This window comes from Salmo salar, chromosome 04 (assembly GCF_965601325.2).
Source record: "Salmo salar chromosome 04, fSalSal1, whole genome shotgun sequence".
Classification (NCBI taxonomy): domain Eukaryota; kingdom Metazoa; phylum Chordata; class Actinopteri; order Salmoniformes; family Salmonidae; genus Salmo; species Salmo salar.
Window position 1 is genome coordinate 57,202,717 of NC_138294.1, and position 65,646 is coordinate 57,268,362.

Here is a 65,646-nt window from a genome sequence, read left to right on the forward strand (position 1 = left end):
TATATACTCCTCCTTGTCTCCTTAATTGTCCATAGCTCCATATCACGCTGCTTGGTCCCTTGGAGGTGGGTAGTTCTGTCACAATCGTCAAAAGGAGTAGACCAAGGCGCAGCATGCGTAGAGTTCCACATGTTTTAATAAATGAAACTCTCCAAAACAAATACAGAGGCAAACGAAACGTGAAGTAATAGTGTGCTCACAGGCACAACACAAAAACAAGATCCCACAACTAAAGGTGGAAAAAAGGGCTGCCTAAGTATGATTCCTAATCAGAGACAACGATGAACAGCTGCCTCTGATTAGGAACCATACTCGGCTCAAAACATAGAAATACAAACATAGAATGCCCACACTCTATCACACCCTGACCTAACTAAACAGAGAAAAAACAGCTCTCTAGGTCAGAGCGTGACACCTACATCGACATAACCTGAAAGGCCGCTCAGCAAGGAAGAAGACACTGCTCCAAAACTGCCATAAAAAAGCCAGACTACGGGTTGCAACTGCACATGGGGACAAAGATCGTACTTTTTGCTATACCACTACCGGGTTCTTCCTTTCGGGCTCCACAGGGCCCCAGCAACCTTCCAGCGACTCATGGACAGTGTCCTGTGCCCACACCGTGAGTACGGTGCTGCTAATTTGTATGATATAATCGTGCACAGTGACAGTTGGGAGTCCCATCTCTGTAGGCTACAGGCGGTGGTGGTTGTGCTAAGGGATGCGGGGCTGACCGCAAACCCCCATAAGTGCAAGCTGGGCTACGCCAAGGTGGAGTACGTGGGCTATCTGGAAATGTGAAGCCCCAAGAAAAAAAAATGACACCATTGGTGAATGGCCGGTCCCCCGAACTAATAGGCAGGTGAAGTTGTTCCTGGGGTTAGCAGGCTATTACAGTTGATTTGTACCTAACTTTGCCGCAATAGCTTCTCCCCGCACAGACCTAGTGAAGGCACGCCTACCCCAGACGGTGCGATGGACGGAGGACACCGAGGCGGCATTCCAGGCCCTGAAGGACGCGCTTTGTTTTCACCCGGTATTCGCCACCCCGGACTTCTCAATAAATCTCCTGGTCCACACCGACGCGTCTGACACGGGTGGAGGCCGTCTTGTCCCAAGAGCAGGAAGGCGACGAGCACTCCATGTATGTCCTCCAGAGGGAGAAGTACTCGATTGCCGAGAAGGGGAAGTGGGTGCTGGACACCCTCAAGTATTACCTCCTTGGGAGGAATTTCACCTTGATCACCATGCCCGACTCGTGTGGATGGCAAGAGGTAAGAACACGAATGACCGCTTCACCCGCTGGTTCCTGTCCTTATAGCGATTCTCTTTCTCTGTTATCCACAGGTCGGGGGCAAGGCAATGTGGACGCTCTCTCCAGGAGGGACGCAAACCTAGTCCTAAGCACGCGCAAACCTAGTCCTGAGCACGCCTCCCATCCGGTCGGGGGTGGGTTGGTATCCCGGGAGGTCTACCCCGGGGGTGGGTGATAGAGGGGAGGAACGTGCTGTGAGTACCAAGCTGGACACCCCGACGCTGATGCCACCAATTAGGGGTAATCATGGCTATGACACCAACCTTACTGAAGCACATTGATAGTTATTCCTATCACTGTCTATTGGCCTCGGCCTACTCACAGGGGTCCTCTTTGGATCCCTCACCCTGGACTCATCTTCCTCTACTACTCCCTTCACTGACTCAGCATATGACTCCTGTACTACCCTGATCCTGCCAACCTCAACCTGCCTTTCTCTCAATGGACACTTCTGATCTCCAGCACCATGGGTACCCCTACAGTTAACACACACAATGTTTTGCACCAATACTACACATTCCTTTGACTCATGCCCACCTGCACACTTACCACATCTAGGAATCTCCCTCCTACACACTGCTGCAACATGACCATAAGCTTGGCACCTAAAACACTATAATGGGTTTGAAACAAAATCTCTCACAGGATAACTGACACATCCTACTTTGACTTTGTCGGGTTAAGACTGCATCAAAACTCAGCAGGACAGACAGTGTCGTCTCTGTTTCACCATGCTCTCTACCAGGTCTGTCACTCACTTGTGTGTCAAATTTCTTGGCAAAACACATGAGCATACAATCTGACTGGATAGGAATGTTAGGGGCTCGTTCTCCGCTCTGGTTCAGTGGTGGGCGGGGATGGACAGTACAGTGTAGGCTACTGTCTATGGTAGTACATTGCAGGAAGAAATATAGATAGAAGCATTGTATTGGAGGCCCAGCATTTGTTTCACCTGTCCAGATCAGTGTTGATGAAGACAAGGAGATAGACAACCCCTCTCAATGTGAAGCCCTTGGCCTAGTAGTGCATTGATCTGCATAGGCCAAACATTTGTCAGAAGCTGTCTAATAACTATATTGGCAAGAAAAAAAAACGGCTTTGCACCTTCATATATACAGTCATTGGTTTGCACATATATCCTTCATCCATGCATCCTAGTGGAAACTCCTATGTGAAAGTCTGTTTTTTTCCCTTGTGATTTTTCCACCCCTCCTTACCTTGAGGAAAATGGGAGACAACAACTAGTTGTACAATGCACCCTGTGGATTTCCATAGCTGTGATTTGCCCCCCCCGCCCCTACAAGTTACATTAATAAACATTCTGTTGTGTTCCTTTCAGTGGTAGACAACTAGACGTTCTTACTCCTCTCACTCGATTACTGAGCATTCTGACCTTGGGTTTGCCTGTTACCATAAACAATAGATAAACAACAGAATATTTGACATTTGGTTAGATTTTTTGGTTGTTGCAGTCAACATTCACACACCTTCCTATTTAGCTGTTATTCAGTTCAAATGTATGCAGCAGTGGATGAAGTATATATGAACATAGCTATTGTGCAATGTATAATCCATGCTAACCATATGTTACAAGGCCTAGCAATGCACCAGGATAGTCTGAACTATTCCTCATGAAGAAAAAAGGATTGAATGCTGCCATCTGCTGAGGTGCCTGACTACTAACACAGGCATAGCTTATGCCAAAAAATATAGAAACAATTGTCTGGCCTACTTATTTACACAGCTATTTAAAACTAAACAATTTTCACTAAAACTTCATGATAACTAGGCAACAAGTTCGACCGGTTTATCCAAGGCTTCTATAATCTAGAGTAAATGTATTGTAGTCTCTCTAAACAAGTGCCTATTCATCAAAGCAATGTCTGAAAGTATATATATACTGTATCAGTCAAAAGTTTGGACACACCTACTCATTAAAGGGTTTTTCTTTATTTTTTAAAACATTTCTACAATGTAGAATAATAGTGAAGACGTCAAAACTATGAAATAACACATATGGAATCATGTAGTAAGCAAAAAAGTGTTAAACAAATCAAAATGTATTTTATATTTGAGATTCTTCAAAGTAGCCACCCTTTACCTTGATGACAGCTTTTCACACTCTTGGCATTCTCTCAACCAGCTTCATGAGGTAGTCACCTTGAATGCATTTTAATTAAGTTTAGGTGTGCCTTGTTTTTTTGTGGAATTTCTTTCCTTCTTAATGCGTTTGAGCCAAGCAGTTGTGTTGTGACAAGGTAGGGTTGGTATACAGAAGATAGCCCTATTTGGTAAAAGACCATGTTCATATTATGGCAAGAACAGCTCAAATAAGCAAAGAGAAATGACAGTCCATCATTACTTTAAGACATGAAGGTCAGTCGATCCGGAAAATTTCAAGCACTTTGAAAGTTTCTTCAAGTGCAGTCGTAAAAACCATCAAGCGCTATGATGAAATTGGCTCTCATGAAGACCGCCACAGGAAAGGAAGACCCAGAGTTACCTCTGCTGCAGAGGATAAGTTCATTAAACTTACCAGCCTCAGAACTTGCAGCCCAAATAAATGCTTCACAGAGTTCAAGTAACAGACACATCTCAACATCAACTATTCAAAGGAGACTGCGTGAATCAGGCCTTCATGGTCAAATTGCTGCAAAGAAACCATTACTAAAGGACACTAATAAGAAGAAGAGACTTGCTTGGGACAAGAAACACAAACAATGGACATTAGACCGGTGGAAATCTGTCCTTTGGTCTGATGAGTCCAAATTTGAGATTTTTGGTGCCAACTGCCGTGTCTTTGTGAGACGCAGAGTAGGTGAACGGATGATCTCTGCATGTATGGTTCCCACCGTGAAGCATGGAGAAGGTGTAACGGTGTGGGGGTGCTTTGCTGGTGACACTGTCTGTGATTTATTTAGAATTCAAGGCACACTTAACCAGCATAGCTACCACAGCATTCTGCAACGATACACCATCCCATCTGGTTGCGCTTAGTGAGACTATCATTTGTTTTTTAACTGGACGCCTCCAGGCTGTGTAAGGGCTATTTGACCAAGAAGGAGAGTGATGGAGTGCTGCATCAGATGACCTGGTCTCCACAATCACCCGACCTCAACCCAATTGAGATGGTTTGGGATGAGTTGGACCGCAGAGTGAAGGAAAAACAGTTAAAAAGTGCTCAGCATATGTGGGAACTCCTTCAAGACTGTTGGAAAAGCATTCCAGGTGAAGCTGGTTGAGAGAATGAGTGTGCAAAGCTGTCATCAAGGCAAAGGGTGGCTACTTTGAATAATCAAAAATCTTAAATCGATTTGGATTTGCTTAACACATTTTGGGTTACTACATTATTTCATATCTGTTATTTCATAGTTTTGATGTCTTCACTATTATTCTACAATGTAGAAAATAGTAAAAATAAAGAAAAATCCTTGAATGAGTAGCTGTGTCCAAACCTCTGACTGTTACTGTATATGAAGTAACATGTTTAGCATTTTGTGGAGTCAATCTATTTGCAGACAAACTACAAGTAAAATGTAATGTCAACACTTTTTGAAGTCTTTAAGATCCATGCAACATAAGGACTGTATACATTTTCAGAAAGATGTCAATACAGTCCCTGGAGAGAAGAAAATGGAGACCTCATCTGAAAGCAGGAATCAAAACCTCATTTTTATTTTATATTTATTCCATAAACATTATTACAAAACTCAGCAAGTTACCAATATTACATTGTCACCATACAGGCTTGTTCACAAATATTTAAACCTTTGCAACAGTTACAACAAAACAAAATGATACTAGATTGATTTATAAAACAGCAATAAAATCACAAATATGTCTTTATTTCAGTTTTTCTTTTTCTTTTATCATACTTTTTACACTATAGCACTACACTCCCACAACAAGATTGGTCTGATTACAAAACTTCTGACAAAATGTTACAGCTTTTTTCCCAGTGTTTTCCCTCTCTCCTTTTATATTTTTTTTTGTCATGTTTGTTATTTTGGTTTTTAAAACCAAAGGCATGTCATTATACATCCCTTTCACTGCCTATAAAGGCGAAAAAAGGGTATCCACATTTACAAATACTTCACAGCACTTTCTAAGAAAAATATACACTTAGAAAATATTTTACAAATTGGCACACTGAAAAATATACAAGATTCATGGAGGATGTCAAGAGTTATTTTGGAATCCCTCTGGCAACAACTCTGACAATATTTATAAAGCTCAATATTATTTTCAACAAAAATGGCAAAACACAAATCTAATTAATGTCAAAATCATGGCAGAATTACATCAAACATAACAGTATCTTATACATTCATAAATAGGGCACAGAGGATTTCTTCCTCCTTTTTTCAGTTACCTGTAAGTTCATTTGCTTTCAAGCACCTTTCACAGGCAGCTCAACAGTGGTACATCATATAAAACTCGTGTTGGAGAGGAAGTCAAATACATTCAATTAACAATGGGCAGGGATGATATAAGGCAGTCTACTCCACACCACCTGGTGGTGACACCTGTCCTGATCCCCAGTCTCAATGGCTAGCCTGGCAACTTGGAGAAGATGGAGGGGAAGGGGTGTTTCGAGAGACAAAGGTCTTCACAATAAATATTCGATCTCTGATGGATAGTATCAATTCATGTAAATTGAAATAAATTGTAGAAATCTAATACAGAGCTCCATGTTTGTGCAGTGGTAGGTGAATCCATGAGATTGCATGAGATTACATGAAGCAGTATACTAACCTTGAGTATAGTACAAATTCAAACCTCAAGATTGAACTAACCTGTTAGAGCATAAAGATTTCTTATTAACACAGTGCTACTTTTTAGTTGCTGAAACAGCTTATGGCAGCTTTCCACAGGACCTATTTAATCCCCTTCTCTGTATCGCCATGCTGGCTGTTGATTTTGAGTTCAGATGGCAATCATTTCAAAGGAATGTATGAATGAAAAGACAGTCATTTGCATTTTGGTAAAAGGTGTATCACTGTCAGCTGCAGGTGCTTGGCAAACGGAATGAAGTGTAAGTTCTCTAGAATGTCGACCGGCCACCGAAGTCCAGAAACCCCACCCCCCAACCCTAACAAAAAGAACATGAAACAGCAAATATACATATAGATAGAAAATGTTTATACAGATACTTGTTCAACGTTTGGCACATAATTCCATTTTCAACAATTATAATTATCGTCATATTCTGCAAATAGTGCATATGTCTCTGTACAATAGCATTAACAAATTGCAATTCTGGGTACTTACTCCACTTACCCTCCCACCTCCTCTCCCCAAACCATGGCAAAAAGCCAATGACAAATAATGCCATTTCCAGATATTAAGAAAATTAGGACAGTATGAGAAAGTCGTCTTATCGTTAATACAAAAATGTCCCTTTTTTATTCTGAAAAGTCTGGTTCCCAGCAGAACAGCGATACAGTTCTCCTACACCAGTAAAACATCCACAAATGGAATGGCTGGGTGGTATCAGTAATGATAGGACACTTCTATTGTTCCCTCATGACTAACTCTACTCCACTCTCGCTTTGTACACTGAAGGCAACCATTGACTAAATGTAAGGACGGACAACTTTTGAACTGTTATTTTAAACATTTGTGGAGAGCCACAAACTGAATTTTGACATTGTTAAGGAGGGGCAAGCTGTTCCGCTGAAATGGAGAATTGAAAAAACAAAGCAAACCATTAAGTATCACAAAAATGATTTTCAAAACAGTTCCAAGGCAATTTTTCTTATTATACAAAAGTCAAACCTAAAGTAACAAAAAACAAAACAAACTAAAGACCAAGAAATGTGAATCAAGCAGCAGTGTCAGAAACAAAAAGCAGCCACGGTAGTTCGAAATCACAGTCAAGCTAGAGACAATCAATCACACAATAGGTAGTTTCGCCGGAACAAATAAAAGCTCACATGCAAGTTGTTTCAGGGTAAAAGAAGGAGGTGGGGTAGTCAGGGTTAATGTCTTTGCCATGCAACACTTGGATTTAAGTCAAAAAGTGAGAGCAGTAAGGGAACCCAGGGAACTGAGCAAGAGGCGGGAGGAAATAGAGTGAGGGGGACGTATTTTGCAGCCACTGTTACAAAATATTACCTCAGTTTCTCATAAGAGGCCATCAGAGCTACGTTCTTGCTCGAGTCCCGCTTCCCTGTATTGTTTTCGTCTCCAGCAAATTTTGCACTGGTTTTGTGACGGTACATTTTTTTGTGTGCGGGCCCACAGATGCCAGGTATACCGAGGCTGGACTTGTTGAACATGTTGCAGTCTAGAGTGAGAGGGGGGAAGAAGGGGTTTGAAGGAATGAACTTGGATTGGTTTTTGGCTCCCCTGCCAGTTGCCTTCCTGCCCCTTCCTGCCCCAGGGGAGGTGGCATAACCACCCTTTTTCCTGATGTCAGCTGTTGTTCCCGCCAGGATTTTGAGTGTCTTAGTTTTAAGGCTGTTGGCCTCTGGAGGCTGACAGAGTCCAGACATGGGGTCCCACAGTGGCTCGATGGACACCTTCATAAACCTCTCGACCTCTGCCATCCCAGAGACTATGTTGGACAGGATGTTGGAGGGTTCCTCAAACTCTCGCTGGTCGTCATCCACAGCACTGTTGTTGTTGCCGCCGTCTGCCCAGCCCCCACCGTGCTCCACCAGTAAAGGCCAGTCTTCTGACAGTCCAGCAAGACCTTCACTTTCTTCACCTTTCGCCTTTGCCTTTGCATCAAGCAGGGCTTTTAGCTTTTTGGATGAACGAGAATTCTGTCTAGGGGCTTTGTTCTTCTCTGTCTTGGGGGCCCTTGGAGTCTTGGTTTTCGGTTTACTGGTTGCTTTCCTTTTTGACTTGGGACCTTTAGTTCGGCCCCCAATAGATTCAGCCTGCTCATCAAAGACGTCCGTGCCGTCAATCTTATCACCTAACCCTGTGCCATCATTGTCATTGAAAGTATGGAACTGGAACTGATGATTGTTTATCGCTCTGCCATCATGATTTTGTTGTGGCAGGACATTACAGTCCCACTTAGTCCCATCAGGTGTAGTTGAGAGAGTCATGTCTCCTGTCTCTCCTTGAAACTCCCTGGCCTTTCCTAGGCTTTCCCTCATTTCTGGACCCATCACCTGTGGGGAGAGATTTGGTGTGTCGGGTGGCGACATCTCTGACAACGACGAGTGCCTGAACTTATCGGGGGTGAAGTTGGAGATGTCCAGTAGGTCTGTGGACTCCCTAAGGGGAGTGATTTCATCAGTACTTTGCTGGATCACCAGTTTGGGACTACAGTGGGCCAAGAAGTTCTCGTTCACATCCTCTTCACTCTCCTTCTCACAGGACTTGTGACTCATAGTGCTGTAGTTGCTAGAGGAGGCAGACAGTGAACCCATAGAGTCATAGCTGGCCAGCCTGCTGTTATCTGTGTTTAGAGTGACTCTATGGAACTGCACCTGCTCCTCTTCAGCTGACCGGCTGGCCTGTAGGGTTGAGTCTGGTCCTGGTGGCTCTTCAGGTAAATGTGCCTTATCATTCAGCAGTCTGTTGCCATCTACATTGACTTGACTATATCCTGACAACGGCAAGTTGTTTGTCAATGGCAAAGGCATGGTGTTGGAAAAGCCAGCAGATTCAGGTGGAATGTCAGATGTAAATGGTAGCTGTTCACCTCCAGACTGCCATGATATGTGAGTGAAGTTTGGCTCCATCTGATTGGAGTTAGAGGGGGATTGTTGGAGCTCGGACTCTGAGGGAGGAGATAGAACACAGCTCTGGGCCAGCTGTAGGTTAGTGAATGGATTCTCCTCCTGGTAGAGCCCATGGGGAAACTGTTGTCGGGGATTCTGCTGCTGCTGCTGCTGGGAGTAATATGACAGTCCAGTGTTACTGGATGAGTCAGAGGCATCTAGTAATGTTTGTAGGTAGCCTCCGGGGATGACAGGTAGACCACTATTCACATTTACAGGATGGGTCATTGTGCTGGAAGAGGAGCAAGGGGCTGGTGTAAAAGTAGACTTTTCAGTGGGGTCGACACTGACAGTGGAGTCATCACAAAGCTGGGGGCTGCCTGCTTTAGAGTAAACTATGTCAGGGTGCTGACTTGGGGATAGTGGGCCAACCTCTTGTAGGTGTACCACAGTTTTACCATCCTCATGCTGAGCCTCTGTCATTTTTTTCGACTTCAGTCTGGCCTCGCTTTTAAATTTCCTTATTTTCAAAATCTTATTTCCAAGTCTTTTCCCCTCCCTCTCTAGCGATCTGCTTTTTCCTGTCACACTTCCTTGGTCTAATCTAGCAGCACAGTCGGAGGTTGTTGTTGTTATTGATGCCATATCTGTACAGGCAGCCTGATCCTCAGCTGCTCGCACCTCTTGCTTGTGATCGGCGTGGTTTGGCGAGAGCTCTACAGTGTGAATTCTTTGAATCCGGACTCTATTTGCAATCCTGTATTTTCGTTTTGTCAGGCTAGAATTAAGGGAACGCCTGCAGCCATTCGGAAATCTGTTTTTATCACCAGCAGCCAGCCTGCGCTGCTCCTGCATTTCCTGGCGCCTCTTTTGCCAGTAGTCTTTCAGAGGGGCCATTCTCTGGTACTTATGAACTAAGTCCTTACTTAAGCTTACTGTTGTCTCTGATGTGTCAATTTTTCCAAGCTTTACTAACATGTGCTTCTCCCCTTTAAATCGGTTTATGATGATGTATTTGATTATCACCGGAGGCTCTTTTCGTGAGGATTTTCTCCTCTTCTTTGGACACCAGTCGTCATCCTCCTCTTTCTTTGGACCCATCGGCTGCTTCTCTTTTTTCTCCATGTTCCTCTCACTCTCGATAGAATCCACGTCATACAGATAGTCGTCGCTGTATCTGACTTTCCTCTTGGACCTCAGCCCATAGCTCAGCTGACTAGAAGAGCTGGAGTTCTCCCTGGAGAGGAAGCAGTATTTCCGTTTGGTCTGGCAGGTGTCAAGGGAGGATCCAGTACAGGAGCTGTCATCGCTGTACTCTCCAGAGTCCTCTGTAGAGTTGTTGAAATCAAACAGGTAGCTGCTCTCTGGACTGACATTCGGCATCACTTCAGCAGAGCTGCTGCTGTTGTTTTTGTCAACCTTTTCTCCAGCCACCCAGACTTCGACCTTCTCTCCATTCACCTGCGGCACTTCAGCTTCCTTCTTCACTGCTCCCTCTCCCTCCTTTTTGGCGACGACACTCGGGAAGAAGTTGAACTGGGTTTCCTCCTGAATGGTGTTGGTCTTCTCTCGGACGTTGTCCTGGAAGGACTCGTAGCGTATCTTCAGCGAGCACACGTCGCTGCCCAGGGTGGAGTCCTCATCATCAAACATGTAGTTGTCTACGTCCTCTTCTGAGAAGAGGTTGACAGAGAGCTCGTTCTTAGAGCAGAGGTCCAGCAGCTCGATCTTACTCTCGCTGATAAAGGACTCAAAGCAGCCCCAGTCCTGGCTGGAGTTAGCCAGCAGAGCCTCCTCACCGTTGCACTTGTCCAGGAGCAGGCCTTCGTAGATACTCTTTGACGTGGCATCCTCCAAGTCACTGTCCTCCGCTGACTTCTCCTCATCTGTCTTCTCCACCGCCCTGACCTTGTGCTCTGGGTAGCTGAGGAGTTGGTCTGAGAGCAGCTGATCCCCGTAGCGGATACCAGAACTCATGCACTGCATGGCCATGTCAGGACAGGAGACAGGACAAGGGTCGTAGTCCCGGCCCAGGCCCAGCCCTGGCTCAGGCTCTGTAGCGTCCTTGCTCTCGATGAAGCAGCCCAGGCAGGTGCGGCTCTGTGGCATAAGGCAGTCCCCCCCAGACAGGGCCGAGACACTCCCTGTCTCCATCATGGTGAAGGCAGCCTTGTCACTACAGTCCTCTGGAAGAGCCCAGTGACTCACCAACTTGGTGGAGCAGGAGGAGGTGAGGGAGATGGTGTGGGTGGAGGAGTCATCAGCAGTAGTGGTGCTGGGCTCAGGGGTCTCTGTTGGGCTGAGAGGTGAGGATGGGCTCAGTGAGGTCCTCTCACTCTCAGGGCCTCCTTTTGGTGGATTGGCTTTAGGAGGGGTGCCGGGACTGTCTGGCTTCAAAGAACTGTCCTGGTTGTGTGATTCTGTAGAGCGGAACAAAGAGATAGTATCAGATATCAACTAATTCCCTTGTGAACTCACTGATGGACAATGTGAGAGTACTTTAACATACTGTATTTCCTATATAAGATGACATTTTAATATACTATACTATTTCCTTTCTTTAATTATTTTTCCTTTTCAGCTCAATGTACACAGTGTACAAAACATTAGGAACACCTTCCTAACATTGAGTTGCACCCCCTTTTGCCATCAGAACAACCTCAATTCATCGAGGCATGGGTTCTACAAGGTGTCGAAAGTGTTCCACAGGGTCGCTGGCCCATGTTGACTCCAATGCTTCCAACAGTTGTGTCAAGTTGGCTGGATGTCCTACGGGTGGTGGACCATTCTTGATACACACAGGAAACTGTTGAGCGTGAAAAACCCAGCAGTGTTACAGTTCTTGACTCAAACCGGCACACCTGGCATCTACAACCATACCCCTTTCAAAGGCACTTAAATATTTTGTCTTGCCTATTCACACTCAATGGCACACATACACAATCCATGTCTCACTTGTCTCAAGGCTTAAAACTCCTTCTTTCACCTGTCTCCTCCCCTTCATCTACAATGATTGAAGTGGATTTAACAAGTGACATCAATAAGAGATCAGAGTTTTCCCCTGGATTCATCTGGTCAGTCATGGAAAGAGCAGGTGTTCATAATGTTTTGTACACTCAGTGTATGTTCCTAGCCTCTCTTACAGTTGGTAAAATGCACAGGTCATGTTTTTTTCAAACAGGCTGCACAAAGTAATAATTTTGTACAAAGACGAGGCATATTAGAGCTAATTCAAGCTGAAAAGGGGAATTCAGCTTTTTCTTGAGAAAAATGAAATGCTCATCATTAATCACCATCATTGTGTTTCTTGTGCTCTATAATTTGTGATAAGAATGCAATGAGAATAAAAGCCATAATAGAAAGTAATCATGGGACAAATTTTGTGGAAATATAGAAATCATTAGCCTATTTTTTCAATCTTAAATAATATTTTCTATTACTCTGATTGAACATCTTTATGTTGATGTATTTACAGGATGAATGGAAGGAATGACAGAAGTAATAACCTTTCCCCTCCTCTGTGTGAGTGGTCTTTACCCTTTTACATTCAGGGTCGTTAAGGATTGGAGTGTTGTGGGAAAGGATGATAAGTACTTTCAGAATTAAAAAAACGGACGAAAACATTCCACTCATTCATTAGACCGTCTCTGAGCATTAAAACAGGTAGCAAAGGTTAAGGTCACTAAATATCAAGGCTGAGGCTTCTCTCCTTTCAGCTTTGTGAAGGTCACAGCCAAGCTAAATAGTGGAGGAGGTGAAAACAATGCGTACTGTAGCATCTTGTTCCATATAAGAACTCCGTGCCTTGATTGTGACATAATGTACCGTGATAATGTAGCAGCATTCCCTCTGTTCCTTCATAAAAACACATTGTAAAATGCTATAACATACAGTACAATATGATACAATATAGCTACACCTGTGGAGAAGAATTAGATCTTGGTGTGTCCATTCGTTGTTGTTTTTTATTCAAGTAGGCCTAATGTGTTTCTAGCAAAGCAACATACACATGTCTTTACCATTCTCATCCGCTTTGTTGATCTGTTCCAGGTTTGAAGCCAGCACAGCAAAGTTGGGTTCTTGAAAAACATCCATCAATTTAGCGTGGTTCTTGTCTCTTACATTATTACCACTATCCAACCTGCAGAGGAAAAACACAAGACACATGAAAACACTGGTGCTGACCAAAGGAAAAGGTGTATTATGTCATCATATGCCATGCAAATCTTTGTTGACTCTCGTCTTTCTGCATGAGCAGCAGCTACTCTTCCTGGGGCTTCAAAAGAGGCTAGGGAATATTCGGGATGCTATATTTCTACCTTTAGCCCAAGATTCTACTCTTTGTTCCTGTCAAATATATGTCCCCATCTATGGGCTACCAAGGGATATTGTTTTGGGCACCATTATAGGAGACTGCCTTATACTGTATCTAGTAGGCTTTTAAACACCTGAGCCTCAGTCTGCATGCAAATTGCAGGCACATCCTCCTGGCCTTTTGTTGATCGCTTTAAGTGTTTCTCAAGTCTCAAAACTCCTCAATAACATGCTTGCTGAATGAGATTTGTTCTAAGCAAATGTCAGAAGTAACAATTGTATAAAATCATGCCCCCAAAAAATCTTATTTCTCTTCCATATTATATTTTCCTAGCTCTCTAACTCTCTTGTTCACGCTCTCAAACACCCCGTCCTCCTCCCACTATCCCTTTCTTGCAGCCAAGGAGAAAAAACAAATGGCCAGATTAATGGAGATGGAGAAGAAGCAATAAGAGGTTGCATAAAATTAGCCCTATGTCCAACGATCATGTCCAATTTAACACATTATTAAGCCATGTTGTTTCTCCTGGAGGCAATTTGCGACAAAGGTTTGTGAGCCGCATGAAACAAGACTCTCTGCCAGCGCAGTGCTGACTCACTGCCAGCTAGAACGATACTGTTAACCTGGCCTGGTTCTCTGTGTAATTAACCTGGGCCTCTGTCTGTGTTAACCTGGCCTTGGTTCGCTCTCTGTTTTAACCTGGCCATGGGTCTATGTGATAACCTGGCCATGGGTCTATGTGATAACCTGACCATGGGTCTATGTGATAACCTGGCCATGGGTCTATGTGATAACCTGGCCATGGGTCTATGTGATAACCTGACCATGGGTCTATGTGATAACCTGACCTGGTCTATGTGATAACCTGGCCATGGGTCTATGTGATAACCTGGCCATGGGTCTGTGTGATAACCTGACCATGGGTCTATGTGATAACCTGGCCATGGGTCTATGTGATAACCTGGCCATGGGTCTATGTGATAACCTGGCCATGGGTCTGTGTGATAACCTGGCCATGGGTCTATGTGATAACCTGGCCATGGGTCTATGTGATAACCTGACCATGGGTCTGTGTGATAACCTGGCCATGGGTCTGTGTGATAACCTGGCCATGGGTCTATGTGAGAACCTGGCCATGGGTCTATGTGATAACCTGACCATGGGTCTATGTGATAACCTGGCCATGGGTCTATGTGATAACCTGGCCATGGGTCTATGTGATAACCTGACCATGGGTCTATGTGATAACCTGGCCATGGGTCTGTGTGATAACCTGGCCATGGTTCTGTGTGATAACCTGGCCATGGGTCTGTGTGATAACCTGGCCATGGGTCTGTGTGATAACCTGGCCATGGGTCTGTGTCTACCACTGTGCACTAATCTTACTGGGAAGACTCTAGTCAGTATGAGTCATTGGTAAGCAGTTTGAAAATCTTAACATTAGAATTGTCTAATCTCAGCACTGCATAGAGAGGGACCATTGGAAACATAGTAGTATAGGGAGAGAGTTTGCAGAGACATGAAAAATTATTCAGTGGGAGATGCTCAGCATCTTTTTACAACTAAAAACAACACCTGGCGGGCCCAAGATGACAAATGCGTGAAAGTATAACTGCCAGACTTGAATCCATTACTGGCATGGGGTAGCATCTGTGGTTATCAGACCCTTGTGAGGCACATTCAATTTATTTTTTTCCATTTTTGTATGCAGAGAAAAGGAAAACACATCCCATCATATGAAATGAAATGATGTTATTTCTAAGAGGCCCAGGTTATCAGAGCTCTCTCTCTGCTCAGAGTGCGGGCCACTGGCCCAGAGGCTCTGAGGTGATTAAACAGACGGGATCACTGCTAATGCAGGAGATTCACTTTCAGTCCACATCACCTGATCCATCTGCTGCAATCAGGGCTCTAAATGGGAGTATATGTGACACTGAGTCTTTCTTCTCAGGAGGAACAACTGAATTCCCAGAGAAACCCTGAAATCACAATTTTATATGAACCAGAAATCAGCCAAATGGTGGTGCTGGGCTACAGCATAGCAAACATAACGTATGATTGACCAGTTTCACTTAAAATAATGAAACACTACAGTATGGGTTTGTAGTAGGGCATAGCAGTACACCATTGCAGAGGTATGATGATGTTATAGAAAATGATAAGTCTTCAATAATTCAACTTTCAAAATCCTACAGAGCACTACGTCAACCACTGCATAGTTACTGTATATTTGACTATATTACATCATACTGCACTCTGCATGCACTCATTCCTTTGTTTGAAGCCATATTGAGCAAAATTTGGAAAAACAGTGTGTTCTTAGCTGCTGAGCAAGGGAATAAAAACACATCTGAAATGTTGCTTATTGGTTTAATTTACTTGAGGCCACATACAGTAGAGTAAGTGTGTGAGGGGCTGTAGGCACCTAACTAATAATGGATGCATACTAGGGCTGGGAAATGCCAGGGACCTCACCATACGATATTATCGCGATACTTAGTTGCCGATACGATATGTATTGCGATTCTCATGATTCTACAGTATGTATTGTGATTCGATACTGTGATTTTATTATGATTCGATGTTTCAAACATATTGCTCACCATATGTCTGCTGCAAACGAGTTTTGATCAGTCTGTCACGTCGGTATGAATGATTCGGGAGACAGGCGCAGGAATGCGTAATAGGGTTTTTTATTACACCCAAATTACGGCGTGCCGTGCAAGGGCACGGGGACGAAGACCAAACAAACATGTATACAAACATGTATACAACACACAGGGTTGAAAAGAGCGAGGAGTACCTCGAATAAATAACACAAGCGCACAATGATTAACACACAGGATGAGACCCGTAATCATCTGTACAATCCACAATGGCACGAAAGCAAAAACACACAGCACAGGTACTCACACGAACCAACGGACATTGTAACAATAATCGACAGCCCAATGGAAACCAAAAGGCACAGTTATACAAGTACTAATCAGTGGGAACAGGGGACAGGTGTGCATAATGAAAGTTCCGGAGGGATCCGTGACAATACCCCCTTCCTGACGCACCTCACCAGCAGCACACGACACCGGCCTCGCGGACGATCACAGGAACGCAGTGCGGGTCGATCAGGACCCGATGCAGCAGACCAGTAGCGTCGGACGGACCGGTTGTGGCTGCTGAAGTGGCGTCGTCGGACGGACTTGTTGCGGCGACGTCGGACATCGTCGGCCGGGCCATTCCCACTGTCTCCCTTAATGGTCGATCATTCTATCACGTTGGCATGAAGGAGCGGGAGACAGACGCAGGAATGCGTTTTTTTTATTTTTATTAAGCCCAAATTACGGCGTGCCGCGTAAAGGCACGCGGACGAAGACCAAACAAACACGTAACAAAACGCAGGGTAGAAAGTAGAGGTCGACCGATTATGATTTTTCAACGCCGATACCGATTATTGGAGGACCAAACAAAGCCAGTACCGATTAATCGGACGATTTTTTTATTTTTATTTATTTGAAATAATGATAATTAAAACAATACTGAATGAACACTTATTTTAACTTAATATAATACATCAATAAAATCAATTTAGAACATGTTCAATTTGGTTTAAATAATGGAAGAACAAAGTGTTGGAGAAGAAAGTAAAAGTGCAATATGTGCCATGTAAGAAAGCTAACGTTTAAGTTCCTTGCTCAGAACATGAGAACATATGAAAGCTGGTGGTTCCAATGAAAGCTGGTGGTCTTCAATATTCGCAGGTAAGAAGTTTTAGGTTGTAGTTATTATAGGAATTATAGGACTATTTCTCTCTATACGATTTGTATTTCATATACCTTTGACTATTGGATGTTCTTATAGGCACTTTAGTAGTGCCAGTGTAACAGTATAGCTTCCGTCCCTCTCCTCGCTCCTACCTGGGCTCGAACCAGGAACACATCGACAACAGCCACCCTCGAAGCAGCGTTACCCATGCAGAGCAAGGGGAACAACTACTCCAAGTCTCAGAGCGAGTGACGTTTGAAACGCTATTAGTGCGCACCCGCTAACTAGCTAGCCATTTCACATCGGTTACACCAGCCTAATCTTGGTAGTTGATAGGCTTGAAGTCATAAACAGCGCAATGCTTGAAGCACAGCGAAGAGCTGCTGGCAAAATGCACGAAAGTGCTGTTTGAATGAATGCTTACGAGCCTGCTGGTGCCTAGCATCGCTCAGTCAGACTGCTCTATTAAATCATAGACTTAATTATAACATAATAACACACAGAAATACGAGCCTTTGGTCATTAATATGGTCGAATCCGGAAACTATCATCTCGAAAACAAAACGTTTTTCCTTTCAGTGAAATACGGATCCGTTCCGTATTTTATCTAACGGGTGGCATCCCTAAGTCTAAATATTCTTGTTACATTGCACAACCTTCAATGTTATGTCATAATTACGTAAAATTCTGGCAAATTAGTTCGCAACGAGCCAGGCGGCCCGAACTGTTCCATATACCCTGACTCTGCGTGCAATGAACGCAAAATGACACAATTTCACCTGGTTAATATTGCCTGCTAACCTGGATTTCTTTTAGCTAAATATGCAGGTTTAAAAATATATACTTCTGTGTATTGATTTTAAGAAAGGCATTGATGTTTATGGTTAGGTACAGTCGTGCAACGATTGTGCTTTTTTCGCAAATGCGCTTTTGTTAAATCATCCCCCGTTTGGCGAAGTCGGCTGTCTTTGTGTTAGGAAGAAATAGTCTTCACAGTTCGCAACGAGCCAGGCGGCCCAAACTGCTGCATATACCCTGACTCTGTTTGCAAGAGAAGTGACACATTTTTCCCAGTTAAAATAAATTCATGTTAGCAGGCAATATTAACTAAATATGCAGGTTTAAAAATATATACTTGTGTATTGATTTTAAGAAAGGCATTGATGTTTATGGTTGGAGCAACGTGTACCTAAGCGATTATATGCAACGCAGGACAGGCTAGATAAACTAGTAATATCATCAACCATGTGTAGTTAACTAGTGATTATGATTGATTGATTGTTTGTTATAAGATAAGTTTAATGCTAGCTAGCAACTTACCTTGGCTTCTTACTGCATTTGCGTAACAGGCAGGCTCCTCGTGGAGTGCAATGTAAAGCAGGTGGTTAGAGCGTTGGACTAGTTAACCATAAGGTTGCAAGATTGAATTCCCGAGCTGACAAGGTAAAAATCTGTCGTTCTGCCCCCAAGGCAGTTAACCCACCGTTCCTAAGCCGTCATTGAAAATAAGAATGTGTTCTTAACTGACTTGCATAGTTAAATAAATATCAACCAAAAAAATTATATATAAAAAAATAAATTATAATAATAAAATCGGCCAAATCGGCGTCCAAAAATACCGATTTCCGATTGTTATGAAAACTTGAAATCGGCCCTAATTAATCGGCCATTCCGATTAATCGGTCGACCTCTAGTAGAAAGCCAAAACAAGTACCTCGAATAAATAACATGCACACGATGATTAACCCACGGGACGAGACCCGTAATCACCTGCGCAATTCACAATGGCACGAAAGCCAAAACACACAGCACAGGTACTCCACGCACCAACGGATATTGTAACAATAATCGACAGCACCATGGGAACCAAAGGGCACATATATACAAATACAATCAGTGGGAATAGGGGCCAGGTATGCGCAATGAAAGTTCCAGAGGGATCCGTGACACAGCCATAGAAATAAAACTGCTGGGAAAAAATGTGCTCCCTATTTAAAAATAATCTGGAGAATAAGCAATGAAGGAAAAATACTGGATTGTTGGTACAGCCAACCAGCGCAAAAATAATATTGAGATATTGTCAAAATGGTAAGATATGATATATCCCAAAAATAATATCCAGATATGTAACCGTATCTATTTTTTCATGAATTGTTACCATCGTTGTTCATGACTTGAATTTAGAAGCTGTTTCATTAGTTTAGCGTTTTAATTCATAGCAACATTAGCGTATCTTACTGATGTATTAGTCTAATTTCTGTAATGAACAGAGAAAAGGTTTCACCCTTCAGATAGACAGCAGATTTCATGATAAAGGGAAAAAACATTTACAGTAAACAGCAAACAGGAGTGAAGACTTTTAAGAACCTGTAATAATCAAACCTTCCATACATATCAAGAGGGGTATCAAGGCCAATGGGGAGCTGCTGTATTTCATATCAAAGCAGCTAATATAAATCCTGATAAGAGAAGCTCTAATCCGTAAACCCATAATAGCACTTTATTTTGACTAGCCACAAGCGGCTTAGAAGAAAGGAGTAAATACAGAGTAAAAAGGTAGGTTGCAGAGGTGGAAAACCTGTGGTGATTTAGAGGAGGAACTGAAACTGGAGGTACTGAGGATGAAATTATGTTTTATGAATTTTATGAGTTATTTATTAGTATTACCCCTACCTGTCACATCTGCTCCCGCTCCCCCTCTCTGGCGCTCGAGGTCACCAGGCTGCTCATCATTACGCACACCTGTCATCATTGTTACGCACACCAGCGCTTCATCGGACTCACCTGGACTCCATCACGTTATTGATTGCCTCCCCTATATCTGTCACTTCCTCAGTTTCATTCCCGTGTCTGCATTGATGTTGTTTTGTTTCTCTTGTCCAGACGCTGTTCCTGTTTAGTTTCATGTCTATTTATTATTAAATCCACACCCTGTACTTGCTTCCCGTGTCCCAGCTTCTGTGGTTACGGAACCTTTACAGAATGCAGACACCACAATTGGAAGCATCAGGGAGTTATTATAATTTTATTGGTGACGTCGGGTTCAGGTGCCGTTGCCGTAGCAACCAGGGATGCCTCAGCTGGCTCTTCAGGCTCACAAGCCTAAGTTGGCTTGGTAGGCTCCCACGCCATGCCTCAGCCGGCTCGTCGGGTTCCCGCGCCTCAGCCGGCTTGTCGGGCTCCCGCGCCTTGGCTGGCCCGTCAGGCTCGCCCAGGTAGGACGCCAGGTGGCGTCCCTAGAAGGGGGTACTGTCACGTCTGTCCCCGCTCCCCCTCTCTGGCGCTCGAGGTCACCAGGCTGCTCATCATTACGCACACCTGTCATCATTGTTACGCACACCAGCGCTTCATCGGACTCACCTGGACTCCATCACGTTATTGATTGCCTCCCCTATATCTGTCACTTCCTCAGTTTCATTCCCGTGTCTGCATTGATGTTGTTTTGTTTCTCTTGTCCAGACGCTGTTCCTGTTTAGTTTCATGTCTATTTATTATTAAATCCACACCCTGTACTTGCTTCCCGTGTCCCAGCTTCTGTGGTTACGGAACCTTTACAGAATGCAGACACCACAATTGGAAGCATCAGGGAGTTATTATAATTTTTGGGGTGACGTCGGGTCCAGGTGCCGTTGCCGAAGCAAACAGGGATGCCTCAGCTGGCTCTTCAGGCTCACAAGCCTCGGTTGGCTTGGTAGGCTCCCACGCCATGCCTCAGCCGGCTTGTCGGGCTCCCGCGCCTTGGCTGGCCCGTCAGGCTCTTCCTCAGTTTCATTCCCGTGTCTGCATTGATGTTGTTTTGTTTCGCTTGTCCAGACGCTGTTCTTGTTTAGTTTCATGTCTATTTATTATTAAATCCGCACCCTGTACTTGCTTCCCGTCTCCAAGCGTCTGTGGTTACGGAACCGTTACCCCTACCAAGAACATTACTTTGAGCATACAGATGACCATATCTGCCGGTTTTCCTTCTTGCATCATATCCTGATTCATGTAATCAATTTTGCATGATGGATGGATTACTCGCGCAGACTCAAATTGACAGTCCCACATAGAGTACTACCTGTATATAGGGCCTACACATTTGTCTGTGAGAGTGTGTTTGTACACGGTATAGCACGTATAGCTGTAGGTGGGAGGTAGAAGTGATTCATAATTCTGGTGCAGGAGGGCATCCTGACAAAGCTTAACTCCAGTGTACTAAGAGGCCAGTCTGGGAAGGCGCTGACTGACTGACTGATGCAACAATCGTTTTTTCACTGCAGGGAAATAACCCCATAATCCATCTCACATACTATTACACTGACAGCCGCCAGGGCAGCGCAGAGTGGGGATATGAAAGGCTTCCCGAGTGATTCCACTACCAAGGCATAAACACAAGAAAAAATAAAACAGAATAGAACAAAACTCCACAGAGAGCTGGAGAGGAGGGAGCACCACCCACATACAGGCCGAACAAGACTTCCCTGGCTGAATACACTTGAGTACTACGAACACAAAACATCAGCTACTTTATAACCATTTAGTATGACCCCCTTGATCCCTCATTTTGCTGACTTGAAACACTTGGACACAACCATTGTTTTCTAGCTGTCATATCCTGAAATCTGAAACACCAGCCTCTCAATATAAGAGCTAACAACAGATCATTGTGATACATATTTTACAGAGAAAGAATTTCCAGTGTTCAGAATAATCATTGCCTGTGCAGAGCTGTGGTGTAGTGGTAACACTCAAGTCAGAAATACAATGCCCCACTGGAGACTGTGGTTAAATCCACCTACCTGTATCTGCTTCTGATTTCCAAAGTGTCTCAATAAAAGTGTCCAATACCCAACAAAAATACATTTAAAATGATAATCATTGCCTTTCCAATTTGTCTTAATTACTAAGGAACAGTAGTCAGATAATACAGTGGCAAGAAAAAGTTTGCGAACCCTTCAGAATTACCTGGACTTCTGCATAAATTGGTCATAACATTTGATCTTCATCTAAGTCACAACAATAGACAAACACAGTCTGCTTAAACTAATAACACACAAACAATTATACATTTTCATGTTTTTATTGAACACACCGTGTAAACATTCATAGTGCAGGGTGGGAAAAGTATGTGAACCCTTGGTTTTAATAACTGGTTGACAACAGATCAGGGGCTGAGTCACTGGCTTACTGGTGTTCTTCCATGCCGTCCCTGGGAGGGGTGCGTCACTTGAGTGGGTTGAGTCACTGACGTGGTCTTCCTGTCTGGGTTGGCACTCCCCTTGGGTTGTGCCGTGGCGGAGATCTTTGTGGGCTATACTCGGCCTTGTCCCGGTATTGTATGTTGGTGGTTGGAGATATCCCTCCAATGGTGTGGGGGCTGTGCTTTGGCAAAGTGGGTGGGGTTACATCCTACCTGTTTGGCCCTGTCCGGGGGTTTAATCGGATGGGGCCACAGTGTCTCCTGACCCCTCCTGTCTCAGCCTCCAGTATTTATGCTGCAGTAGTTTATGTGTCGGGGGGCTAGGGTCAGTCTGTCACATCTGGGGTATTTCTCTTGTCTTTTCCGGTGTCCTGTGTGAATTTAAATATGCTCTCTCTAATTCTCTCTTTCTCTCTTTCTTTCTCTCTTTCTCTCGGAGGACCTGAGCCCTAGGACCATGCCTCAGGACTACCTGGCTTGATGACTCCTTGCAGTCCCCAGTTCACCTGGCCGTTCTGCTGCTCCAGTTCCAACTGTTCTGCCTGCAGCTATGGAACCCTGACCTGTTCACCGGACGTGCTACCTGTTCCAGACCTGCTGTCCCAGACCTGCTGTAACCCTGACCTGTTCACCGGACGTGCTACCTGTCCCAGACCTGCTGTTTTCAACTCTCTAGAGACAGCAGGAGCGGTAGAGATACTCTCAAAGATCGGCTATGAAAAAGCCAACTGACACTTACTCTTGTGTTACTGACTTGTTGCACCCTCGACAACTACTATGATTATTATTATTTGACCATGCTGGTCATTTATGAACATTTGAACATCTTGGCCATGTGCTGTTATAATCTCCACCCGGCACAGCCAGAAGAGGACTGGCCACCCCTCATAGCCTGGTTCCTCTCTAGGTTTCTTCCTAGGTTTTGGCCTTTCTAGGGAGTTTTTCCTAGCCACCGTGCTTCTACACCTGCATTGCTTGCTGTTTGGGGTTTTAGGTTGGGTTTCTGTACAGCACTTTGAGATATCAGCTGATGTAAGAAGGGCTATATAAATACATTTGATTTGATTTGACCCTACTTTGGCAACAATAACCTCAACCAAACGTTTTCTGTAGTTACGGATCAGACCTGCACAACGGTCAGGAGGAATTTTGGACCACTCCTCTTTACAAAACTGTTTCAGTTCAGCAATATTCTTGGGATGTCTGGTGTGAATTGCTCTCTTGAGGTCATGCCACAGCTTCTCAATCGGGTTGTGGTCAGGACTCTGAATGGGCCACTCCAGAAGGCGTATTTACTTCGGTTGAAGCCATTCTGTTGTTGATTTACTTCTGTGCTGTGGGTCATTGTCCTGTTGCATCACCCAACTTCTGTTGAGCTTCAATTGGCGGACAGATAGCCTTACATTCTCCCGCAAAATGTCTTGATAAACTTGGGAATACATTTTCCCGTCGATGATAGCAAGCTGTCCAGGCCCCGAGGCAGCAAAGCAGCTTCAAGGCATGATGCTCCCTTCACCAAACTTTAGGGTTGGGATGAGGTTTTGATGTTGGTGTGCTGTGCCTTTTTTCTCCACACATAGTGTTGTGTGTTCCTTCCAAACAACTCAACTTTAGTTTCATCTGTCCAAAGAATATTTTGCCAGTAGCGCTGTGGAACATCCAGATGCTCTTTTGCTAACTTCAAACGTGCAGCAATGGTTTTTTTTGGACAGCAGTGGCTTCTTCCGTGTTGTCCTCACATGAACACCATTCTCGTTTAGTGTTTTATGTATAGTAGACTCATCAACAGAGATGTTAGCATGTTCCAGAGATTTCTTTAAGTCTTTAGCTGACACTCTAAGATTCTTCTTAACCTCATTGAACATTCTGCACTGTGCCCTTGCAGTCATCTTTGCAGGACGGCCACTCCTAGGGAGAGTAGCAACAGTGCTGAACTTTCTCCATTTATAGACAATTTGTCTTACCGTGGACTGATGAACATCAAGGCTTTTAGAGATACTTTTGTAACCCTTTCCAGCTTTATGCAAGTTAACAATTATTAATCTTGGGTCTTCTGAGATCTCTTTTGTTAGAGGCATGGTTCACAGCAGGCAATGCTTCTTGTGAATAGCAATGGCCAAGCTGCGTCAACCATAAACTAAAAGTACAGCTATCATGCTTTGCAAACAAATTATAGTGTTAAAAAACGAATGTAATGTTTTGTTGTTGCATTTAACTGCCGAAAAATTCTGTTATCGAGGTCATTTCTCAGTAAGTGACATCAGAGGTCAGCATGTGGAAGAAGTCCGAGTTCAGGGATGATAGACAAGTTTCCCACTAGTAATTAACAGTTGGAGGGGCATTGAAGTGGATTTTCTTTTTTGTATAATATTTTTTTTAAATGCATTGTATGTGGTAAATACCACCTTCCCACTTGGCTATGAACGCAGGGTTAGTGAATATACACTATATACACTGCTCACTTAAACAACACAATGTAACTCCAAGTCAATCACACTTCTGTGAAATCCAACTGTCCACTTAGGAAGCAACACTGATTGACAATACATTTCACATGCTGTTGTGCAAATGGAATAGACAACAGGTGGAAATTATAGGCAATTAGCAAGACACCCCCAATAAAGGAGTGGTTCTGCAGGTGGGGACCACAGACCACTTCTCAGTTCCTATGCTTCCTGGCTGATGTTTTGGTCACTTTTGAATGCTGGTGGTGCTTTCACTCTAGTGGTAGCATGAGAGGGAGTCTACAACCCACACAAGTGGCTCAGGTAGTGCAGCTCATCCAGGATGGCACATCAATGCGAGCTGTGGCAAGAAGGTTTGCTGTGTCTGTCAGCGTAGTGTCCAGAGCATGGAGGCGCTACCAGGAGACAAGCCAGTACATCAGGAGACGTGGAGGAGGCCGTAGGAGGGCAACAACCCAGCAGCAGGACCGCTACCTCTGCCTTTGTGCAAGGAGGAGCAGGAGGAGCACTGCCAGAGCCCTGCAAAATGACCTCCAGCAGGCCACAAATGTGCATGTGTCTGCTCAAACGGTCAGAAACAGACTCCATGAGGGTGGTATGAGGGCCCGACGTCCACAGGTGGGGGTTGTGCTTACAGCCCAACACCGTGCAGGACGTTTGGCATTTGCCAGAGAACACCAAGATTGGCAAATTCGCCACTGGCGCCCTGTGCTCTTCACAGATGAAAGCAGGTTCACACTGAGCACATGTGACAGACGTGACAGAGTCTGGAGACGCTGTGGAGAACGTTCTGCTGCCTGCAACATCCTCCAGCATGACCGGTTTGGCGGTGGGTCAGTCATGGTGTGGGGTGGCATTTCTTTGGGGGGCCGCACAGCCCTCCATGTGCTCGCCAGAGGTAGCCTGACTGCCATTAGGTACCGAGATGAGATCCTCAGACCCCTTGTGAGACCATATGCTGGTGCGGTTGGCCCTGGGTTCCTCCTAATGCAAGACAATGCTAGACCTCATGTGGCTGGAGTGTGTCAGCAGTTCCTGCAAGAGGAAGGCATTGATGCTATGGACTGGCCCGCCCGTTCTCCAGACCTGAATCCAATTGAGCACATCTGGGACATCATGTCTCGCTCCATCCACCAACGCCACGTTGCACCACAGACTGTCCAGGAGTTGGCGGATGCTTTAGTCCAGGTCTGGGAGGAGATCCCTCAGGAGACCATCCGCCACCTCATCAGGAGCATGCCCAGGCGTTGTAGGGAGGTCATACAGGCACGTGGAGGCCACACACACTACTGAGCCTTATTTTGACTTGTTTTAAGGACATTACATCAAAGTTGGATCAGCCTGTAGTGTGGTTTTCCACTTTAATTTTGAGTGAGACTCCAAATCCAGACCTCCATGGGTTGATAAATTGGATTTCCATTGATTATTTGTGTGTGATTTTGTTGTCAGCACATTCAACTATGTAAAGAAAAAAGTATTTAATACGATTATTTCTTTCATTCAGATCTAGGATGTGTTGTTTAAGTGTTCCCTTTATTTTTTTGAGCAGTATATTTCAACCACACCCGTTGCTGACAGGTGTATAAAATCAAAAACACACAGCCACACATGAAACACACATGAATGGTCTTCCTGAAGAGCTCAGTGACTTTCAACAATGCACTGTCATAGGATACCACCTTTCCAACAAGTCAGTTTGTCAAATTTCTGCCCTGCTAGAGCTGCCCCGGTCAACTGTAAGTGCTGTTATTGTGAAGTGGATATGTCTAGGAGAAACAACGGCTCAGCCGCGAAGTGGTAGGCCATACAAGCTCACAGAATGGGACCACCTAGTGCTGAAGCGCGTAGCGTGTAAAAATCATCTGTCCTCAGTTGCAACACTCACTACCGGGTTCCAAACTGCCTCTGGAAGCAACGTCAGCACGAGAACTGTTCGTCAGAAGCATCATGAAATGGGTTTCCATGGCCGAGCAGCCTAAGATCACCATGCGCAATGCCAAGCGTTGGCTGGAGTGGTGTAAAGCTTGCCGCCATTTGACTCTGGAGCAGTGAAAACACGTTCTCTGGAGTGATGAATCACGCTTCACCATCTGCCATTGCGACGGAAGAATCTGGGTTTGGCGGATGCCAGGAGAATGCTACCTGCCCGAATGCATAGTGCCAACTGTAAAGTTTGGTGGAGGGGGCCAAGTGGGGCAGTGGTCAGAGGCACTGCATCGCAGTTGCTAGCTGTACCACTAGAGATCCTGGTTCAAGTCCAGGCTCTGTCGCAGCCGGCCGTGACCGGGATACCCATGGGGCGGCGCACAATTGGCCCAGTGTTGTCCAGCCAAGGGGAGGGTTTGGCCGGCTGGGATGTCCTTGTCCCATCGCACTCTAGAGACTCCTGTGGCGGCCCGGGCACATGCACGCTGACACGGTCGCCAGGTGTACAGTGTTTCCTCTGATACATTGGTGTGGCTGGCTTCCGGGTTAAGTGGGCATTGTGTCAAAAAGCAGTGCGGCTTGGTTGGGTCGTGTTGTCGGAGGACACTCTCGACCTTCGCCTCTCCCGAGTCCATATGAAACAAGACTTTAACTACCACTTGGATACCACGAAATTTGGGAGAAAAAGGGGTAAAAGTAAAATAATACATTTTTTAAAACTGTTTGGTGGAGGAGGAATAATGGTCTGGGACTGTTTTCATGATTCCAGCTAGGCCCTTTAGGTCCAGTGAAGGGAAATCTTAACGCTACAGCATACAATGACATTCTAGACGATTCTGTGCTTCCAATTTTGTGGCAACAGTTTGGGGAAGGCCCTTTCCTGTTTCAGCATGACAATGCCCCGTGCACAAAGCTTGGTCCATACAGAAATGGTTTGTCAAGATCGGTGTGGAAGAACTTGACTGGCCTGAACAGAGCCCTGACCTCAACTCCATCGAACACCTTTGGGATGAATTGGAATGCCGACTGCGAGCCAGGCTTAATCGTCCAACATCACTGCCCGACCTCACTAATGCTCGTGGCTGAATGGAAGCAAGTCCCCGCAGCAATGTTCCAACATCTAGTGGAAAGCCTTCCCAAAAGAGTGGAGGCTGTTATAGCAGCAAAGGGGCACCAATTCCAGATTAATGCCCATGATTTTGGAATGAGATGCTTGATGAGTAGGTGCCCACATACTTTTGGTCATGTGGTGTACTTTCTCTGTCTGCTAGCTACTGTATGCACGGTTTGACATCATATATTAGGGCAATTCCACAGTAAGAGTGATACTGAGACTAAGATTGTTCACTTTAAAATGTATACCAAACAAAAAGCTATGATTGCAAAGTTAAACAAACCATTCAACTCTATGCACAAGGACTACTTTTAACAATTTCCACTAAACATTTTACAAAAACACATTTACTTGAAGAACAGTGAAGATGCAAAATTTGGTAACAGAATGACTGTTTGTGCCGTCATTCTGTTACCAAACTTTGCATCTGCACCGTTCTTCAACGGTTCTGAAAAATATCCAATTACACTTGTGATTGTGTATTCTCCTGGGGAAATACCAACGCTGCAACTGACTCAAACCGAGAGATTCGCTGGATTCAAACTTCATAGAATTGTAGAGCTAATTCTGAGACATGAAATCATTTAAGAGCCCTCAAATGAATACTGGATGAAATATCCTGAGAGATGTCAGAAAAGCAAGCCGAGAAACAAAGGTTGCTTGGGAATGGGATGTAGGCTAGTCGATATGATTTGGTGACAATTGAAGCAAATTTAAATCCCGACAGACTATATTTTGCCCTCTATCTTTTGCTGGAAGTAAAGACTTGGCTCTCCAATAGACACCCCCGCCCCTCCAAGCATGGTGCACTAGACTTGGAAAGCTTGCCAATTGCCTACCCAGCAGAAACAAAGCAACACAAAAAAATAAATGAGAAGGTCTTAACAGTGCAGTTAACTGCATCCACCCTCAACTGTCAATTCACCCACTGACTTATGGAAGGAAAACAGCACCAGGCATACATTTACAAACAAAATCAAATATATGCATTTCAGTTAATCCAATATACCAGTTTCCCTCTGTTTAAAAAAACTTCAAAACAAGACAATGGGTCGCTTTTGTACTTTCAACACCCCATCAATCGTTAAATATCGCAGATAATCATTTTATAAATGTATAGTATGTTGAGATATGTTGAAATAAATTACTCAAACTCATTCAAGTTATACTCCAAGATGATGATGGTCATCCCAATACGGTAGGTATTTTAGTCTCAATTCTAGCTCCAGGAATAGCTCATGTACAGATATAGTATCTGTTGCAGCAAAGAATTTTCCTGCGCTTATAGATTTCCATAAGTTCAATGAAAACTTGCAGTTCTCTTTCTCTCATTAGATCTCACACAAACAATAGCCTACTGTAACCTTTTACACCTGCGACAAAACTGATCAAATTAAGATTCCATATCTGTATATGGCTATTTCAACTACCCATCCCCCTGTATGACCAGACAGCATTGCATCTATTCAAAACGTTCCTCATGTCTGGCAAGAACTGCTGTGGCAGACTGACTGCATATGGGACCCTAAGTGACAGATCGGGAACTCCACATGGCCGACTAGTCCAGAACAGAGCACAGTCATAGGGAACAAAAGAGAGGGACCACATCTGAAAACATCTCAGCAACTCAGCTTGAAACTACCTGCATGGTGGTCCACATTTATCTCACTTTAGGAGAATGAACACAAGACAAAGCAAGCCAAATGACCTAGATAACGTAGGGTTGGCTAAAAGCATAAGAGCATGTGCAGTGATGAATTGGATGGATTGGCCAACACGTTAAAATATTGAAATTTGTAACGATCATTTCATTATTATTATTATTATTATCATTTCATCATACCATTCTTATTCTGATATCAATAGTGATAGTGTGTAGGAAAGAGTGTAATAGCTATGAATTGCTATTACACTATTCCAAGTGACAGTCAGAGACCAAGCCCTGCAATACTAGTTAAATAAAGGTTAAATAAAATTAAAATAAATAAACACAGGAGAAATCTAGTCAGTTGCACAACTGACTGCATTCAACTGAAATGTCCTTCCACATTTAACCCAACCCCTCTGGATCAGAGAGGTGCGGAGGGCTGCCTTCATCAAGGTCATCAGCACCCGGGGAGCAGTTGTTGATGGGGGTTAACTGCCTTGCTCAAGTGCAGAATGGCAGTTTTTTTCCCCCCACCTTGCCAGCTCGGGGACTTGAACCAGCAACCTTTAGGTTACTGGCCCAAAGCTCTTAACTGCTAGGCTATCTGCCGCCCACGTGACTCAACCTCTTATGTGAGTTATTTACAAGTATAGAGCAAGGATTCATGTTGAACAACGCGTGCTATCTGGAACAAAAAAGAGAGTCAGAATAATGTCAATGTGATGTAGTCCTTGAGAGAACCCAACAAGAGGGGCCGGAGATCATAGCAACAACAACCTTGTAAACAAAATTATTTTGTTTTCAGCCATTCATTTTTCTCCATAAAACATAATGAAGCAAAGGTGACATAAGTAACATACTGCATTTAACTTGGCTGTAAAGCCTCGGCTCTCATCTGGTTCAATAAGCAATTATAATGGCTACAGTTTGAGGCATGACTCATGATTCTGGATTTCTCTCAATGTTTCCAAGTGGAGTCACCGAGACAGACCAGGGCTTGAATCATAGCATCTATTATTTCTGCCTTTTAGACAATAATATATAGAGAGAACATATGGAGCAATCCAAGGGTGCTACATTTATTTCATTTTTTGTTGTAAATAACAAATATGTTCAACTAGCGAATCCACAGAATGTGACATTTTCTGGTCCTGTTTTTCCTGTCTCTGGCGTCTTTTGTAGTCCAAGCCTCTTTGGCCCATTTGTGCTGCTGTATTAAGAGGCGAAAACTCGAGCTAATTGTGATTCAGCCTCTCCTCTCTCTGCACCCATACAACCCCCTCCACTTACACACACAGGCCACATCTCAAACAGAGTGGGGTGGGTAAGGAGGGTGGGGGGAGTGTGACAGAAAGGGGGGCTTTAGAACAGAGAAGCAGAGGGGTTGCATGCCGATTGCACAATACAGCCCATATAGGAGATGTCCTGGTTAGAACTGGAGACCTGAGAATATAATATGTTTTCTCCCTGTTCCTTCAGGTGGGAACTGGGAAGGACTATATACCCATGATAAGAGGAGGTTCTGCAGTAAACAAGAAGCTCTTCCTTATTACAGTCAATAACACCTCCAGCATACACAAACAACAAACCTACTAGTACACACACTGTGGAACAGGGCCATTCGTTATCCCTCTGACCAGTTTGGGGTGTTAGATCGTGTATTGAAGAGAACTGTCAACATTGCTGGCTGACCAGCCCTTCTTTCATTCTCCCATCAGCTTCCTCTTCTGTTTCACTCCAAATCATGAAGCAGCTCAAAAAGACAAATGAGCAGTTATGTTCACCTCCTATGAAATATACTGTATGCATTATTAGAGTATAATCTAATAGAGTATATTATTTAGGCCTTCATACATATTGTTTACATTTTGTACATCATTGAAGAAATGTATTATATTCCTCCCACATTTTCGGTGCAAAAAACCCTCACTAAAAAACAAGTAAAAAAACAGAATTGCTGGTGACTGTATATCACTTTGTCCTCCGGTGTCACAACTTATTTGTCATCATGCGTATGATTATCATTTTATTTCAAATCAAACCAGAGGACGAAAGATGGGAAAAAATTGTGACTGTAACAAAGGTCTACAGTTTCGCTGGGCCCCCTGTAAGGTCTGAGCAAGCCCCCCTTTGTAGCTAATCTCATGCTATTCTACACATTTTGCCTTAAGGCTGAGAGAAAATGTTGCAGTTTTAAAACTATTTTCCTGCAATTCTACACATACTACCATGGGCAGAGAGAAACATGTACAGTTTTATAGATAATCTGCTATTCTACACATTTTGCAATGGGACAGAGAGGGAAACGTGCAGTTTTCAATACAATTCAATCAAATGCATTTATAAAGCGCATTTTTCATCAGCAGATGTCACAAAGTGCTAATACAGAAACCAACCTCAAACCCCAAACAGCAAGCAATGCAGATGTAGAAGCACGGTGGCTGGGAAAAACTCCCTAGAAAGGCCGGTACTTAGGTAGAAACCTAGAGAGGAACCAGGTTCTGAGGGGTGGCCCTTCCTCTTCTGGCTGTGTCAGTGGTCATTAAGGCTAGATCGTTCTTAAAGATGTTCAAACGTTCATAGATGATCAGCAGGGTCAAATAATAATCACATGTTCATATCTAAACATTTTTGCCATGGCTTATAACATGTTCATATCCTATGGGGGGGGGGGGGGGGGTTGTGGGCTCCCAGAGCCCCCCTGCTTTGAGGGGGCTGCGTGGTACGCCAGTGAGCAAAAGCTCAATCTGCTCATTACCATGCAAAGACCCCCATCACAGGGTTTTTGAAATGAGTTCTTCATTTTAGTCACAAATGTGATAACTTTCCATTATGAAGCACAAAGACTTCATTCTGGGGTGCCTGATGTTGCAAATGATGGAAATAAAAACAACACACAGTGAGACGTCTATCACAAATCAACTCCCCACTCCATCCAGTTTAGAGTGTATCTTTCCTATCTAGCTGAGTGTTCGAAACATGTTTTCTGGAGGGCAATGTGGACTAATATCTGAAAAGGAATAAAAGGCAATGTGGACTAATATCTGAAAAGGAATAAAAGGCAATGTGGACTAATATCTGAAAAGGAACAAAAGGCAATGTGAACTAATATCTGAAAAGGAATAAAAGGCAATGTGGACTAATATCTGATGAGGAATAAAAGGCAATGTGGACTAATATCTGATGAGGAATAAAAGGCAATGTGGACTAATATCTGAAAAGGAATAAAAGGCAATGTGAAAAGGACTTTAGCTAAAGTATAATTACTTTCACGTGAGATGAAAACGTACAGTGCATTCGGAAAGTATTCAGACCACTTGATTTTTTCCACATTTTGTTATGTTAGAGCCTTATTTTAAAATTGATTAAATAGTTTTGTTCCCTCATCAATCCACACAATACCCCATAATGTCAAAGCAAAAACTGGTTTTTATACATTTTTGCAAATGTATAAAAAAAAAATGGAACTATAACATTTACATAAGTATTCAGACCCTTTACTCAGTACTTTGTTGAAGAACCTTTGGCAACGATTACAGCCTTGAGTCTTCTTCGGTATGACACTACTAGCTTGGCACACCTGTATTTGAGGAGTTTCTCCCATTCTTCTCTGCATATCCTCTCAAGCTCTGTCAGGTTGGATGGGGAGCGTCGCTGTACAGCTATTTTCAGGTCTCTCCAGAAATGTTTCATTGGGTTCAAGTCCGGGCTCTGGCTGGGCCACTCAAGGGCATTCAGAGACTTGTCCCAAAGCCACTCCTGCGTTGTCTTGGCGGTGTGCTTAGGGTCGTTGTCCTGTTGGAAGGTGAACCTTCACCCCAGTCTGAGGTCCTGAGAGCTCTGGAGCAGGTTTTCATCAAGGATCTCTCTGTACTTTCCCTCGATCCTGACTAGTCTCCCATTCCCTGCACCTGAAAAACATCCCTACAGCATGATGCTGCCACCACCATGTTTCACCGTAGGGATGGTGCCAGGTTTCCTCCAGACGTGATGCTTGGCATTCAGGTAAAAGAGTTCAATCTTGGTTTCATCAGACCAGCAAATCTTGTTTCTCATGGTCTGAGAGTCCTTAAGTGCCTTTTGGCAAACTCCAAGCGGGCTGTCATGTGCATTTTACTGAGGAGTGGCTTCTGTCTGGCCTGATTGGTGGAGTGCTGCAGAGATGGTTGTCCTTCTGGAAGGTTCTCCCATCTCCACAGAGGAAATCTGGAGCTCTGTCAGAGTGACCATCGGGTTCTTGGTCACCTCCTTGACCAAGGCCCTTCTCCCCCAATTGCTCAGTTTGGCCGGGCGGCCAGCTCTAGGGAGAGTCTTGGTGATTCCAAACTTCTTCCATTTAAGAATGATGGAGGCCACTGTGCTGCAGACATTTTTTGGTACATTTGTGCCTCGACACAACCCTGTCTCTGAGCTCTACGGACAATTCCTTTGACCTAATGGCTTGGTTTTTGCTCTGACATGCACTGTCAACTGTGGGACATATAGACCGATGTGTGCCTTTCCAAATCATGTCCAATCAATTGAATTTACCACATTTGGACTCCAATCAAGTTGTAGAAACATCTCAAGGATGATCAATGGAAACAGGATGCACCTGAGCTCAATTTCGAGTCTCATAGCAACGAGTTATGTAAATAAGGTATTTCTGGTTTTTTTTAGCAACAAATTCTAAAAACCTGTATTCGATTTGTCATTATGGGGTATTGTGTGTAGATTGATGAGGATTATTATTTTTTTTAATCCATTTTAGAATAAGGCTGTAACGTAACAAAATGTGGAAAAAGTCAAGGGGTCTGAATACTTTCCGAATGCACTGTATACTACTTTCTTTGACCCTTTATTGATCCTAGAAATGAACATGTATCAGCATGCAAATCAAGGCCCGTTGACACAGAGGGTTCATTTCCTTACAGGAGGGGTGTCAAACAATCCGTCCCGCGGGTGGTTTGGGTAAAAAATGTAATAAACTCAATATACTTTTAAATGACTAAATTCATACAGTGTCTGGACTGTGTCCAGTTCGCTAATTATCACTGAAATGGAAGCTATGAAACTATTAATAGAGGACTATTTTTGTCTAATTTTGACAACGTTCAAGACCGAATGCAGCCCCTGTGGCATAATAAGTTTAACACCCTACAGTTTATCCTTTATAGTCCCTGTGATGTGAACCATTGTACCCATCCACTATGTATGACGGGAACAGTGTATTTCTGGTCAGGAGAAAGCAAACAAAAGAGCAACCTCTCCATGTATGGGGGTTAGGATATGAAATTCGGACCAAAAACTCAGAAAGAGACGCCGCATGAGGGAAATATTTTGAGATTATTTTGAGTTTACATGAGAGTAAAGGGGTTGAGCACACACAAGATTGTACTAATGGCGTGTGAAGAAATTGCACACTGATTCTGTGTTACTGTACTATTCCACAGGTCTTAAACCCAGTTTACTTTGTTAATCTTGTTGATTAATAATGTATTTAGCATACCAGTGCACAAAAAAAATCCAATAATTGAAAAAATAAAAGCAGTGAAATTATAAAAATATCCAATAATTGAAAAAATAAAAGCAGTGAAATGATAATAAGCCATCTGGCTTGCTCTAGCGCATACCGTAAGTAACAAGGAAAAAATGATATTTCAGATAGTGTTGTGTACAATACACAATTGGTTGACAGTGCTTAGATTTGATTCCCATGGTCAATAACCAGAGAGATAAGTATGCTGAAAAAACACAATACAGAGGTCAGGTCACACTTCAATCATTTCAATTTGTGTCCTGAAGCCTAATACTCCCACTTTATCTTCTGATATAATCATATGCTAACATATTCAGCACCCAGTAGCTTGGATTGTTAAAATATGAAAATATTAGGATGAATAAAATATATTTGTGATAAGAGATTAAATATCATCCTAGACTCAAGCATTAAGGCCTCAGAAGGAGATTTATCCTGAGACAAGTGGATAAACTACCATTCTGGCCAATACAATACACCGATGGACATACAACTCTGGTGTGGATGTGTGACTGTGAGCATATTGACGCCACATCTCAATCTCTGTACCACAGTAAATATATTATTGGGTAAAAAATGAGTAGGGGACCAGTTAACCACCAATCTGAGGTTAGCGTGGGGTTAGTCAGGTTGCATGGGAGGAGGCGTTGGTTTCTCTTGGACAAATACAAACAATTGAAGCATGGCGTGGTGACTCACAGCTCTAATGAAGCAGTGTATTGACTCACTAAATTCCCCCTCTGTCTGCGAGGCGTGCATCCCAGCTGCCCCTCTGAATACCAATTACTGTACCGATGGGCTGCTCTGTCACTCAGCCCAAATGCCAGTGAGGAGCCAAGGAGCTGGTGTGTGTGTGTGTGTGTGTGTGTGTGTGTGTGTGTGTGTGTGTGTGTGTGTGTGTGTGTGTGTGTGTGTGTGTGTGTGTGTGTGTGTGTGTGTGTGTGTAAGAGAGAGAGGCTGGAGGTCAAAAGCTCAGTGGATGCAGAGAGGAAAGAACAGAATGTGTGAAGCTAGAGGTTTAGATTTTGATAACAGAAAATAACTAAATTACTTTTCAGTTCCATTTTCATATCCTATCAAACTACCTATCCTCAGAAGATCTTGGATATTTTGGAGTGTTATAATCTATTACTGCTCAGTGCTCTATCTATAGAACTAAATACTGATGAACCAAGAGGCCCAAAATGCTACAGAACATTTTCTAACTTATATTAGGTGTGATGGTGTGCTGACATAATTACAGTGATTCAATGGCACAGTGACTAATAGGAGAAGATGAGAAGTATTTGGCCTCTTCAGAATAATCTCTACATGGAATTGGTAAAGATTCCCTGTAAAGTACTGTAACTGTCAGGGGACAACTACACTATATATACAAAAATATGTGGACACCCCTTCAAATTAGTGGATTTGGCTATTTCATTCATTAGTGGATTCGTTGCTAACAGGTGTATAAAATTGAGCACACAGCCATGCAATCTCCGTAGAAAAACATGGGCAGTAGAATGGCCTTACAGAAGAGCTCAGTTTCAACGTGGCACCTTCATAGGATGCCACCTTTCCAACAAGTCAGTTCGTCAAATTTCTGCCCTGTTAGAGCCGCCCCGGTCAGCTGTAAGTGCTGTTATTGTGAAGTGGAAACATCTAGGAGCAGCAATGGCTCAGCCGCGAAGTGGTAGGACATACAACCTCACAGAATGGGAACACTGATGCACATAGCGTGTAAAAATCGTCTGTCCTTGGTTGCAACACTAACTACCGAGTTCCAAACTGCCTCTGGAAGCAACGTCAGCACAAGAACTGTTTGTCGGGAGCTTCATGAAATGGGTTTCCATGGCCGAGCAGCCGCACACAAGCCTAAGATCCCCATCCGCAATGTCAAGCGTCGGCTGGAGTGGTGTAAAGCTCGCCGCCATTGGACTCTGGAGCAGTGGAAACGCGTTCTCTGGAGTGATGAATCACGCTTCACCATCTGCCTGGCCGACAGAAGAATCTGGGTTTGGCGGATGCCAGGAGAACCTGCCCCAATGCATAGTGCCAACTGTAAAGTTTGGTGGAGGAGGAATAATGGTCTGGGGCTGTTTTTCATGGTTCGGGCTAGGGCCCTTTAGTTCCACTGAAGGTAAATCTTAACGCTGCAGCATACAATGACATTCTAGACGATTCTGTACTTCCAACTTTGTGGCAACAGTTTGGGGAAGGCCCTTTCCTGTTTCTGCATGACAATGCCCCCGTGCACAAAGCGAGGTCCATACAGAAATGGTTTGTCGAGATCGGTGTGGAAGAACTTGACTGGCCTGCACAGAGCCCTGACCTCAACCCCATTGAACACCTTTGGGATGAATTGGAATGCCGACTGCAAGCCAGGCCTAATCGCCCAACATCAGTGCCCGACTTGTGGCTAAATGGAAGCAAGTCCCTGCAGGATGTTCCAAAATCTAGCGGAAAGCCTTCCAAGAAGAGTAGAGGCTGTTATAGCAGCAATGTGGGGACCATGATTTTGGAATGAGATGTTCGACGAGCAGGTGTCCACATACTTTTGGTCATGTAGTGTATAACTGTTGTTCAATATTGTAGCTCCTTTAATTCCCACCCTTTGGTTTTGTGGGAGGTCTTTGTATGATTTCTCTTGTCGTCGCTCCAAACAAAAATAAAGGAGCTGAATAAAGATAATAATAAGAACTCAGAGCAGGCCAGGAGCAGGACAGTACAAAGCCTAGTAAACAGCCATTGATTTGAGCAGGGCAGTGCTGTTTACTAGGCTTTACCTCACTTCCCCTGACGGACAGGCCTGACAGCAGCTTCTTCAGCAAACTCCTTTTATTAAAAATGTGATTAATATTTATCCAGCATTAGAGCCTTGCTTAAGACTGAAACTAGACGGATTAGACGATCCCCCAGACAAGGAGTTATGGAAGAAGGGAAAACCAGCTGAAAGTAATTCTTCTTCTTCAAGCCTTAAAGATTTATCTGAATAATGGATATATTGTGAACCATGGTTCGATTGTACTGTATGTCCATGAGGTTGGAGAAGGAAGGAATTTGAGGAATATCAGTTCATCGTTATTAAAAGCGTTATGCAAATGTCACTGACAGAATTACAGTACATAGAGGTAAATGTCTATGCCGTAAATATCTTAGTGGGGGAAGTGATATTTGCATTTTGTTTATCATATGCTCAATGCAAGGTAAGGTTGAAAAAAAGATTAATGTCTTGCCCTTAGGCGTTGCAGAACAACAATGAGTAAAATGTTTTATCCTTACCCCACTTAAAAAGGGTTATCAAACCTCTGACCTATGCACCGCTGAACCTTGACCTATGTATCAATACAACATGTAGTTTAGAAAATTGTCACTGAGAGACTGTAGAGTATGCTCATTTACTGAGAGGTTGACCTGAGAGGTTAACCAATATTCTGAGGTATCTGATTGTGAGAGACAGAACATAACTGCCATACCTCTGAAAACGTGGACCCTATCAAAATAGAAACGTAAAACCTTGCTGTTATTTTCGTCTGGAACTTTTCTGATGACCAAGGTCATTAACGGCTGGCAGAACGACTCCTCCCCCTACACAGCTCTAGTGCATTAAACCGGAGGCTCCAGCTTCAAGGGGGAGAGGAACACAAAAGCCTCCTGTTATTCCTCTGTGCTGCTGCTTTCACCAGGACCTGTCTTTGCCAAGCCTCTCTGAGTACATGGCTCTACAACGACGGCAACAGGGCCCCTTTACAGAAAGACGTCTGACGGACAGCCTGACATTCTGCAGCAGCCCACAATGGCAACATGTACTCACCCTACAATATCAACACCTCCCCCCTCAATCTCCCTGTGAATCAAAGCCATTTGTCACATATTTGTTAATAATAGAGCGTGCATGAGTCCTCAGCTAAGAGACATTGGTAGTAGGTTATTTAGCAACCAAAGCTGAGAGAAAAAGCTTTTTTTCTAAAGGAAGAGATGCAACAACTGTCTTCCCTTCTACTAACTCTCTAACGCTTGGAGGCCTTAGGGAATATACAACAAGTCACCGTTTTTTGGAGTGTGTGTGCCATATTCATGCCCTATGGGTGTGTTGAGTGTTTTATACAGCAAGGGAGGAGCTACCCAAAAAGATACAGATACAGACAAGAGTCCTCCAGGACCACAGCAGTGGGGTTGGTATCTGCCTGCCTGTGAGAAGGATAGAGGAGCATTGTGAATGAAACAGGCCCAGCATGGGCAGCTAAAGAGCTCAGCACTCTGCTCTGCTCTAATGTCTGTCTGTCTGTCTGTCTGTCCCACTAGAGAGGAAGCTCGGCTCAGACTCTTTCCCTGCAGTCATGAAAGCAATCAAAAGGGGCTGAGCCACCCGTCTCCCGGGGTTGTTACCTTTCTGTTAATTACAGCACACTGCCTCCACTCCCTCTGACGCCGAGCAGCGCCGCAGTCACCGCAACGGTGCAGTACTGAGGGAGGGAGGGGGCGCTCTCTGAGGGAATGAATGAGAGAAAACCAGGCACAATAGCATTTCAAATCAAATCAAATTGTATTTGTCACATGTGCCGGATACAATGGTAATACAACAGACCTTACCGTGAAATGCTTACTTACAAGCCCTTAACCAACAATGCAGAATAAGAAAATGCTAAATAAACTAAATGTACAAAAAAGTAACACAATAAAATAACGAGGCTATACAGGGGGTACTGGCAGCGAGTCAATGTGCAGGGGTACTTGCCCACTATTCAACAGGTTAAATCGTATGGAAACATGTCTGTTCATGTTCTGTATAGCCATTTTAACAGGGGTGAAATTCAGGTTGATAGCATACATACCGGCTCCTATATAGAAGACTGAAATGTGTTAAATCAGTGTGACATCTGCCCAGGTATTGGTACAACCCTTCACCCAACCTCCCAGGCAGCCTCACTCCTCCCCCTCTGGCACTACTTTCAGACAAACACAATGCAGTGCTGTGTGCAGACCAGCTTTCAGAAACCTGCTCTCTCTTTGGCTGAGAACCTTGGGCTGCTGAAGTAAGGAAGACAAAACCCATAGAACGGTGGGACAGAGGATACATTAAGAGGATTGTTGTTGTCTCACCCTGAACATGCCTCCTCAAACACATGAGGAGAGATGGGATGGTAGGACCAGGAAAGGAAAGAGGAATTGATGCATGGGAAAATGACCAGCATATTTCTTCAAAATGACTTTGAAACCTTATTGCATCCATGGAGCGACCTGGGGCAACACAACCCCTTGGGACAGTAAATGAAACATACTAGGTCTGGCACTGGGATGGGTAGCCTTTAGCAGGAACCATGCTTGAGTTGATATACAGACCTGATCAAATGAAAGGATGTTCAGGGCCTATTAATGGGGATACTCTGGGCTAAATGAACAGGGTTAGTTTGGTCCTCTTATCTGACGTATTTTCCAAAACACGAAACCAATGAATTAACCTTCAATTTCAAATGAACACTTGTGCATAATTAAGGCTGATAAACAATTCCCCAGCCATTTCACAAAGGAATGTTGTTGAGTTAAAGAGAGTAGGAGACCTTTATCCAAGCATTATTCTGGAAAGAGGGTGAATCATCTAGTTGAGCTCTCTCCCCTCAATCTGGCAGAGAGCTTGATATATGTTATTGCCATACATGTGAGAAGTAGGATAGATGAAACCTTACAATGATAATAATACTATCATAACAATGAATTCATTTGTGTGTCATTTTTGTACACAAAGAGAGTATATTTCTGAGTGTGGCAGGTCTGACCTTATGTCACATACATATGTGAACTGAAATTGAACACAGCATCTAACCACAGGAGAAGATGAAAAGCTGGGAACTCAATGCTGAAAATAAATGAATCTGGGAGCACAGAGCAATGGTCGATTTCATGCCAAGGGGAGCACATTATTCAGTGAAATGTTCAAGTTTAAGCACCTTGTTTACTGAACTGCCAAATACCGCAAAGGTTGTCCACGACCTGTACTGACAATTCTCATATTGCCTCTGTGTGTGTGTGTGTGTGTGTGTGTGTGTGTGTGTGTGTGTGTGTGTGTGTGTGTGTGTGTGTGTGTGTGTGTGTGTGTGTGTGTGTGTGTGTGTGTGTGTGTGTGTGTTTTGGGGGATGGGATGTGGGGTGCAGTTTGCAGGTGCTCTAATGCTCCAATGTAGGGTATCACTTTTAAACCATAACATTTAAGGAATGATGCCTCTTAATGCATTTTATGACAATTGATGTCCTTCTCAGTTTAAAAGTGAAGTAACTGTAATAAATTAAATATATGGTTAAAATACACATTCCCCAACAGATGAATGTTGATCCAATGTGATACATGAAATATCCGCCCCCTTTTATTTCGAATGCAGCCATATGAAGAAATTGCAGGCTACGTTGAATATTCTTCATGCAAGTGTTGCCCTGAACTGAAAAACCATATTCGTTACTGTACAACATTTAACTTACCTCTATATTCACACGGGCTGCGCTTTTCCCGTCGCCAGCATTTCAATTGCACAGTTGTTTATTTGACAGATGGAAACTGTATCTTCTCCTCAATGCAGCAACCTCACCATGTTTTTCCCAAGCCCGGACTCCCTGTATCAGCAGGTGGACGCGCCTCCCTATGATGGAGACAGCGCGCCTCGGTCCCCCTACCACTCCATTTTATTCTACAGTCTTCTTTGTAATCCAGGAAATAAACAAAATATTTTGACCATTCCATGTGTCATGTGTAGGTCATGTTTTATAAAGCGCCATGGTCATGTTCATTTCCTATTAGGCTCCCTGGATTCATGTATACCGATACTGGATGCTGCTATTGTTATGCCATATATTTTTTTCCCAGATGCACCCAGTCCCTGACAACGACGGCAGGCTCGTGTCAGTTTGCTCCCCCTCTTTTGCGACCTGCCATAAAGAGCGCGCCCACAAATTCCACTCGTGACCGCGCTTCTCCGTCGTTGACGCGCCCAGTTTAACGGTGCAGTTTGGTTCTCAAGGAAAATAGCTATTACAGTGTCATCACACGCGTTTAAACGTTAAATGACAAGCAGAGCTGTCTTCTCTTAAAATGTATATTTAGCTAAACCTGGAACCTAGTTTTTGGGCTTCATAAATTGGATTAATTATATTTATTATAGCTTTACCACTCTTCCTAACATGAAAAGCATGATTGCAGCCTGCAATTCGGGGCGTTCCTGCATGTGCACCCTACCTCGAGCATCCCATTGGTTCCTGCATGAATGCCGCCCCTCGAGCACACGATTCATGCCTGTGTGACACTTGATATTCTGGATTTCCACAAATTGTCTGTGCAATAAAAATGTGTGTCAATGGGGAAATAAAAGTATTATCTGAGTTTTTTGGTTGCAAAGGACACTATTTGTAGCTAGCACACAGTGTCCTTCGCTACTACCTGCCGAACGCCTGCCCTCGCCGTCATTAACAGAACTGCTGGAAAGCAGTGCTCAACAGACAGGGACGAAGACACTGCCGACCTGTGTCCTAGCTAGCTACCGTTGTCACCCCCGCCTCTTGTGTGGGGTTTATCGGCGGTTGGCATCCAACTTTATGGTGCATTGCCTACTGTACTAGAGTAGCCCCACCTCCCGCCTGTGTACCAAAGTCCTAGCTTAAAAATGGACCAATTGAAGTATAAAAAGAGGGGTTCCTGCAGATGCAGAAATGCCCACATGCAGCAACGCCACGAATTGCGGGCTGCAATTGCACCCTTTTTTCCGGGTGCAACTCCAGTCCTAGAGGGCCAGAGTCTGACAGTCATGGGACAACAGTTGTCTGTACAATTAAATGCAAGGTGAAACCAAAATAACCTGGGCTGGGCACCTTCAAGGAGCTGGGCATGTGAGTTAGATATATATCTCCAACCTTGTAAGAGAATGGAATTTGGGTATAAATATAAATTGCAGGTGAGCTCTTTTTGTTCAGTGCTATATTCTTATTCACTCTCTGAGAATATGCTGCTCCTAAAAATCATCCAAGGTAGGGCTGTCTTGGCATGGATCCATCTAGTTAAAGGTAAGGAGACCGGCTGATTTAACTACTCCTATTCTCAAATCAAAAGAGATGCAGGAAAATCTGGCAAATCGTGGACGTGATCATTTTAATCTTTAAGTTCTTCTTCAACTCAGACGATAATCATTGTCGGCCACCTAGACCTGCAATTATGATTACGTTTTGGAGAGGCTGCAGGATCCTCGAGTTAAGTGAACAAAGTGTTTTTCATTTGTCACATAAGAGCACTCCATACTAATCTAGCCACTAACCCTTCCTCTAGCTACCAACTTTTCATTTAAGCAGCCTTTTTCCCAGGTATCCTTGAGATTTGACATGAATGCACCTGAGCTCTCCTCATCAATGGTGCCTGACTCACTATAACCACATGATACATATTTTCTAGAAATAACACCAAGAGAACTGAACTGGCAGTTCTGATAACCTGCAGTGGCATAGTTTGAGGAGAAAAACATATTGTGCAGAGAATGACATATCCCTTGTATCCCATTTTTAGACATGATTACAATACGTTAATATTCACTACGTATACCAAACATTAGGAACACCTACCTAATATAGAGTTGCGCATAGCTTTCACCTGGATTCACCTGGTCAGTCTGTCAGTATATGTACAGCAGTAGTTATATATACTGAACCAAAATATAAACGCAACATGTAAAGTGTTGGTCTAATGTTTTATGAGCTGAAATAAAAGATCCCTGAAATGTTCCATATGCACAGCAAAAGCTTATTTACATTTTTTACATTTTAGCCATTTAGCAGACGCTCTTATCCAGAGCGACTTACTTATTTCTCTCAATACTTTTGGAGCTCACATACAGTAAGGTAAAACATTTAATTGACTTGAGGCTTAATAAAGACTCAATTCTGACTGTTGACAGAGAGACCTGAATTTCAGTTTGAAATCAATCATCGCTGAAATTGTATTAATTAATGTCATAATTAATTTGAGTTGTATGCTGCATAGCTTAGACACTGATATAATCAGTCTATTTTGTCTGAGTAGGATACTCCTTATGAGATATCTTATGAGAGATATGGATAACAAGAAGGTCTAACAGAACAGAAGCAAGCCCTGCTGGCAGACTGGGAATTTGGGGTTATGGTCAACCTGCCCACTAACCTTCTCCATATTTAATTTACTGAAAAGCACCACTCAAACATCTGCTATATTCTCTACCCCAGATGCTGCAGGTGCTCTTGTTATATCATGCTCTGTGTAGTGGCCTATCCCTGTTGGGAACTTTGTTTAATACTGCCATACTGTTGTTATGATACTGTTTTGCCCAACTAAGTGTTGGTTCTCCCTTCCTCATTATCCCACAGAGTTACACAGACTGTGAGTGGGCGGCTGGCCCTTTACAGTGGCAGCTTTAAACTGGGTCTTTAAACCTGCTCAGCACTGGGATGGGGGCACAACAAAGCCTTCACTGAGGGAGCAGTCGCTTCTGAGATTACAGATGCAGAGGGAGAAAGGAATTAATGAGCAAGTAAAAATGTATCCTTGTATCTCAGCGATTACACATTTCTGATTGTCTATCGATTCATATAATGACTGACAACAATAATCTCATATTATATACAGTGCCTTACAAAAGTATTCACCCCCTTGGCGTTTTTCCTATTTTGTTGCATTACAACCTGTAATGTAAATGGATTTTTATTTGGATTTCATGTAATGAACATACACAAAATAGTCCAAATTGGTAAAGTGAAATTAAAAAAAGAACTTGTTTCAAAAAATTCAAAAAATAAATAAATGGAAAAGTGATGTTTGCATATGTATTCACCCCTTTGCTATTGTAACCGATGTGAAATGACTAGTTAGTTAGCGGTGGTGCGTGCAAATAGCGTTTCAATCAGTGAAATCACTCGCTCTGAGACTTGAAGTAGGGTTTCCCCTTGCGTTGCAAGGGCCGTGGCTTTTGTGGCGCGATGGGTAACGATGCTTCGTGGGTGTCAGTTGTTGATGTGTACAAGGGTCCCTGGTTCGAGCCCAGGTTGGGGCGAAGAGAGGGACGGAACCTACACTGTTACACAAGGGTCCCTGGTTCGAGCCCAGGTTGGGGCGAAGAGAGGGACGGAACCTACACTGTTACACTATGAAGCCCTTAAATAAGATCTGGTGCAACCAATTACCTTCAGAAGTCACATAATTAGTTCAATAAAGTCCACCCATGTGCAATCTAAGTGTCACATGATCTGTCACATGATCTCAGTATATATACATCTGTACTGAAAGGCCCCAGAGTCTGCAACACCAGAAAGCAAGGGGGCACTATGAAGACCAAGGAGCTCTCCAAACAGTTGGAGAAGTTGTGGAGAAGGGTTGGGTTATAAAAAAATATACAAAACTTTGAACATCCCACGGAGCACCATTAAATCCATTATTTCATAATGGAAAGAATATGGCACCACAACAAACATGCCAAGGGAGGGCCGCCCACAAAAACTCACGGACCGGGCAAGGAGGGCATTAATCAGAGGCAACAAAGTGATCAAAGATAACCCTGAAGGAGCTGCAAAGCTCCACAGCGAAGATTGGAGTATCTGTCCAAATGACCACTTTAAGCTGTACACTCCACAGAGCTGGGCTTTACGGAAAAGTGGCCAGAAAAACCACCTCTCATCACCCCGAGAACACCATCCCCACAGTGAAGCATGATGGTGGCAGCATCATGCTGTGGGGATGTTTTTCATCAGCAGGGACTAGGAAACTGGTCAGAATTGAAGGAATGATGGATGGCGCTAAATACTGGGAAATTCTTGAGGGAAACCGGTTTCAGTCTTCCAGAGATTTGAGACTGGGACAGAGGTTCACCTTTCAGCAGAACAATGACCCTAAGCATACTGCTAAATCAACACTTGAGTGGTTTAAGGGAAAACATTTAAATGTCTTGGAATGGCCTAGTCAAAGCCCAGACCTCAATCCAATTGAGAATCTGTGGTATGACTTAAAGATTGCTGTACACCAGCGGAACCCATCCAACTTGAAGGAGCTTGAGCAGTTTTGCCTTGAAGAATGGGGCAAAATCCCAGTGGCTAGATGTGCCAAGCTTATAGAGACATACCCCAAGAGACTTGCAGCTGTAATTGCTGCAAAAGGCGGCTCAACAAAGTATTGGCTTTGCTTAAGTTTACTGTTTTATTGTCTTATTTCTTGTTTGTTTCACCCCAAAAAATATTTTGCATCTTCAAAGTGATAGGCATGTTGTGAAAATCAAATGATACAAACCCCCCCAAAAATTCATTTTAATTCCAGGTTGTAAGGCAACAAAATAGGAAAAATGCCAAGGGGGTGAATACTTTTGCAAGCCACTGTATCATCACAGCGCATGTCTTATTACGTCAATGAAGTTACAAACCCAAACAATTCAGGTCCCATTTTCCTGAGGTTATGTCTTGTGCAAATTCATATAAGCAACATCCACTTATTGTTTAATACATTTGTTAAACTATAGGCCTACATGTAAACTCCCCCACCACAACTATTTCACTAATAAGTAAGCTCTGAACAGGCCACCCTCTGGTTACCATGTCCCTAATCCTTAGTGATCGAAACTTTCCACAGATATTAATGCAGAGTTAACCCTGAAGGCTTCAGACGCGACTTGACGTTTAACAGCAACTTACTCTTTATACTGCCATCTTAAATATTAAATGTCATATATCTATGATGTTCAAGTACCAGTATAATGAGAGTAATCTCTGTTGGTTTATGCCCCTTTGTCCTTTGTAAAATTTGAATAGAGAGTGGAGCTAAAGACTGACGAAGACCTTCTGTTTGAAACGTCACACTTAATAAAACAAAGGGTGCATTCAGTATATGGGTATGTATTTATTTTTCAGGATGGTTTGTCCAGGAATAAAATATGATAAGCCAGAGAGTTTTCCTGTCTCTTATGCTCATTAACTAGTATAATCAGAAATAGGTTGGAGCTGCAGACTTCCGTACCCCATCCAGAGGGGTTATTTCTTAATAATGAGGGTTAATCCATCTACATTTCTTAGAAACACAGTGTTCAGACAGACAGTGAGGGCTACAGCAGTCAGGTGACACTGGTGAACCTAAAGCTCGTTATGACTGTAGTATCAGGAGTTGTTACAGGAGGTGGGACTCAGGTGAACTCTGACCCTGGGTGTTGTCTATACACAGTGTACATACAGGCGCTTTTTGTAGAAAAGGCTCCTGTAGTCATTATCTTTTTCTACAAAGGAGATTTCCTACTGTAGCATATTATGCAGTTTTGCACAAACATTCCAGTTTTTGCCATTTACATCATGCTCCCAAGTGGCGCAACGGTCTAAGGTACTGCTTCTCAGTGCTAGAGGTGTCACTACAGACCTTGGTTTGATTCTAGGCTGTATCACAACAGGCCGTGATTGGAAGTCCCATAGGGTGGCACACAATTGGCCCAGTGTTGTTTTTTAGCTTTTCGGCGTGATTTTACACTCCCCCCACCACGTTTTGTGGGAGCATAATGAACGCTAAGTACTTGGTGTTATTTGGACATAAATTATGAACTTTGTCAAAATAAACCACATTTGTTCCGGACCTGGGATGCCTTCCGGACCTGGGATGCCTGCCTTCTGATGGAGATAATCAAAGGTAAGGGGATATTTACAATGTTATTATCGATTTTAGATGATGCTAACTGTATAGCATAGCCTGTTGTTCTTAGCATAGCACCCCGTTTATTGCAAAATGTGATTTCCCAGTAAAGTTATTTTGAGATCTGGCCATTCGGTAGCAATTACGAGATGATAATATATTATTCTTTGAATGACAATATTATAATTTACCAATGTTTTCGAATAGTAATTTTGTTATGTTCACCGGAAGCATTTCAGAGAAGAAAAAAATCTGAATTTCACGCTACTGTAAAATGCTGTTTTTGGATATAAATATGAACTTGATGGAACAAAAAATGCATGTATTGTATAACATAATGTCCTAGGAGTGTCATCTGATGGAGATTGACAAAAGTTAGTGCATAATTCTAGCTGGTTTCTGCTTTTGGTGACGCCTGACCTTGAATTGAAAATGGATGTTTGTACTTTTGTGGCTATGTACTGTCCTAACATAATCTAACTTTATGCTTTTGCCGTAAAGCCTCTTTGAAAATCGAACAATGTGGTTAGATTAAGGAGATGTTTATCTTTTAAATTGTGTAAAATAGTTGATTGTTTGAGAAATTGAAATTATTAGATTTTTGATGTTTTGAATTTCCAGCCTTGTTAGCAATCCCGTCTCGGGGTTCATTGCTAACCTGTAGCCCCAACAGGTTATGGAAATCTGACAATTCACAAGTTTCTACAGGACCAGTGTGTTAGTAAGGCTCCTGGTGCCCAGTGTTTCATTGCACAAATGTAACATATTCAGAGATGGAACACACAGCACACTGACATAATCTGACAAAATAAGCTCTTTTCTGTTTTACTGTCATTAAGGAACAGAAAAGTTAGCAACACAATTCCACTCGGATGCTGAGTTGATTTGGAAGCATTTCAAATAAGCTGCTTACATTAATTCTATTTGAGGAGCCAGGCTTTTGTAATTTGTTTTTAAAAATGGTGTTTTGTCTTTGTTTTCCGCAAGAGCCGTCCCTCCCTTTTCACAAAACCAATTAATCTCCACACAGAGTTCCATACACAAGACTTAAAACGGTTTCATTAAAATATCCAGCAGCAGCGAAATTTAGGCTGCTGTGCTGCATTTTATTATACAAAAGACAGTTACATATACCGACAAATGCTACTGTCAAGAGATGATGTTCAGGATTAATTTAGGATATTTTAAATTAACATAATACCATTTAAATGTTAAAGAATGTATTGAATACATTCACAGATGCTACAGTGGGTGCTTGTTGTGATTTAGAGTATGTATTTTTTCCATCATTAAGATGAATGATAAAGCCCCACTAGGCACACCACGTCATTTCAACGTGGAAATGTGGATAATATTTGGTTGAGACTTTGACCAAAAAGATTTCAACCTTTATTCACCCACTCAAAAAGACAGCCAGAAGTTTTGGAATTTAACAATGTGTTAACCATCTAAAAGCAAATTCCAATGGAAAAACAATGTCTGATTTTTGGTTTAGTTGTCATATAAATGTGTTATCACTGCACTTTCAACAATTTAAAAGCACAGCAAAGTTTAAATGGGAATGTTTTTATTTTATACAACAGATTAATGTGATATTACAGTGCTTCATCTAATAGCAGAACCAAATGACCTGGATTACAGTTGAGATTACATTAAAAGTACATGGTGCAAGTGATCAATGTCGTTCGAGATTCTGCACAGATTATTACAGCAATTGTGAAGATCTCCACAGACCTGTGACAACCTATGCATGCATGCACGCTATCTTGAACATGCACGCTTTATATGATTACATAAAAAGAAATGTACAGTTACAGTAACCTCAAAATCTGTCCCTAGATGTCATTACATTAAAACAGATTGGAGATTCTGCACAGATTATTATTATTATAGCAATTGCAAAGATCTCCACAGAACTGCACCCTTTGCATGCCATCTTAACATGCAAGCTGATGATTACATAATGATTACATTATGATTACATAAGACAATTACAGTAACCTGAAAACGTGGCCATGGATGTGTTACTCATTTTAAGGTTGAATAAGTAAGATAACATTAGGATATTTACTGTACTGCAAAAGTGATATTGAATTGTGTTTGGTTGTCAACGCAACCAAATGTCAACATTTTAAGGAGATGTATCTTTTGTGCCACTGACTTAGTCTGGGTTTAATTCCAGTCTACAAACGAATAATTTATATGTTGGATTCACGTCTCCATCTCAACCAAAGTTAAAGAATAGGACTAAATCTAATCAAATTTTAAATGAGCTTTAAATAAAGTTTGATTTAGTCCTATCCTTTAACTTAGATATTTGGTTGAGCCAGAGACGTGAATCCAACATATACATGATTCGTTTGTAGACTGGAATTAAACCCAGACTAAGTCAGTGGCACAAAATATATATCTCCTTCAAATTTTGACATTTGGTTGCGTTGACAACCAAACACAATTTGAAATCAACCCAAGCTTGAAACCCTTTGCCTATATGTATTGTCTATTTTAGTTGAACCATGGGTTGAATTTAAACAATTGCTGTAGGCCTCCATTCTATCACTGATGACACATGACTAATAAAGTATGGTTCCATTTAAATTGCTCTGTTAAACTTACCCTTTGGAATGACTTTGATAGCAACAGTGAATCTATTTAGTTATTTAAAGATCTCTCAATAATCATTCTCAAGATAACACATTGGTAATAGTCAGTGACAAATATCAAAGCTAGGCTGGACTTGGTTAAAACCCTGAATGGGAGATCAAATGAATAGCTGTAGATAAATCAACTCCCCAGTAGGAGGTGCTGCCCAGCCTATAGTGGATATAACTTTGAAGATCTGATGTTGTCTCAAATGTAGAAAATCAACATATTTTATAGAAGATTTGTTTGTCTATGTTGAAAATTGGTTACCATGATGAAATTTCACCCTCAAAACAAGAGTTGATTACTTTTTTCAAATCCAATGTATATTCCGGATAGATTCCACATCACAATATGTTAACAAATTACATTGAAACAATGTTGATTTAACCAGTTTGTGGCCAGTGGGGCATCCACTCTTTTTAAATATACAGTGCATTCGCAAAGTATTCTGACCCCTTGACTTTTTCCACATTTTGTTACATTACAGCCATATTCTAAAATTTAGTTTAAAAAAAATGTTCTTCATCAATCTACACACAATACCCCATAATGACAAAGCAAAAACAGATTTGTATACATTTTTGCAAATGTATAAAATAAAAAACTGAAATATCTCATTTGCATAAGTATTCCGACCCTTTACTCAGTACTTTGTTGAAGCACCTTTGGCAGCGATTACAGCCTCAAGTCTTCTTAGGTGTGCCAAACTCCAAGTGGGCTGTCATGTGCCTTTTACTGAGGAGTGGTTTCTGTCTGGCCACTCTACCATAAAGGCCTGATTGGTGGAGTGCTGCAGAGAAGGTTCTCCCATCTCCACAGAGGAACTCTAGAGCTCTGTCAGAGTGACCATCGGATTCTTGGTCACCTCCCTGACCAAGGCCCTTCTCCCCCGATTGCTCAGTTTGCCCGGGCGGCCAGCTCTAGGAAGAGTCTTGGTGGTTCCAAACTTCTTCCATTTAAGAATGATGGAGGCCACTGTGTTCTTGGGGGGGTTCAATGCTGCAGACATTTTTTAGTACCCTTCCCCAGATCTGTGCCTTGACACAATTCTGTTTCGGAGCTCTACGGATAATTGCTCTGACATGCACTGTCAACTGTGTGACCTTATGTAGACAGGTGTGTGCCTTTCCAGATCATGTCCAATCAATTGAATTTACCACAGATGGACTCCAATCAAGTTGTAGAACCATCTCATGGATGATTAATGGAAACAGGATGCACCTGAGCTCAATTTCGAGTCTCATAGCAAAGTGTCTGAATACTTACGCAAATAAGGTATCTGTTTTTTTATTTGTAATAAATTTGCAAACATTTCTAAAAACCTGTTTTCACTTTGTCATTATGGGGTATTGTGTGTATATTGATGAGGACATTTTTGTATTTAATCCATTTTAGAATGAGGTTGTAACATAACAAAATGTGAAAAAAGTCAAGAGGTCTGAATACTTTCCGAATGCACTGTACGTGTCCAATCAAAACAACCGCAACAGTTATTAGATGTCATAAAAAAGCCAAAGCCACTCATTTCCCCCTGTCTACGGGCACATTTCACTTTGAGACCCAACAACCCTGCAGTCACAATTGAGCAAATTAACAGGCAAGTGAACAATTGGAAAGCCAGACCCTGCATTAAGTGACAGGGAAGGGGTAGAATTAGACAATACACAGCAAATAAGAGTAACATTAAAATGGCTTTTCTGTAAGAAACCAGCTGTTGTCTACGATTCAGCAACCTTTCGGAGAGGAGCCAGCCCTGCCAAGGGACAACTAAGCTAAGCTGGCTCCTCAGCCATGCAGCCAGGGGAGAGGTTGTCATGGGTGATGCAGTTTTGGGGCCAATTTTGTGTATTTCATCATGACGTCTGGAACTGGCCTTTCACTGCCTGTAGATCAAAACATGGCAGGCATCATGCTGGTCACCTCTTGAATAGATCTCAATAAAAGAGAAGGGGAATATTTGTTATTCCCTGACACAGAAACATGCTCGTTATCTCTCTCATTCTCTACCTACACCATGCATAATTAATTTTTTTACCTTTATTTAACTAGGCAAGTCAGTTAAGAACAAATTCTTATTTTCAATGATGGCCTAGGAACAGTGGCTTAACTGCCTTGTTTAGGGGCAGAACAACAGATTTGTACCTTGTCAGCTCGTGGATTCGATCTTGCAACCTTTCGGGTACTAGTCCAACGCTCTAACCACTAGGCTACGCTGCCACATAAGGTGAACCATACATTGAGACTTTAATATCTTTAAAGATACATTAAACTAAATGCAAATGAAAGTACAAAGGTGAAATAGAAAGTAAATGATTTAGATCTAGGTTGTCTGTGTGATTGTCAGGCCAAATTAAGACATTCTATAGAAACAGAGCACAGAGGTCTATTCACACACATACAGTATGGTGTTAATCGTTTAGGAGCTACCGCCTGACAGGGGCCACAGGAGCCCTGGGCACATTCTATCGTGTTAATGGTCTGTTGTCAATCTTCATTTGTCCCTCTAATTTGACGAGGAGTTCTACGGATTTATCACACAATCTCACACCATGAACAATACTTCCCACCTTCTTGAGATTCTGTCCCTGCCTTTTTCAATACAATGAACATTCATAAAATTCAAATAATTACAGAGAAATTTGACAAGAAATTAGACGTACATTTGCTGTATACGTCAGGTGATAGGAATATAATTTTCTCACATCACCAGAGTGCTTTGAAAAGCAATGTAACTCCCACACTGCTGTTACAAACTATGCCAATCACCCCTGGGGATGCCAGCAACGGCTCTAATACCTGTTTGAAAAGGACATACAAACAACTGTTCCATGAGAAGACATCCTACACAAAACTGTAAAAAAAACATGAATTTTAATTCATAAAAAAACATGAATGGTAGTTAGAGTATAGTTTGTGGCATGTGACAGGGAACTGTTTGCCCTCTCATTGCCCTCAATCAGTATCAATGGCCTTGCATTAGATTAGCATTTACCAATTAGCCAAACCACAAGAGTAACCTTCCTTCCCCTCACTGATTATTTGGCAAGCTCAACTCTGAAGGACACAACCTAGGTTGTTCCTGCAGTCTTCTTCTCATGTGGCAGTAGTCCAAATCAGATGTTTCAACACACACACACACACACACACACACACACACACACACACACACACACACACACACACACACACACACACACACACACACACACACACACACACACACACACACACAAAGACAGCTTTCAGGTGAAAATATGAGACAGTCCACAACCTTCAAACCAACAACTCATCAGTTGTGAAGAGAGTACGAGTACTAGTATCCTTTCTGAAAACGTAATTAGTGGCGTAAAGTGGTGCTACACAACAGCAGCTCAGGTTCCAGATGATCGGGGGTACTTGTCTGTCAGTAGAGATGCAGTCATGCAGGCAGAGAGAGGGATACCAACATGACTATTTACTCTGCTGCCTATTGTCTAATGCCAGCTGCCACTGGGATGATTGCGGTCTCAGATGCATGTGCAAATTCCTCTAATCCAGGCAATATGGCACCCTAAGACTGCAACATGGCATTAATATATCTAATCTTAAACTAAACTAATTTTCTAAAGCACTCCCGAAAGAAGAACTAACACCTTCTGACGTTTTCCAAAGGGCAATGAGTGATGAGTCTATTTTCCTCAAGAGGCTAGATATTTCTTTAACTATTATCAGGTGATCTACTTGAAAGATATTTGTATTTTCATTATTGGAACCATGTTAAAAAAATACTGAGTTTTGTCGATAAACTTCTAATGTAATGGGTTCTTTCTAAAGCATTTATTGAGAAGACAAGTTGGCATATTCAAACATGTTCTGGTATTTAGTTTTCATTTCTGGAAATATTAATTACCTGAAGATTGGTTTGAATTTGTGATTTATGGGGCATCTGAAAATAGCATATAGAGAGCAATAGTAAAGGCGTCTTTTTGAAGGCACCAACTCTGGAGAAATTCATGTTATGTTTCACTATATTGGATCACTCCGTGGCGGAGGGATACATTCGAGGTGAGGATTTACAGATTTACTCCCGTGTACACCTGTGTCACGGCTGGGGTCCGCCCCTATATATAGACCCCATGGCCACGACACACGTTCTCTTTCATTTTCTCTGCGGACGTCTGTATGGTTTGAGGTACAAACTTTCTGAAGTTTGCTTGGTAAGTCACTGGTAAGTGTAATATCTTGTGTGGAAGTATACTCCCCGACTGTTTGCAGCCTGGAGCAGCTGGCCACATGGCCAGCCCCTCCTCTTGAGTGCTCCACTCACAGTGCAAGGTTGATCTGTATCTTCTGCCCGTGGTTTGTCGTACTTGTGTTTCGTTAGTGTTAGACTATGACTCTGTGTGCATCCATTAGTATGGTGGCTCTTGTTGCCACAAACTGTAATTTACCTTACACAACTTGTCGACTGGCTTGTTCTATGTGTGTGTTGTGAATTGCTTTAACATGTTGCTCTCCGCACCTTAGGCGCAGGTTCTCTGCTAATTACCCTGCAGGGTTTTTTTCTTGTTCTTTCCACTGCAGAGTGTAAGAGTATCATGGTGGCCTTTCCACTACGTTGAGACATTAACTTTGGAGTTCCATAACAGAGTTACTCCATCATATGGTGCTGTTTTTACTGCTTGGATATTAAACCGGAGGTGATATCGCATTTGGCGTAAAACAAAAACAAAAAAACAAATATATCAAATCCATTAGCTGGTTGCTGTTTTTTTTGTCTGCCTGCTTTTTCCGCACGGGTCTTCCCTGTTTTTTTTTGCAGAGGTACTGGGTAATTTATACCTCACCGGGTTCCTATTCCTCCAGGCAGGTCACGACATAAGCTCTCCCAGGGCATCAGACCCCTGCTCCGTGGCCTTGTAGGCTTGGCTGAGCTTATGGCTTCCCTTTGTGACAGGTGTGATGGTGGCATCCCCCTGGGGACCCGCATACCTCGTGTATGCACTGCCTGGTTTTGAGCCACATGGAGATGGCAGTGGAGCGCCCTACTGGATGCCTGTTTTGTTTGGCACCTGGTGCAATTGGAGGCCATGCGCAAGTGGGTTGGCCAGACGAGCTCCCTCCCTCAGGAGTGGTGCGCCAACGAGCTGTTAGTCCCTCTACCGGGCCCAGTACCCCTCCCAGGAAACATGGCCGGAGCCACCGTAGTCAGAGCCCATCTGTTGCCAGTCCTGGACGGGGGCAGGAGTCAGACCGCTGGAACACCTTGAACGGAGGGCGCATGCCCTGCGTCAGGAGGTTGATAGCTTCGATGGTGACGACAGCTGTTCCCTGTTGGCCAGTGATAGGCTGTTCCTGGGGGACGAGGCTGGCCCTGTTCACCACCGTGAGCGGGACTACCAGGCTGGCAGGCCATCAGAAGCCGGCAGCGGGGCTTCATCGCCCCCAGCGGCTATGAGGAGCCTACTCACTCAGATAGCCACTGCACTGGTCATCAAACTGGTGGACAGTGATGACTCTCCATCTGTCCCCATCTCTTCTGAGTTCCACAAGGCCTTGCAGGAGAGCTGGGCCTCTGCCAGGGGATGCTTCCGACTCACAGCAGAGACTGGACCATGGAGTTACGTTGCGGGCGCAGAGTCACTCGGCCTCTGGGAGTACCTGACCATGGACACCATGATAGCTGCCATGGTCCTCCTGGAAGGGGAGATTATAGGGCGGAATCCGCGACTGAAGCCGGGACCCCCCGGAGTCTTTGATGCGGACTTGAAAGCCACATATGGGTCCCTCTGCTCTCTTGGCCGCCTTACCAATGCAGCCATGCTGCTGCCGGCCTAACTGCAGACTCTGTTGCCCCGGCTACAGGAGGGCACAGAGGAGCTCCTCTGGGAAGCGATGGAGGTGTCTCGCCTGCTTTCCCTGCTCCAGGGGGATGTGGTACACGCAAACTGATGGGCCATCTCTGGCTGGCCCAATCCTGTCTGCCATTTTCCACTCTCCCCATCACCCCAGGGCTGATGACTGACCCAGGGGTTGATGACGTTCTGGGGTTGATGACGTTCTGGAGCAGACCGATAAGGTTCGTAAGGACCGGGAGACCATGAGATGGTTCAGGCCCCGGGTCCAAGGCAGACGGACCATTGCCACCGACCTGCACCCAAACGATGGTGGGGTCCCTCTCCTGTCCCATCGCCTCATGCTGAGGGACGACAGCGGGAAGAGCACAGCGTGCGGTGGAGCAACAACTTGTCAACCGTCACCGCCATAGGGACATGCCTGGGGGGCCCAGGCGCTCAGGGCCCTAGAGGAGAGGTGGGCTATGGCAGGACCCCTGACACACCCTTCCCCGGCCTCTTCTCAAAGGGCAAAGTTGGAGGAAGGTGTAGAGTCCCCCTGGGTGCTGTCCACAATGCTCGAGGGGTACCGACTTCAATTCCGGTGCCGGCTCCCGTCCTTCAGGGGCCATCATGTCACCATGGTGGCCAACCCCCTGAAGAAAACCCTGTGGCTGGAAATCTCCTCACTCCTGGACAAGGGTACCATCCGCAGGATCGAGACATCAGAACGGCTAGGTGGGTTCTACTCCACTTATTTTGTGGTCCCAAAAAGAGATGGAGGGTTTCGACCGACTCTGGACCTCCGCAACCTCAATGGGTACTTGAAGGTACTGAGGTTCCACATGCTGTCCCCAGCCAGCGTGTTGCAGGCCGTGTCCAGGGACCAGTGGTTTGTGACGCTGGACCTGAGGGATGCATACTTCCATGTTCCTGTTCACCCAGCTCATTGGTAGTACCTCCGATTCACTTTCAAAGGGACTGCTTATGAATTCATGGTTCTTCCCTTTGGCCTCTCCTTGGCACCCTGCACTTTCAAAAAGTGCATGGATGCTGTCCTGGCAACTCTCACGTACCGAGGACTGTTGATTCTCAATTACCTGGACGATTGGCTGATTTGTGCCCCGACCAGGACGTAGATTCTGTCAGACAGAGATGCCCCTGACCCACATTGGCAGGCTGGGCATGACTGTAAACTACAAGAGTCGTCGTCTAACGCCCACCCAGAAGGTGGCCATCGGCATGGAACTGGACTCAGTCCTCATGAGAGCACACCTGCCCACCAGAAGGTTCCAGGCGATCTTATCTTGCCTCAACCACTTTCGGCAGGGGCGGAGTGGTATCCACCCTGACCTGCCAACGCTTGTTGAGGTTGCTGACAGCGGCCTCGTTGCTGATTCCCCTGGGCCTGCTCCATATCCGGCCTCTTTAACGGTGGTTCAACTCCCACCGGCTGCACCCGAAGCGCCACCGTCACCGCCAGCTGCGGGTGACCGCACAGTGCCTCAGGGCATTGTTGAGGTGGCATTGTCGCTCCTTTCTCTCAAGTGGGGTGGAGATGCTGAGGATGTGCCGCCGGGAGCTGGTCAGCACAGACGCCTGCCAGATCGGCTGGAGGGGTGTGACCAAGGGCAGGTCGGCCAGCGGCTGTTGGCTACCCCCTTGGAGCGGCAGGCACATTAAATACACTAGAGCTCCGAACAGTACTGCTGGCCCTGCAGTCTTTCCTTCCATATCTGAAGGGAAGACATGTCCTGGTGAGAACGGACAGCACAATAGTGGTGGCTTACATCAACCATCAGGGTGGACTGAGGTCCCATCACCTCCATCTTATGGCATGGGAGCTCCTTCTCTGGGCTCAGGGCCGTCTAGTGTCTCTACGCGCAGCGCACGTACCTGGCATCCTGAATGTGGCAGCGGATATGCTCTCGAGGGAGGGCCTGCCACCTTGGGACTGGAGCCCACATCCCCAGGTGGTGCAGCACCTGTGGGACAAGTTCGGGAGGGTACAGGTGGACCTGTTTGCCTCCCTGGACAATGCACACTGCCCCCTGTGGTACTCCATGTCGGAGCCACCAGGGCCTCTGGGCTTGGATGCTCTGATTCACGATTGGCCAGAGCGGGAGCTTACGCATTCCCCCCTTTTCTCCTGATCCAGGCTGTGCTGGACAGGACCAGGATGATGGAGCATCGTCTGCTGCTGGTGGCCCCATACTGGCCCAGACGACCCTGGTTCAGCCTTCTCCTGTCCCTGTTGTCTCGGACACCTTGTTGTCTCAGGCCGGGGGAACTCTGTGGCATCTAAGACCGTACTGCCTCAGTCTGTGGGCTTGCCCGCTGAATGGCACCAATGGTCCACGTTAGGACTACAGGAGGGTGTAATGTACACCATGCAGATCGGTTACAACATCGGCATACCAGTTGCGCTGGCGGCGGTTCTGCTCTTGGTGTACTGGTATTGAGGTTGTGCCCGAGTCATGCGGGGTGCAGTATGTCCTCCAATACCTGCAGTCTCTCTTGGATGAGGGCTTGGCAGCCTCTACACTGAGAGGGTATTTGGCTGCTATATCTGCCTGCCATGTGGGGTGGATAGACAGGCCAGTGGGGCGCCATCCCTTGGTCTCCAGGTTTATGAAGGGGGTTCGTCGCCTGTGTCCAGCTAGGATCCACTCAATGGCGATCTGGGATCTGGATGTGGTCTTGGTAGCTTTGACAAAGCTGCCTTTCGAACCGTTGGAGTCTGCCTCCCTGAAACACCTCTCTAAGGTGGCTTTCTTCGTAGTGATTGCTTCCATGAAGAGGGTGGGTGAGCTCCATGCTCTTTTGGTAAGTTCTGAGTGCTACCGGATGGACCCTGGGGGGAGGACCCTTCATTCCTCCCGAAGGCTCTGTCAGACAGGCATGTGAACATCCCTTTTATCCTGTCTGCTTACAACCTCCCGGCAGTGGCGGGGGAGTCTGGGCCTCCCTCTGGCATGCTGTGCCCTGTGCGGGCACTAGCTGCCTATGTGGAGAGGACACAGTCAGTGAGAACAACAGACCAGCTCTTTGTCTGCTATGGTGAGAGAGTCCTGGGGGCTGGGTTATCAAAGCAGAGGCTCTATCACTGGATCGTGGACACGATTACGACAGCATACCGCCTGGCTGACAGGCCAGTGCTGGGATCTGTGGTGGCATATTCAACACGAGGTGTGGCTGTATCCTGGGCTCTACTGAGAGGAGTGCCCCTCGCTGATATCTGTGCTGCGGCCAGCTGGGCTTCCTCTTGCACCTTTGCTAGGTACTATCGGGTAAATGTGGCACCTCCCTCCCTCTGCGGTTGGTTTGATGTAGAGAATGTGTGTCGCGGCCATGAGGTCTATATATAGGGGCAGACCCCAGCTGTGACACAGGTGAACACGGGAGTAAATCTGCAAGTCCTCACCTCGGATGTATCCCTCGGCCACGGAGTGATACCAATATATTGTAGTGATCCATATAGCTCACATAACCGTGGTTAACCGTTTTTTTGGAGGGTTCTTGGATAAACGCCGAAAATAAGGTATGTGGTCAGTAAACACATGCTTAGAAGATCTATGTTTTGTTATATGATATAATCTTCATCAGCTAATATCACTTTTTGTGAATGTTGAAGCATTTATGTAATCAAAACAAGCACATAAAGGCTTCATAATTCATAAAGGTCAGGTTAACGGACTGATATCATCTCAGAACAAAACTTGTAAAATCTCCTAAACTGTGTAAACCTAAAACCTTATTTTCAGCATTTATCCCCAACCCCATTCTTTCCCCCCATAGGAATGGTCATGTCTAGATGGGATACAGCTTTTCCAAAAAAAAACGTGTCATTTGTTTGTTGTTGTGCATTTTAGCTAAGCCCAACCCTTTTCCTAACCGTAACCTAATTATCCTAACCTGCTACGAAAAGCCAATTTTGACAAAAGCTGTACCCTTCTAGACATAACCCATAGGAATGACTGAATGAACCATAGGTAACTAATTTTCGTTTTTTAGGACTACAAGCTGGGGAGCTCTGTTAGGGGTTTGTGAATGGTGATCATTCTTTAAAGAATGGCACTTGACTGTCCATCATCATGTAGTAGCCTAGGCATTGAAAATAGTCGCAAGCGCTGACAGAATGCTCCCGGTTTCCACTAGATAGCACAGTCAAACTTTCACATAAGAACTCATTCATGCAATATATGACTCTGTGGCTGTGTTAACTAGTGTCGATCAATGCGCTCTCAAGCGGTACTAGACCTACATCATTTCTGGCCATTATGAGGCGAGAATCAGATGTGACGTTACTTCCTGTCACAAAGTTTATGTTCCTGTAGGTTTATACTAACATAGATATGTTTATAATGACGAGATGCTCTTGTCTCCGCCCTAACAATGAGTCGTTGTCCGAAAGCGGGAAGGCAGGCGACAAGGTCCAAAATAAGCATATAGAAACGCTAAGGGCTTCTATTGAACAGATTTGGGCGAGAGTGAACCCTCTCGTTTCGCCTCTTCCTCTCTGATTTTTGCTGCAGCCACTCAATGGCCGCCACCCAGAATCAGAGAAGACAAAAATGCCCAACAAGACATTTAGCTAGCTATATGAATAGCAAAACCGCAGAGCCTTAAACTGCTCAACTATTTAGCATTTTCTTAATTCTATGGAAACGTATTTTGAGAGCGGAATTGTTACGGAAATCAAAATGCCTTGTCAAAATCAGCAGCTGAACAACAATGACAGACAAGAACACGCGGCAATGAGCAGCACCAAGCAGGTTCGGTTTGCTAGCTGCGGAAACAGCGTTCTGACAGAGTCGAATAGAGATGCAGAAGTCGCCGAAACTTGTGAAAATGTATTCAACAGTGAATTACAGAGGCAGATCGGATCGCAATTAAAACTGCTTCCTTTGAATGACCAAATACGAGAATTACAGACTATCATTAGAGACAAGTGAGTCATCATATTTTGTCAAAAAGATAACAACCACATTATCTGACAGATAATGGACCTGTATTATCATGCACCAGATAACTGTCTAATAATGTGGAATTGAATGATGCATTGTAAACCAAGTGAATGGCCAATCGACGCCATGTTACTATTTATAACTGTCATATTACACTGCACTTATATGGTTACGGTAGCGTTATCTGAGATCTTTGTTACCCAGAACTGTAAATACACCTGGTTATTTCTACGAAATGTCATTATAGTCTGCCCCATTACTCGGTAGTAGCCTAAACGTGGCCACAACTTCCTTGTCTAGCATGAGGTTTAATACAAATAATGTTAGACCTACCGACAACAATATACAATACTGATAACAGAACATTGAATGAGTACACTAATCACAATTTGAGTTTCTGTTGTAAGGCGATACCACGAATGGGCCTACATTTTTGGGGGGTGAAAGTGGATCATGCATCGATATCCTCTTATGTAACCCTTACTGTAAGCTTACATGTTATTCTTGTTCTTTTACAGGTCTACTAGCAGGGGAGATTTTGTATTTTGTGCTGATAGATTGGTAAGAAACTGTCTTGGTTCAATTGACACTTGTTTTTACTCTGGGTTAAATACTAATATATGATGTTTTTAATTGAATGACTCATTTGTATAATGCACACTGTATTGTTTTGACCCACTCGGTTTGTCCACAGATCAGACTAGTGGTTGAAGAGGGACTCAATCAGCTGCCATACAGCGAGTGTACAGTGACCACTCCTACAGGTTAGACCTATTAGATGAAATCCGTGAGAAATGATATCAATTGGGCGAATACTATATTACAGGATTACTGTTAAATTTCTCACCAAGAACAGAACTGTCTATTTCAATCGCTCCCTCCTTCCCCCTCTTCTTCAGGGCATAAATATGATGGTGTCAAGTTTGAAAAAGGCAACTGCGGTGTCAGCATTATGAGAAGTGGTAAGGCACTGATCATATAGGATATTAAAGGAAGATTAATCTGAATTGGTCTCTGAATAGAATCCCTGGCTGGTGGACTTGCCTATACCTGACATACCTAGTGCTATCCACTCAACTGTTTTACTTATCAGTTTGACTGTTTGACTTGCTCACCATTACTACATCTTGTATGAGGTTTCCCTTGAATGAATTGAGTTGAATTCAACATCTATTAATTGCTGTGTGTGTAGGCGAGGCCATGGAGCAGGGCCTCAGAGACTGCTGCCGGTCCATCCGTATCGGTAAGATCCTAATCCAGAGTGACGAGGACACCCAGAAGGCCAAAGTCTACTATGCAAAGTTCCCCCCAGACATCAGCAGGAGGAAAGTCCTCCTCATGTACCCCATTCTCAGTGAGTATGGATATACAGCACTTGTGTACCCCATTCTCAGTGAGTCTGCAGAGAGTAGTACTCACATTCCCCATCCTTAATCATAGTCCAGGGGGATTACACGCATGTAAACAACAAATGTCTTTACATGTCTTTAGGCCAAGCACGTTGTAAAACCCTGCCATGGAAAAGCACTAATAGACAGTCTCAATACAGTACTAACTCCTCTTCAGGACAAAGAGTTCAGGTGAAGTGTTGCCCTGCCCTGGGCCTGAAGAACTGTCACTTTTTTAATGAACCAGAAATGAAGACTTAATTGCTCCCGTTAGCAAGACAATAGTGTAATCATAGGCATCCTCTAAGATAATTGTGGGAAGGTGTCTTTTTATTCGGCTCTGATAATGACCTTAGTAGTTAGCATGCTGCATATTTTTCAGCATCATTTACCCCAAGAAAATAATTACAAGTTTATCGGCTTGGGGTAAACCATAGAGCTCACTGCAAGGCCATGAAAATGATAAATAGGACAAATGAAGCCACCGAGAGAAGTAATGTTCATCTTTTTGTCCTCTAACTAACATCCCTCTCTGAAAGGATGAAAAACTGCCTTGAGAAATCAAAATTACATTTTGTTCTTTTATAGAAAGTAGCAGCAGATGAGTCATATTAATGATCACAAGGCTAGTAAGGGCAGACTCTTCTTCAATACTTCTATAATGTTGCCTGTTCTTCTGTCAAGTCACTGTGATATCTGTCCTGTGTTTATGCTATCGATACATGTTCTGCCTTCAGGTACAGGTAACACAGTGATTGAGGCTGTGAGAGTTCTGACTGAACATGGTCTTCAGCCCAAACATATTATCCTCCTGAGTCTCTTCTCCACCCCTCACGGTACGCCTCGCCTACAGTCCCTTGCTTAATATCGAAGTAGATTCCGTAATGTTCAAAATTCTGGGGTTTCATACTACAGCCTGTTTTCCATTCTGTTTGATTGAAAGCACTGCAAGTCTAATGGTTGTGTCATCTCACCAGGTGCCAAATCCATCATTCAAGAGTTCCCAGAAATCACCATATTGACCACCGAGGTGCACCCTGTGGCTCCCACACACTTTGGCCAGAGGTACTTTGGGACAGACTAGTTAGCCCTCCAGGGCCATTCAATGGGGCACCATACTATGAGAACCAACCATTGAATGGTCCCTCTGTCAGTTTGTCCACTTATTTCAAAAGGAGTTGTTACCCTGCTGAAGATTCTTGCTTTGCTGTGTACGCCGCCTTAACGTGTGCTCCTCAGTCTGACAAAAACAATGCAAAGATTTTCCTGGAAACAAAAAAAGCACATTCCATGTAGGTATTTTAGGAACTAGTCTAGCGAGCTTGTACTGCTGCCGTTTTAGTTATTCAGTAATGGTAGTTCATTCTAGGTTGTTTTTCCTCATTAGAAAGTCTAAATAATTAAAATATATTTTTTCAATATATTTTATTCAAAGTATGTGAGCGGAGTTGAGCAGTCGGAAATCCTGCTCGTCGCTCATGCAGCGGTGCTCCATGTCCTTTCCAACCACTGTGCTAAAGACCTCTCTGCACTCACCGGAAAAAAAAAAAGCAGCTCCAGTTTGGCCAGTTTGTGGCTTCACGCTCATGTGATGATGCCTGGAGAGCAGGCCAGCAGCAGAGAATATCTTCTCTGCACTTGCAGAGCCACTGGGGATGCTAAACACCCTTTTGCCCACTCTTGCCAGGCTGGGTAGTGATGCAGAGTTGTATATATGTTTTTCTATTGGTAGGTCTAAAGGTTTTTTGGCAAAGTAACCCAATCAAAACAGAAAGCTCCTTGAATGTTGGAATATGCTAGGCTTATTGGGCCAAAATCAATTATGGCCTAGTGTGTGCGTGCGTGCGTGTATAGAGAGATGTATGTCTACAGAACAAAAATTAACTAAACTTTTAAGCAATCTTATTGTTAGTTTATAAATACTTTGCTACAATGACACACTTAATTCCTTTCTTTTAGCATGTGCACTTAATAAGTACACCATCATGCTTTCAGGATACGTTTTCAGATTCCACAATGATTCTTTAGTTGTGGACACTACATCACCGCACTCCCTCTCTTGGTCATCATCTTAAGTCACCTTGATTTTGCACCTGTGTGTTTTATCAGTTTCTTTATGAAAATATTTAGTGAGCAATAGCAGCACACAAGTAGACTACAAATGCATGCTACGCCAGCCATGTCCTTGAAGTGAGCGCTTACGTGAGCGAAATTGGAGCGGGCGAGAAGGCTGACGCTCCAGTCAAAAGGGCACGCTCCGCTCACATACTCTGATTCTATTGTCTTGTCTTTAAAAATAGTTTTTAGTGTTATTATTATTGCCACAAACAGTTTTAATGTATCATAACACTGAAAAGAAACAAACCAATCAAGAGAAACTCTGACCAGATCTGAAGGGCAATTTGGACATTTCAGAGTGGAAAAGGCGAGAAAAAGAAGCTCAGAAATACATTGCCCTTATGACATCTATGTGTAGTCAAGGAATCGTCAATCCTCCATCGTTAACACAATGGAAAGGTCAAATGCTTTATTATCTAAATGTTGAAAGTGCGTGGGCGACAGAGAAACAAAATGGTGCAGTTTGAGGCCGTGATGTGGGCGATGGGGGCGATGGGGGTGTGATGTCGTTGAGGTTTCTGTGTGTCTATGCTGTTTGTATGTTTTGTATTATTGAAGAAAAAAAATAAAGAATACACAGAAAAGCCATATACAACAGTAAATGATTAACTACATTCTGATAAATGATTCAGTCTTGGATGTATTGACAAAGCATACCCCTTTTCTTTCAGAGTGAGTTTGAGGATGGAATGTATCATCTTTGTATGGGAAGAAGAGTCATCTTCACATATGCCTGCCTGGCCCAAATGCTGTGGAGACAAACAAGTTACTACTAGCTAATAGCCACAAAGAAGTAAAGTTTTGAACATATTCCTCATATCATGCAAATACTTAGAATAAAACATTATTGACACTGACAGAGAAGTCCCTCACCAGATTCTACCAATCCCACTTCATGGAATGTCTTTCTCCCCATGACTCACTGGCTCTGTTGTTATTGACGTCAGGGAGGTCTCTCAGAGGAGCTGAAATCAGGCAATAGATCAAATGTCAATACTCCAAACAGACAGAAACACAATACCTCTGCAAACACATTTCAGTCCCCCAGTTCCTTGTTTTCTGAGAAATGATTATGCACTTTGTCAAGCGCTCACCATGATAAACCTTATGGCCACTAGGTAGCACTACACCTGCACATTTTCTGGTGGTCTGG

At 43.7% G+C, this 65,646-nt stretch overlaps 2 protein-coding genes across 3 annotated transcripts; one reads left to right on the forward strand and one right to left on the reverse strand.

Annotated features, from left to right (window-relative positions):
* Nucleotides 1-4,962: 4,962 nt before the first annotated feature.
* LOC106603391 (neurite extension and migration factor) lies at nt 4,963-41,799 on the reverse strand. The gene is made up of 3 exons (XM_014197019.3): nt 41,378-41,799; nt 13,017-13,138; nt 4,963-11,417 (listed from the first exon to the last, which is right to left on the reverse strand). The coding sequence occupies exons 2-3, from the start codon at nt 13,090-13,092 to the stop codon at nt 7,429-7,431; spliced, it is 4,065 nt and encodes a 1,354-aa protein (XP_014052494.2). The 5' UTR covers nt 13,093-13,138; nt 41,378-41,799; the 3' UTR covers nt 4,963-7,428.
* An 18,573-nt stretch (nt 41,800-60,372) lies between these two features.
* uprt (uracil phosphoribosyltransferase (FUR1) homolog (S. cerevisiae)) lies at nt 60,373-65,357 on the forward strand. Of its 2 annotated transcripts, XM_014196589.3 has the most exons (8): nt 60,373-60,971; nt 61,506-61,548; nt 61,682-61,751; nt 61,887-61,949; nt 62,180-62,341; nt 63,113-63,211; nt 63,353-63,440; nt 65,165-65,357. In XM_014196589.3, exons 1-8 carry the CDS (start codon nt 60,682-60,684, stop codon nt 65,271-65,273), a joined length of 924 nt encoding a protein of 307 aa, XP_014052064.1. In that variant the 5' UTR covers nt 60,373-60,681; the 3' UTR covers nt 65,274-65,357.
* The last annotated feature ends 289 nt before the right edge of the window (nt 65,358-65,646 follow it).

Coding starts and splice junctions, on each gene's coding strand:
- uprt (XM_014196589.3), top strand. CDS start 60,682: ATGGAAACGTATTTTGAGAGCGGAATTGTTACGGAAATCAAAATGCCT. Junction 63,212..63,352: donor TCTCTTCTCCACCCCTCACG/GTACGCCTCGCC, acceptor TCATCTCACCAG/GTGCCAAATCCATCATTCAA. Junction 63,441..65,164: donor CCCACACACTTTGGCCAGAG/GTACTTTGGGAC, acceptor CTTTTCTTTCAG/AGTGAGTTTGAGGATGGAAT.
- LOC106603391 (XM_014197019.3), bottom strand. CDS start 13,092: ATGGATGTTTTTCAAGAACCCAACTTTGCTGTGCTGGCTTCAAACCTG. Junction 11,418..13,016: donor CAACAAAGCGGATGAGAATG/GTAAAGACATGT, acceptor TCCGCTCTACAG/AATCACACAACCAGGACAGT.